This window comes from Epinephelus fuscoguttatus, linkage group LG9 (assembly GCF_011397635.1).
Source record: "Epinephelus fuscoguttatus linkage group LG9, E.fuscoguttatus.final_Chr_v1".
NCBI classification, from domain to species: domain Eukaryota; kingdom Metazoa; phylum Chordata; class Actinopteri; order Perciformes; family Serranidae; genus Epinephelus; species Epinephelus fuscoguttatus.
This window is the reverse complement of record NC_064760.1, coordinates 28,129,615-28,199,267: the sequence shown is the minus strand read 5'-3', so window position 1 is coordinate 28,199,267 and position 69,653 is coordinate 28,129,615. Positions and strand designations below refer to the sequence as shown.

General features: G+C 43.2%; 5 protein-coding genes across 11 annotated transcripts in view; 2 read left to right on the top strand and 3 right to left on the bottom strand.

Annotated features, from left to right (window-relative positions):
* LOC125894895 (olfactory receptor 4K13-like) overlaps positions 1 to 2,050 on the bottom strand; it is a 3,871-nt gene extending 1,821 nt beyond the window's left edge. The window contains exons 1-3 of the mRNA XM_049586569.1: positions 1,890 to 2,050; positions 1,531 to 1,790; positions 1,318 to 1,419 (exon numbers count right to left, since the gene is read on the bottom strand). Coding sequence (XP_049442526.1) covers positions 1,318 to 1,419; positions 1,531 to 1,779 — 351 coding nt within the window. The 5' untranslated portion in view covers positions 1,780 to 1,790; positions 1,890 to 2,050. The remainder of the gene's footprint in view (positions 1 to 1,317; positions 1,420 to 1,530; positions 1,791 to 1,889) is intronic.
* Positions 2,051 to 2,582: 532 nt separating this feature from the next.
* gcna (germ cell nuclear acidic peptidase) lies at positions 2,583 to 7,306 on the bottom strand. 3 transcript variants are annotated; one of them, XM_049585741.1, is made up of 13 exons: positions 7,296 to 7,306; positions 6,356 to 6,453; positions 5,642 to 5,834; positions 5,477 to 5,549; positions 5,268 to 5,314; positions 5,058 to 5,121; positions 4,891 to 4,961; positions 4,381 to 4,797; positions 4,121 to 4,286; positions 3,869 to 4,013; positions 3,600 to 3,735; positions 3,296 to 3,500; positions 2,583 to 3,185 (listed from the first exon to the last, which is right to left on the bottom strand). In XM_049585741.1, exons 2-13 carry the CDS (start codon positions 6,443 to 6,445, stop codon positions 2,954 to 2,956), a joined length of 1,839 nt encoding a protein of 612 aa, XP_049441698.1. In that variant the 5' UTR covers positions 6,446 to 6,453; positions 7,296 to 7,306; the 3' UTR covers positions 2,583 to 2,953. The 3 variants fall into 3 exon arrangements, with proteins under 3 accessions (XP_049441698.1, XP_049441696.1, XP_049441697.1); XM_049585739.1 differs by lacking the exon at positions 7,296 to 7,306 and adding an exon at positions 6,859 to 6,961 and having other exon boundaries at positions 6,356 to 6,458; XM_049585740.1 differs by lacking the exon at positions 7,296 to 7,306 and adding an exon at positions 6,859 to 6,904.
* Positions 7,307 to 7,360: 54 nt separating this feature from the next.
* ogt.1 (O-linked N-acetylglucosamine (GlcNAc) transferase, tandem duplicate 1) lies at positions 7,361 to 22,383 on the bottom strand. 5 transcript variants are annotated; one of them, XM_049585208.1, is made up of 22 exons: positions 22,008 to 22,383; positions 19,753 to 19,933; positions 18,712 to 18,955; positions 18,288 to 18,356; positions 14,773 to 14,889; positions 14,592 to 14,671; positions 14,062 to 14,257; positions 13,801 to 13,941; positions 13,589 to 13,689; positions 13,232 to 13,385; positions 12,904 to 13,005; positions 12,593 to 12,790; positions 12,107 to 12,265; positions 11,828 to 11,917; positions 11,589 to 11,714; positions 11,308 to 11,478; positions 11,076 to 11,192; positions 10,563 to 10,733; positions 10,062 to 10,214; positions 9,720 to 9,972; positions 9,421 to 9,544; positions 7,361 to 9,341 (listed from the first exon to the last, which is right to left on the bottom strand). In XM_049585208.1, exons 1-22 carry the CDS (start codon positions 22,042 to 22,044, stop codon positions 9,161 to 9,163), a joined length of 3,165 nt encoding a protein of 1,054 aa, XP_049441165.1. In that variant the 5' UTR covers positions 22,045 to 22,383; the 3' UTR covers positions 7,361 to 9,160. The 5 variants fall into 5 exon arrangements, with proteins under 5 accessions (XP_049441165.1, XP_049441166.1, XP_049441167.1 ...); XM_049585209.1 differs by having other exon boundaries at positions 12,611 to 12,790; positions 22,008 to 22,382; XM_049585210.1 differs by having other exon boundaries at positions 19,753 to 19,903; positions 22,008 to 22,382.
* Positions 22,384 to 45,731: 23,348 nt separating this feature from the next.
* Positions 45,732 to 56,865, top strand: fhdc2 (FH2 domain containing 2). The gene is made up of 12 exons (XM_049586366.1): positions 45,732 to 45,928; positions 47,101 to 47,678; positions 47,781 to 47,842; positions 50,880 to 50,982; positions 51,234 to 51,319; positions 51,558 to 51,658; positions 51,947 to 52,017; positions 52,232 to 52,339; positions 52,689 to 52,759; positions 53,149 to 53,266; positions 53,893 to 54,057; positions 54,173 to 56,865. The coding sequence occupies exons 2-12, from the start codon at positions 47,211 to 47,213 to the stop codon at positions 56,114 to 56,116; spliced, it is 3,297 nt and encodes a 1,098-aa protein (XP_049442323.1). The 5' UTR covers positions 45,732 to 45,928; positions 47,101 to 47,210; the 3' UTR covers positions 56,117 to 56,865.
* A 1,915-nt stretch (positions 56,866 to 58,780) lies between these two features.
* Positions 58,781 to 62,550, top strand: rhogd (ras homolog gene family, member Gd). The gene is made up of 2 exons (XM_049585972.1): positions 58,781 to 58,861; positions 59,511 to 62,550. Exon 2 carries the CDS (start codon positions 59,540 to 59,542, stop codon positions 60,113 to 60,115), a length of 576 nt encoding a protein of 191 aa, XP_049441929.1. The 5' UTR covers positions 58,781 to 58,861; positions 59,511 to 59,539; the 3' UTR covers positions 60,116 to 62,550.
* The last annotated feature ends 7,103 nt before the right edge of the window (positions 62,551 to 69,653 follow it).

Genomic DNA, 69,653 nt, shown 5'->3' with positions numbered 1-69,653 from the left:
TGTCGACAGCAGCACTTTTAAGAGGTCTCCAGGTAAACTGAGTCTTGTTTCTACTACAAATTGCTGTGTTGCCCTTTGGTCTCATCCCCTCTCTCCCCTGAATGATTCACATGGATTATCCTGCTTAGTAATGATCCAACTCCACATTGGATACATCTTCCATTAATAATATGGTGGTAATATGTGTGTCATATTGGACATCACAGACAGAGATGAAAACAGTAGAAAGCAGCATGGAGCACAGTTAAAGTATCTCAGTGGTTACATCCCTCCTGGATTTCGTGATGTTGCGATTGCAACAATTAACACAAATTAATCACAATAACATTACTGCAAATTTAACTATTTAAAACAGGTCAAATCTCATTTTATTGTGGAGCCGCATGCAGTGTATTGATTCACTCAGCCCCTCTCTCTCTGTTCATCATGAGACTACAGCTGTGGGACTGGAGATCGGCGCCTGGGAAAGAGTCATACACACATTAACACGCATTAACTGTTAGCATCACAAAGCTCACGTTACCCAAAACTTATTAACAGGTTTAACAACAGCCGTCTGGTCATTTCGGTGTGAGATTAAAGGGTTCGGAGTCGGATATTAACCACTGCTGCAGGGCTTCATGCAGTGCTGTGTTAGCTCATGCTACACAAACAGAGACAGTCTTTCAAATGGCATCAACTGAAAAAAAGCCTATGATCGTCACAACATTCATCACACTTTTTTGGAAAAGCTTTCAGGTTGCAACAATCCCAAAAATAGCCTGCAAAATCTGGAGGGAGTGTCCTACTTATTCAGTCTCTCTCTCAAACTCGGTGCTGACTAATTTGGAATGATATTGGACCACTGTTTAGACACAGACGGACAGTATTTTGTGGCTGCCAAATTAGCGTGTCCAGCCGTCATATTTCTATCTCTGCTGGAGCTGATCAGACTTGGAGATGATAAATGATTTATTTTTAAACAGAATGAGAGTTCTATGAATTTTGTCCCACATCACTTACAGTACACTGAAATCACACTGGGAGGGGATCTCTTCTTAGCCAAAATGGACAGGAGGGAACAATTACAGCAACCTGTACCTCTTTCAATGTACTTATGGGCACGTGAATGCTGTTTCGAGACAGACTTGTAAAAATGTGACATATCCTTTAAACCTGATAAATGCTAAACCAAGTCCGACTGAACAGGAAGTTGCCTTTTCTAAGTGGTCTTCAGTCAGAATGAGTTGTAACTTCGACTGTGCCTGATGGTGCAGACTGATGTATAACTCATAGCACAAATATGGATCACATAAATATAATCAATGCTTTACAGACCAATGAGCAGGCCTGGTTAGCAGCACAGAAGATCAGACAGTGGGTCACAGGTATACCCCCTCTGGATTTTAGGACAACTGCTTTGGCTGTCCAGATGAGCTGCTGAAATGATAATGATGGTGATCATTTAGCTCAGGGGGGCATACTATCATCATCTCAGCTGTTTAGAAACAGTATATTGGAACAGCTCATAGCCAAACAGTGTAAACCTACCTGGAGGTTGTCACACAAGAGGAGGTGTGTGAGGAGCAGGAAGCGAGTGTGTCTGAGGAGGGACGGGGAGCGCATGAGGACCAGGAGCAAAGGAACATTGAGTACAGTGTTCAAGGTGCAGCTCACACACATGGTGACCATCTTCACCAGCTGGTAGATGGTGGTGTTAATCTGTGTCTGGGCCTCCAGTGAGGTCACATTGCAGTAAACACCCATGACATAAAGCTCCCTCTGATCTGCCTTCCACATAGTTTCGTTACCTTATTAAAAACAAGTACAAGTCATTGGCACCTGGGGAGCTTAAAAAGCAAATAAAAAGTCACCTCATCAAATGGGAAAACAAGATGCAATACACTCACCCTCACATCTGGTTCAAAGATGCTCTTCTCTCCTGAGCATTTTCAGCATTACATGGCGCAGCAGGCACATGGTCAGTTTCACTCTGATGGCTGGTTGCGACTGAATGTGCGACCAGCATTACAGGCTGCCCATTTACTTAGCTTCACCATGTCAACGCTTCAGACCTCCGGCCTAAAACCTCATCCCTGCCGACAGTGATGTGTCAACAGCTAGTGTTTGTTATCAGGATTACATTTGCTTATTTATACAAAAGTCAGGGAGAATATTAATACATCTGTACAGAATTGTATTCTACCTGTCAATATTTGCCTGAGAGCAGAGGCACAGTCATGGAAAACCTAATGCCAACCTGACTCACCCACACACATTATCATATTTCTGTAGCATATACAGAGAGATGCGTCACACCTGGACTAAAACAAAATCACCATACCTTGTTTTAAAGTCATTTTTAACCCAAACAATCTCCTGGTGTGGAAAGAGCGTAGCAGAAAATGTTAAGGGATAAATGTATAAGAGTTAAGAAGTATAACTTAGGCATATCAGTTAATAAAAGTATGTATTAAATGTAAAACTAACTTCCAAGACATGTTTTCTTCATAAACAAAGTGTCACATGTCATAAAGATGTCAAGTGACCATTTAGAGTACAGTCAAACATTTAAACTTTATTTATAGAGTTCATAACAGGAAGATAAATCAAGTCAAATATTTAAAAAAATACAGATCTAATCAATGCCAATCCCTTAAGAAATGTTTCCTCAGTATCTTAATAGATAACAGGGAAACAGGTGGTGTGAAAATTATTGTTTGACAATGCCTCATCTACACACACAGACAGACTCAGGAGTGTGAACTCCATGTTTAGGCTCAGTTTTTTCAGTTCCAGCAGTTCCAGTCTATAATCACAGGCTGATTATAACAGAAATGATATGACAAACATAAAAATAGATTCACATAGCTGCTCACTAAGACTAGTTGACTGAGGTATATTAGCATTTGAACAGGTTTCCTGAAGTTGTCCAGCTCAGTCTCTGGCTGTAAGTACAGCGAGCATCAAAGTTTCAGCTTTGACTTAGTTTCGTCTTGGAGGCAAAGTCTGCACTAAGTTTACGCATCACTTCTGCATGGCTTTGTCCTGAAAGCTCCTGCCGTACAGTCCCGTAATTTTCTTTAACAAAGTTGGCAAACGGTGTGGGAGCACGCGGCTTTCCAGGTGTCAGTAAGACGAGCTGTCCTGTGCAGAGGGCGCACACGAACCTCTGTGTGTCCAGTGACTTGGAGTGGCGTCCAATCCTATGAAGAATCATGGTAAAGTATTAGGAATGTTACCCAGCAAAAATAAACACACATCTCTTAAAAAACGATATCAGGTTAATCTGAATCAATCTGAAAATCAGACGTACGTATTCTGGCAGCGGGTGCACTGGTACTGGAATTTGTACTTGATGTCATAGCTGTGGCAGCGAGTCACCATGGGCAGCTCAGGATGTGCCACTGTGGACTTGCGAGCATACAGCTTCCAGAAGTTTCCGTGCCCATCCCTCACGCCATTAATCAGCCAGGTTGCGGCGTGACACATCTCATGAATCAGTGTGTCCCTGAGACGATCTAGGAGGGTGGAACAATGAGAAACCATTGAAGGGATTCAATCAAATTTCAAGCAGACAGAGTTACGACTTTAACCTGTCTGTCTCACTAAAGCATTACCTGCAGAATCACAGACTTTCTCCGACAGCTCAATGCGGGCGTAGCGGCTCCCTCCACCTCGCTCCTGCCCCGTAACACAGTAACCGGCTGTTTTCCGCATCTTCTTATTCCAAGTCACTGACATATCGACAGGGAGCTAGAAGTCATGTGAGACAAGGGAAAAAAAATGTTAACAAAGCAATTAAATAATGTAAAATATTTATACATTGAAAATCAAATGACGTTTCGAAAATATTTAATTGAAAGAGAGGAAAAGGATCGTTCATCACCTTACTGTCAAACACACTGGTATTGTACAGCTGGTAAAGTCTACTGGTGAGTTCTTCCTTGTTCTGCTTAAAATTGCGACCATAGTTGGAGCCAGGGTTTGATAAGGACTGCAGGAAGCACCCTGGGGTCTTACACAATGATACCCTAGAAGGGAAAGACGAGGGTAAGCTAAAGACAAATGTCTGCATGTGAAAGACAAACTGAGTGAGCAACATTCATGTCTGTACATAAAAACTGGTCAATATGTGTACCTGCTGATGGGGCCGTGTCTGGGCTCTGTCTGGCTGACTGTGGATTTCAAAATGGTGGATCGTCCTTGTGTTTTCACATGAAGAGGTGTGTCCCTGAATGATTTAGAGGCTGGTGTTGTGAGTCCCTTCACAGGAGGAGCTGGTGCAGGAGGCTCCTTATTGCATTCTGTACTTAAAAACAGAATCAACATCAGCTTCGCAATTAGAATAAAAACCAAAGCTAGACTGTTAGAAGGCAACAATCCAAGTAAAACTGTTACCGTGGGTGCTCCTAGGTGAGAATGAAGTGCCAGTGAACTTGTTTTTCTTTTTCAGTCTCTCCAGCAGGGATGTGAACTCTTCCTCAGAGCTGGCTGACTCATCCAGCTTAGAAGGCGCTGAAAGAGTTCGTCTTGGAGAGGCCAGTGATTTTTGAGTTTTGTGGGGAAGCAGAGAAAAAGGAGAGGGGGCGGGAGGCAGCGGCAGCAATGGTGAGCTTTCTTCTTCATCACACCGCAGAGCAGTCTTTGTGTTGGCTTTTTGAGGGGACTTAGGTTTCAAGTGACGAGTCCTCCAAGTGCTCTTAACCACAATATTATCATCATCATCGCTGTCACTTATAAAGACTGGGGAGTCACACTGAGACAGAGGTCTCCTCAGTGGATGCTTGGCTGCTGGAGTATTGCCCTTCTTGGGCACTACAACACAAAACACCATTGTACACATATACATCTATGTTGCTTTCCATGGAAATATAATAGAGCATCAGTACTGATGAGGTTCAAAGTTACCTTTAAAAGATGATTTTGAATCGATAAAGTCATCATCTGATGAGCAGTCATCCACTATGAAGTTTTTGAGGCTTTAGAATAAACAAAAAAGTAAAACATATTGTAACAACAAAAACTTCCAGGTAACAAAAATGAATTTGAAGGAATAAAATACACCATAAACGTACCTATCTTCACTCCCACTCTCTGATTTTTTATGCTTGACATTCGGGGTTTTCACTCGTTGCAGGACTTGAATAAAATGAAAATGTATGTGAGAAAATTGAAGCCGACAATATCAAAATGATTCCATCACCTCACTGATGTTAGAAGTTGGCTCATTTTTGTCAGTAGTTACAGATAGACAAGTGCATCCAGCAGAAAAAAAGGCTACTTACATGTCTCAAAACCATCATCATCGTCTGAACTCACAAGAACATTTGATCTGAAAAAACAAAACAAAACAAAACAAACAAAAATGATTTAAAACTTATGTGAACTATCATTACCAAAACTTTGACGACAAAAATAAGAGGTAAAATTGAAACCAGAAACAACACTGAGATGTTGCTCCATTAAACATTCTCAGTGCACTCCATTTCCATACCTGTCTTTCTTTGCAGCACTGCATGGTTTCAGCGTGGTAGGTTTAGCTTTCGGTGTAGCTCTGCCCACAAGAACTAAAGAACAAAATGGTAAAAATGAACTCAGTATCTGTGAACGGAGTCATACGATTCAACAATGTCAAATTCACTCAATGTAGCTCACTCACATTGGTCAAAGTCATCATCGCTGGACTCAATCAAAGATTTGTTTCTGTAGTCGTTGCCTTTGGAGCACTTGTTCTCCTTCTCTGGATCATCTTCACTGTCGGAGAGGGCAAGCTGGACAAGAGGGGCTGACTGATCCACAGAATGATGACTGCTTGTGGCACCATGACGAGTTTTGCCAATCGAGCTTATCAGCTACAAACGATGAAGACAGACAGATTAGCATCATGACTACAACATGTCAGGCATTTAAATAGGGCTATAACTAACAATTTTTTTGAAAATAATTATCAATCAACTAATTAGTCTCTTGATTGATTTTAATTGATATTTTGTAGATGAAATGTCAGTAAATACTTGTTTACATTTAATGTCTATTCATTCAAAGTAGTCCAAATTCCAAATATATTCAGTTTATTAAAATATATGACAAGAAAAGCGTAAAATAATCACATTTAAGAAGCCTTGGTCTTTTTGCGTAAAAATACAAAAGACAAATGACCAATCCATTTTTAAATTTAAACTGCAGGTGTATTAGCTGTCTTCTAATTGATATATCAACTAATTGATGCCACTGACATTCAAATATATGACTGTAAAGTGATATTTCTCTCAGTAACCCAGCCACATTTTAATAGTGTAACATTGGTTTCTAAGTTAACTGTATATCGTCGTCAGGTGCTATTGTTTGCTGGTTTATGAGGTGTGCAACAAACCTTTTTCTCTGCTGTGTCCAGTCCTCCCTCATCATCCCATCCCATCTTTTTAGCGATTCTTTCAAATAAGTTGCGGGTTTCTTTGTTCATTGTGTCCTCTGCTCTGTGAAATGGTGCACAAGCCAGCATGACAGTCATTTAACATTTAAAGCCCAAGGCTAACGGTAAGCCTACGATTTAAAGTATAATAAACTGCCAATACAACCATAAGACCAGCTGATGGTTAAGATAACGCTATTAGTATTTTAATTTAGCTACTTTAATTTTTCAGTTAATGAAAACAAGAGTCTACAGCTACACACACGCACATACTGTAGCTGGAAACATTAGCGTTACCGTTAGCAACATGCTAGCTAGCAGTTTGGTCTCAAGCTAGCTTAACTTTGTGGTTAGCTTAGTGCTAATTGGTCTATTGTTTATCGTTAATGTGCGGTACATGAACTCATAGCATATTAATTACATTGCGAAAAGTATATATATATTTTTTTACTTGAGATAATTACCAAATGTGCTTCCGTTGTTGTAAATAATAGACAGTGGCAGCAGACGCTTAGCAAATTCAAATCTTGTGCTCCATTAGACCGGAAGTTGTCTTGTAGACGTTCCACCAATCGGAGCGGGCTTCAAGTGACACGTAACGTTCTGTCCACGCCCACCACCAATCACCACATGCAGTGACTCAGAACTGCATTGTTGATCCGTTTAGTTACTTGCACCTTTGTACTGGGTATTTCTATTTAATTCTACATTATAATTATAATTATACTAACATATATATGCATACATCCTCCATTAGTGGACGTTTGTATCACACCTAGATTGAGTACGAGAAAGTCAAAGAGCAGCTGAATACCTTGTCATCATGGAGAATGACTGGATTATATTCCCTATGATTTATTATACAGTGCTGCCATGTAATCAGTGATCCTATACTACCTACCTGAAGTAAAAGGCTGGTGTCTTTTCATTCTATCTACCAAAAAGGTCAATCATGTGAGCCCCAAAGGCAGTGCAGTTTTGCCATCTTTTTATTTTTTATTATACTCATAGCCTGTGGCATCAATGACAGCATACAGTTAACGGACAATACAAAAACAAAAACTGCTTAGAAAATACTTACCTATGCCGTTCCTGGTTTGAGTGATTAAAAAACAAGAACAATTTGTCAACAGCTCTGACACCTAATGAATCCCAAGTTCCTTTGTCCAGCTTTGTCCAATCAACTTCACAAGCAAAGTGTGACATCGAACAGGAAAACAGCCACAACATATTCCTTGGTTGACAACAAAAATTGGTAAAAGTTGGCATTTAGCGAGGGGAAGAAGTCTCCACTTTAAACCTTATTCTTTAAAACTTGCACATCTACTCATTGCAGTAATTTTGTGACAGCTTAAGACAAAGTAAAGAGCAGCTGCAATCTAGGTTTTACAATTGTATGTTAAAGCTGATGGAACCGGAGTCAGGTACAATGCTCGGCATGATGACTTGAGACCTGCCTCCTATTTTTAATCTCTACTCTAGATCCAGCTTTTATAAAATTGTGACTTTTGCTTTGATAAGACATTTGGACGTTTTGAAAACTGTTGCTAAATTTGGTGTACCGAGCTTTGGTCTATTCAGATGCTTTCAGTTGTGTGACTTTGCAAAAATTCACTTCACATCTTTTCCTTAACTGCTTGGAAAACTTCAAGAAAATAATGTCTCCCCCAGGATAAAATAATATTTGATCAGTTTTAACATGTTCTCTTTTCTGACTAAATGATACATGGGAAAAGGAGCTGGGGCTCAAGCTTGGCATAAAAAAAAAATCAACTCGCTTGTACATGTGCTCAAGTGGTATAGACTGTACTAAGGGCAGACTGAAGAAATAGTTTCTTTGCAAGGACGATTCTTGTTTAAAGATTTTTCTCTTTTCTCCACTTAGAAAAAAAATAATGTAACAGATTTCAGAGCTTGAAACTCCTTTCACTCCTACATTAACTCTTAACTTCAATAGACATTTAATCCAATCAATACCGCTCTATCATTGTTTCTTTTTCCTTTTCTCATCTGTCACTCGAGGAAGTGTATTTTGTACCCCCTTAGATGTGTGACACAATGGACAGGTGATGAATGGAAGGTGATGGGTGCGTTTTGTGCTGTCTGTTTCTGTTTGTTTATGGGTGGAAAGCAATTTAACATGTCAGAAAACTGTCAGACTTCTTATTTGCAGTTAGTATCTGTACTGTCTGTAGCATGCTTTGAAGTTCATTTAATAAACACATAAAAAAAAAGTTACAATTGTCAGGGTTCAACAATGTCCTCTTAAAACACACGACACTCTTAATCCATTTATAAATAGATCGACAAGTAATGACGGCTGGGCATTCTCTCCACAAGCTGCAGTTCGTCCTGTATGCACACTGACAGGAGAAAAATAAAATCCACTGATCAAGGTACTGAAGGGAAGCAGGGCATTCACAATCCTCTCATGCTCACCAAATATACTGTGTTTTAGCACAAGAGTCTCAGATAGGGTGCCTGAAAGTCTCAGGCTGCATCTGGCTCAGGAAATGCAGATGTGTGACGCAACAACGGATGTGATGGGGGTGAAAAAATGTGTACATCTGTTGGCTCCTTCACAAATAAGAGTCCAATTAATAGTAAATGACAGCGATGGAGACAATCACTGAGGAAGAGGGCTGGAGTGGACACTGGCCATTCCAAGCAAGGGTGCTGATATGGTTAAAAAACAAACAAACAAACAAAAAAGACAGTGAGGAAATGGTTGGGGTACAAGGGGAAAAGAAATCAGCAATTTCCAGTTCAGGCATTCTCACTGGTCTCTACTGAGTGGATTTTGACCAGGTGTTCAGGCTTGTTGCCATTGCTATGGTGATCCCACATCTGCAGGTAAAGCCTCTCCAGGTCCATTGTGTACTGCTTGGTGTTGAAAAGGGGGCTGCAGATCCGCTGCTTCCAGACGCGCGCTCTGACCATCTTCAGGCTGAAGCAGACAAAGAAAATGGTCAGACTTCAGAGTTTATTAACAGTTTTTTTAAGATGTCAGATTAAATTGTACTTACTATTCCATGTCAGAGCCCAGTTTGACTGCTATGTCCTCATAGTCCTGACGACTGTGGGCTATTAGCTCAGGGCAGCCCAGACAGCTGAGTTGTGAGGCAGCCACACGGGAAGCGAGGGTTTCACCTTTACAAAGAGATCTTACAATTAAAAAGCAGCCTTCATTTGAATTGTTTCAACATATACATCTTATTTTGTTATAAGAAATGAGACATTTTTAAATGTGTGTATTGACTAACACATTTGTATTCCATTAGCAACCAATGCTTCTGAGTCTGCTTTGTCACCCTAATTTACTAACCTGGCATGGTGACCATGGGTGTTCCAGCCCAGAGAACATCCATGCCTGTGGTGTGACCGTTGCACAGAGGAGTGTCCAGGCACACATCGGCCAGCTGGCCCCTTCTCACATGCTCCTCCTTGGGGGCCACCGGAGAAAAGATGATGCGGGAGCCAGGCAGACCCATGTTCTGAGCGTACTGCTGGATGTTGGGCTCACCGACAGCTGGGAAGCGAAGAAGCCACAACACACTGTTGGGCACACGCTTTAGGATCTGCAGAGAGAGAGAGACGGGAGTTTTACAGCTGATTATCTACATGAGGGAACACACAAAGCTGTTTTAACCACGGCTGTCCAACTTACATTGGCCCACATCTGAAGAGTAGGGGGATCAATCTTGTAGAGCTGGTTGAAGTTGCAGTAGACGATTGAGTCCTCTGGGAGACCATACTGGGAGCGGGTTGTCACGACGATTGTGCGTGGCACCTCTTCACCAGTGGCAGCTTTGTTGTTGATCTAAAATGAAGGATAAAACAGTATTTCTTAGAGGTAGAGTGGTCTCAAGTCTACAGTGCCCACTGGTGATAAGAATTCTGTTCGAAGAGCCTAGATAGTATCATTCATTTTACAGCCGATCCATAGTGCCACCACTTCCCTCACCAACAAATCTGTGCTTCCACCTCACATAGACATCGTACCTGTAAGGACACAGTCTCAGAGACTACAACTGCATCTGCTGAAAAGATCTGGGAAGGTAGTAGGCTACATTAAACTGCTGCTCTTGCTTTGTTTCTGCATTTCTACCCATGCTATACCCCTTAAGATTTACATTTACATGGACAGGTGTGTCCAAGTTACACCTACCTGTGTGGTGGCCAGGCCATTGCTGACAGTGAAGCCATTGATTGTGACCTGGATTTGGCCTTGGTTGATCATGTTGATGATTGCTTCAGCTGCTGTGTTCATGGGGATTACGGGCATGGACAGAGCTCCATTTGTGTCCCCAGCAGATTCCTGGTTGTTGTCACACTTCATCTGGTCACAGAAGACAGTTTCAACTTAAATACCAAATCATTCAACAATAATTTTGACTGCATAGTTCGTATTCACAAGTTTTAATGCTTTTGACACCGAAAATCTTTTATCTAAATGAGCAGACATTGGCCAAGATTTTCTTATTAGCAAATGCTAAGGAAAGAAATGTCAGATTTTTTTTTTTTTTAAGATGATTCTTGGTCAACAATAAAACATGAACAGTCAACCACTGCCACCTAGAGGTCCAAAAACTAACTATAGTGCACCACTTAAACTAAATGAAGTGATTTTCCAATAACACACTTAAACGATTTGCTTCTTGGGGAAATTCTCTAAACTCACCATTATCACTTTAACATCTGGCAGACTGTCCAAGAAGGCCTTCAGATCAATACCATTAAGAACGATGCGGTTGTCAAAGATGTGTCCATTAGATTTGAAATCAATCACAGCCTTTTTCTGTGGGTCAAAAATAGAAAACGTGTCACAAACACCCTGATTAGATTTTGTTTTCTTTTGGTTTTGTTTCTTCAAATAAGACACAGAAACAGCAGAAATGGGAGGATGGACAAACCTTGAGGTGAGGGAACATGTTGGCGTGGTCACCGATGAAGAAAGTATGGGGCATGTAGGCCAGTTTCTCAGAATACTGCTCAGCTACTTCCAAAGGTGACGTCTCCTTGTCAGAGATGATGTAGTCCATGAAAGGAGCCCCACTGGTTCCAGGGTAACCCAGCCACATAGTCTGTTGACATCAGATTAATATGACTGTGGAGATGCAGTAATTGTTTTGCACAGTTGATGGCCATCCATAAACTATAACTGTGTCAATCATAAATCGCACGCAGCGCTCACCTGAATGGGGGCAGGACGAAGGGCAAACAGCTCATTTCGGGCTCCCTTGGTGTATCCGTTCATGTTGACCAGAATGTGGATTCCATCCTGGTGAATACGATCGGCTGCCTTGCCATTGCAAGGAATCTGCAGGAAAGAGGAAGCAGTATCAGTGAAAATTTTCTTGTTAAAATGCCCAGCCAGTAAAAAATCCACATCCTTAAGATTAATAAACACTATGTAAATATGGAAACAGTTACCTGCGAGAGGTCTGTGAAATGATGAGCCTCTGCAACCACTTTCACACGGAAGTTGGTACTATCATCAGGGCTGAGTGCATAGCAGAACACCTTGAGGAAACAAAAAACAAGTATAGACTCGTACATTAACATCACAGTATATACATAAAACTTATCAACCATTTTAGTCAACCCTTGTATCACTGACTGGCAAGACCATACATTGTCATGAGAGTTATACACACTTGGCCTGTCAAGTTTGTCATTCCTTGAATTAAAATGACAATACAGATCCCATACCTCAAATTTCTCAGGATTGTGCATTCCAGGAATGGACTGCATCAGGTGAGAAGTTGGGTGGTTGCCAAAGTCAGAGCTGACATAGCCAATGCGCAGACGTCCACTGCTGGATTTCAGATCCTTTGGATGCTCAAAGGCAGGTTTGTGCAGTGCGTTAATCTGTAAAAAAAAAAATGCAACAGTGTGAGAATACAACATCAGCAGGATAACTAATTGTAGTTTGACTGAGTTACATACACTTAAGCAATAGTAGACTAACACCAACCCGTGAACAACAACGTATTTATCTAAAATTACGTCCAACCTTAAACCACTTCCTCATTTCTGCAAGCAACCCATTCACCACCACCTTCCACCTCTTCATCTTCAAAGTTAAATACATCCAGTATCTTGCCCATCCCTTACCTTCCCCATATCCCTGCAGAAAGCCACTGCCATCACCAGCCACCTTCCATCCCCCCCAAAAATGAATTGAAGTTTACTTGCTTTGATCAGTGCGTGTACCTTGTCCAGGCAAAGGTTTCCGTGGCGCTCGGCAATGGCCTTGCGGAAGCCGTGAGAGAGTGGATACAGCATGCTGTGGTGTGGGTGCACTGAGGGCAAGCGGTTCTTGTCCAGCTGGTCAGCCACGATGCTCACAAGCTTCTTCATCCGCTCATCATAATCTGTCCAGTCACACACAATCTGGGAGAGTAGCAGGAATAAGAGAAGTTAGAAAATTAACTGCCAAGTACAAGGGAGAAAAAAAAGACTATTATATGTATTGGAAATATTTGACAAAAATGGCATATACAAACCTGCAGGCAATGTGCCAGGTTGCAGTACGCATCAGGGAAGTCTGGCTTGAGTTTCAAGGCTGTGCGGTAAGATGCAATGGCCTCTGGGATGTTTCCAGAATCCTAATGGTCAAGGGAAACATAAGAATACAAATCAAAATGCATGAAGGCACATAAACAGGAAGTTAAGTGCCACCCTACATATAGAATTTTACCGAGCATGGAGACATCTCTCAGTACATTGTCACTGACTAATTCCTTTGGTGATGTGACACAACTCTGAACACATCCAGTCATCATTACTTCAAACATGAAGGGAATGACTATTAAAATTAAGAATCATTCCTACCTTGTGGATGGAGGCCAAATTGCTGTGAGCATCAGCAAAGGCAGGGTTGATCTGGATGGCACGGGTGTAGCATTGCAGCGCTCCCTGTACATCCTGCATTTCCTTCAGTGTATTGCCCATGTTGGAGTAGGCATCAGCAAATGTGGGGCTGATTCTAAAACCAAACAGGAACACTGTTTTAACACTTGAGTAACGACACCACTCAACTGTAATATGTCTTGTAAAATATTCTACCTAGCCTCAGCTGACTTATGACAGTATACTTTATAGGAGTATCAGGTGTTTTTGCTTTAACCATTGTAGAATAATATTAAATTTATCCAAGTCAGCAGGTAACTGTAACATAGATTTACAAACCTGATGGCCTCTTTGTAGTGCATGAGGGCCTCCTGGAGTTTGCCCTGCTGCTGCAGGACGCTGGCAAGGTTAGAATGAGCTGCTGCAAACTCTGGGAACACCTGAAGAAAAACAAAAAGGGTTAGCAAGAAGAACAGTATAGAAATGCCATGCTCACATTTACAGCGATCTTTTTGAACAGACCAGATAATATCAGGTGACTCTTAACTCACCTCTAGTGCTTTTCTGTAGAGCTGAACTGCCTCCTCAATGTTGCCCTGCTCACGCTTGATATTGGCCAAGTTGTTGAGAGAGTCTGCATGGGTTGGACACAAACGCAAGGCTGTGTTGTAGCACTCCTCTGCTTCAGACACCTGGGGAAAGACATTGGCATTTTAAAAGTTAAATTCAGTAGATGCTCACTGACTAAAAGAGACCTAACAACTATTTAAGATTGTCTTTACAGGGGACACACACAAAAAGTACTGCCTTACATTGCCTTTCTCCTTCAGGGCGTTTGCCAGATTACAGTAGGCATCAGGAAAGTGGGGCTGCAGTTCAATAGCCCGACGGTAGGTGTCAATAGCCAGGTCAATGAGGCCTTGCTCATAGTAGACACAGGCCAGGTTTCCATGGACAACTGCATGGTTGGGGCTGAGACTCAGGGCTCTCAGGTATCCAGCCACCGCTCTGGAAACATGACACAAGGTGTGGATACAAGGTAACATGAATCTTTTACTGAAAATTTGAAATTGTAGTTATCTTCTTTTTAACTAACTTGTCACAGGCTATTAAAAAACATAGTCTAACATTACTGACACATTTTAGGTGCAATAACTCTGCCCTGCCTAAACAATGGTATGCAAAAAAAAAAACAAAAAAAAAAACAGCTACAGGATCAACACAGACAAGAATGTAATGGAAAACAGGGTGTGGCAGCGTGGTGCTTTTAAAAGACAAAAGATTGAGTATGAGTTCACAAAGCGAGTATTATATGGTCTACTGTGTCATGATTTGGACTCACCTGTCAAAGATGCGGGCTTCCTTCAGAACATTTCCTAAATTGATGTATGCATCAAGGAAATTTGGGTCCAGAGTCACAGCCTAAAATGGAAACCAAGCTTTAAAACATGGAACAACACAAGAATATACCAAGACAGAGAGCAGTCAGATTGACAAATGTTAGAAAGAATTATGCAACTGACCTTTTCAAAATGGTGTATGGCCAACCATATCTCTCCTTGGGCATTAAACACACAGCCCAGGTTGCTCCAAGCCACTGCAAAGTTGGGCTGAGTCTCAATGGCTTTCAGGTAACAAGCCTTCAGTGGGTTTACAATGAAAAACCACAGGAAAGGAGTAGAAGAGGTAGAAAAGGGGGAGGTATAGTGTGTAGAGGGGGAGGATAGGGGATTGTAAAATAAAAACAAATAGAAGATTGAGAATAAAAGTAAGAAAAAACAAAAAGGGCAGAGAAAGCAAAATTAGTGACTATTCTCCATCATGGCAAAAAGTGAGTCTACAGCATGGGCTTGCGTGCGCACAATTCTGCCGCGCTAAGCTGCATTGCTTTTTCCTACGCTGCGCGGATCCAACCAACACCCTCACATATGCCCTCATCCTTCAGTTATGACCACATTCTCGCCAAAAGTCGTGGTCCCCACATCAGGTACAGTTTGCTGCACTCTAATAATATCAACACTGATTAGTTAAGTATAATTAGTTTTTAATATTATAAATGTCATAAATGTTGTATGTTTCATGTGGGATAATATCTCACAACCTGGGATGCTGGGCAGTTCGTGAAAGTGATGGTCCCTGTAATGCATGCGCAACAAACGCAGGCGCGAGGTGTGAGTCTATTGCCAACATCACCACCACAATGCACCATATAATGCTGTTTGCGCGACCTTGCTCCTGGCAAAGGTCGTTACTTTGCTGCTGCGCTCGCTGTATGGCCAGGTAGGACAGCTGCAGACCAACAACCCCTGGTAGAACACCTGAAACACCAGACTGGCACACACTCAGCATCCATACAGTATCTCAGAAGGGGGAGGGGTCAACCAGTGGCTACACTGTAATGTTAAGACGGGGCATTTGGAGATTAACAGCCAATCAACAATATGCCTTTTTACACTGAATTCGTAAAAAGGTTTTACTGCGCATGACAAAGTAAATGTTTAGAGGCCAATTATATCTGAGATTTGGGGCATTTGGGAGCGAGGCTGGTTGTGGGTGGGGAGAGGTCCGCAACCAACAGGCCAAAGGGAGTAAGGGGGTGTGGGTCGCATGCTTGCGCTTTCCGCCTTTTTGGTCGCTTGGAGGATATCGCTGCGCAGCCCCTGCGCTACTGCAGACTCACAGCGCACTATCTGCATCATCATCAGAACGCTGCAACTCCAAATAAAGAAGGAAAAACAAAACAAAATAGGAAAAATAAACAACATGTAAGAGTTAGAGGGTTCTTACTTGTTTTTCACGATTATTGCTTCCAAATCCTAGTTTCTTTTTACTTCTACAGAATTGGGTAATTAGTATAGCGTACTGTAAGAAATGCTTACTGTAATTTATTTTGCTTTTTTTTTTTTCTTTTGCTCTTCAAAGGAAGCCACAAGACAGAGGAGCATGAAGTGAGGTGGTTTTTCTTTTGTTGTCAGTTACAAACCCGTTACCATATTTTTGGACTTTGTCAGAGTGGTGGCCGCAGCTGGCTGGAAGAAGAGGAGAGGACTGAGGCTGCCCTAGTGTTCCTTTCCGCCAGGCACCTACGCAGGAATAGTGTCACCCACCTGAAACCTTCTAAATAACAATATCAGTTGTGGAAAAACCAAAAGAGACAAAATCAGAAAACAAGATCGTTAGTAAAAGTCTTCAAACAATACATTCTTTTTTTAAATATGGAAATAAAACAGGTTCTTCCAAATCACAACAAACATAAAACAGACTATTCTTAGTTTTCATTCATGCAATGAATGTTTCATTTCAAAGAAAACAAAAGAAATGCTTTATGGGTAACTGGGAGGGAAGAAAGGCTTTGATATGTTCCACATGTTAACAGTAAAATATAGATTTAGATCAAGTTGGCTGGCTGTCCATCAATTCAGTTTTCATATCAAACTACAGGAGGGCAGTTACTGGCTTGATCTTGCCCAAATGAACTGATCCCATTTCTTTGGGAATAATATTACATATTTGAAGGAAAAGGGAAGAAGTATTAATCATTGCTTTTCTTTCATTCTTTTAGCATTTTCATAGAAGATTTTCAAATCTTTGATTTCTTTATCCTGGCCTGCTTTCTTGAATCCTGGCCAATGGGGTAGGGAGAAAAGTCTGTGGTGTAATTATTGGTATCTAGAAGCCTCCAAAGCTCTGAAATAAAGAAGTCATCGCTGTTGCTGCGCGTGCCTGTCTTTCTAACCCAGCATCTGACGCAGGAGGTGGAGTACAGATTGTGAGCTGTCTGCCTGACGACACTTGAACCATTTTAAGGCACTTGAGAATGTGCTCTGTCAAACCAACAGATTTACATGCTATTCAATCACAGTGGATATCAGCATAGATAGCCAGCTGGGTGCAATTTTCATTATCAACCATAGTCAAAGACAAAATTAATGCATGTGTGCATGAAAAGCACAGTTGGGGTGTGCTTGAGCACTGACTGGGGATCAGAAGGGTCAGGAAGGCAGCTCTTAGCGCGCACACTCCACCAATCCTTAGCAAGCGCGCGGGGGGTGGAGCGACAGAGCAGGGGAGCTTGTGACTCCCTGATGCTCCTCCCCACTCCTTTACCCCCCTCTAGCACGAAATAAGATGGCCTGTAACCACTGAGACAACTCCACATCCTCACATTTGACCCAACCCAGGGAGCCCAGTTACAGTAGTGGACAGAAGCCTTAAAATGACAAAAGGAAGTGTAACCCACACTGGCAGCAACTGTACTGACAGCAAGAAACAAAGAGCAAGACCAAAAGCGTGTCATGGGGCACTCAAATAACCATACTGGAGTGTAGTGGTTAGGTTAGAAACCATCTTATCTTTTGCACTGCAAAGATAAACTAGCTTCTCATCAGTTCATATATTCTTCAAAGACCGAGCCAGCATTTTCCCTCCAAAATCTATATGAAAATGCATGGGCTGAGGTTCAATGATGACAATATAGATCAAATGTTTCAATTCAAAAACTCCAGCCTTTCTTCCTGAAAGGGGAGGAGCTGGCCTCTGATAAAAAGTTGGGGTAAAGCAAAAGACATTGGGACTAAAAGTGATACAGGGTGGGGACAAATGTGATACATGTACTATACTGAAAAACAAAACAGATGAAGCTGTCTAAAAAGTAATCAACAAAAAATCTGTATACTATGATTATATATTTGAAAAAATACAAAAAAAAAGGTTGCCTCTCATGGGTGTTAACTCATTGCCGTCCAATACCTCCAAAGGTTGTTTTCAAGTCAAATAGGGGTGAAAAGCTTACTGTAACTGAAATGAGAAAAAAGGTACCACGTCCTGTCCTTCGCTTGGCCGAGGATGTTGAAAGGAAAGGACCCAATTTGGCTCAAAAATGTCAAAAGGGAGAGAGGAACAATGTCTATGGCCTTAGTGGGGGGACACTAGAAACAAAAAAAATGTGTATTTGGAAAAAGAAAAGAAAAGAAAAAACAAAACTACAACAAAAATACAAACAACACATATATAAAACTGCCAACGCGCTGTAACATACCTTGGCCTCCTCCAAACGTCCAAGGGCTTTAAGCAAGTTGCCCAAGTCACTGCGCACACAATACAGATCCTAGGTGGGGCAAAAATAAATAAATAAATAAATTTAGTTTTACTGCTACAATAAACCACAGATCACGATCACAGATCATGTTTGCTTTACGACCAGATATGAGTTTGCTGTGAATTTAAAGAGTAACTTAACACCCCCGTCTTTGCTATCCTCCAGCGGTTTAATGTTTCACCTTACTGCAGTGAAAAACAGGTGTAGTCCCGGACCTTGGGACATCCCTGTTGACTGTGGTTACAGGTGCAACGGGGCCTATTTCTGACCACACAAAACCATGCCTACCAGTGATGAAAACACTGCTTTACAGCCTAGTGTTGAGTTACTCTTTAAGGATTTCAACAGATGGCATGTCACTTACAGGGTTGTACTGTAATGCAGACACATAAGCCTGCACTGCTCCCTCCATGTCCCCCGCAGCCACCAGAGCTGCTGCCAGGTTGATGTATCCGTCAATAAAATCTGGCTTCAGTCTCAGGGCATGGCGATAATGTTCTATGGCCTCCTGCAGTTGCCCACGCTCCTTGTACACGTTTCCCAGGTTGGAGTAGGCCTCGGCCAACAGTGGGTTCTGTTTGATGGCCAAGGTGCTGAAATGAGCAGACCTGTAGGGCCAGAATGGGCACAGAATGGTCACAAACCTGAAGAGAGTGGCTGGTAGCGTTGGCTCAGTGCCTTGTGCAGAAGCAGCAGCAGCAGCGATGTGCAAGTGGTGAAAAAGAGAAAGATGTTTCAAGGCAAATATCCTTAAAACGTTGAAAACATTAATACATGACACACTATAACACATATTTCATAAAAATTGTTTCAGTGTCCATGATGCAAAGTAATTAACATGCTGGCAGTATACTCCAAATAAAGATGTGTTTGCACAGACAAATGTTTCATCTACAATGAAGAATATGCTCCATATTTCGCTTCAACTGTCACAGTGTACATGCTTCACTACCTACTGCTAATTATTTTTACAACAATGAAAGATCACTCACCGAACTTAGATTTGTATGTCCATTTTTTTTTGCCATATTCGTTTTAGGGCTTTATTTGACAGTAACACAACAACAAACTTCACTGAAATTACTTCGGAGTATACTGTCAGCACTGGGTACATTGAAGGAATTGAAAAGAACAAACAAGATTGAACATTTAAACCTGTAACTCGCAAGACCCGAAACCTTCACCAGGACACCTGCAAAGCAAGGGTATGGCCACCACCAGTGTTAGAGACATTGAGGGGACAGAGCAAGGCCACATTAAACCAAGCAAGAGGATTTCCAGAAGAACTCTGTTGTTGCATCTGACTCCCCAGAACAACTGTGCGCACTGAAAGCCACAGAGGACCCATTATTCACTTCCACGACACATTCTCAGTGTGCGTAGAGTCAGCCCCCCCACACCTCACCTGTCGAGTCTTCGGCATTGGAAGTGGATGGAGGACAGGAGCAGCAGCACGCCTGTGTTATCAGGCTCCTGTCTCCATAGCTGCATGCAGTGGCGCTCAGCTGCTTCAAAGTCCCCTGACTGATACTCCCGATGCGCCAGCTCGGCCAACCCTTGGAAGGAAAGCATACGTTTTGTCGGTTCTGGAGCACCAACACAACCCAAGGAAGGGGGGAAACAACATGTTAGAGGTGATGGAAGAAATTAAAGCAGACAAATGAAAACAAAAAATAAAGAGATGACACTAATGCTGTCAAGGACAAATAATGGCTAAAATTTTGAACTCAACAGAAAACAAGGCAACGGGGAACATGAAGGGAGCTTTGAGAACAAGTGTTGAAATTTAAACAAATCTATAAGAATTTTACATTATGATTTCAATTCTTGGGGTCACAATTTGATTTTAAAAAATTAATTTCTTGTTCAACAAACACTTGCCTCTTTTTTCTGTATGACAAACTGTAAGACTTAGAAATAAGTGCTGATCACTTCTGGCAACATTTTTAAATTGACTGCGTGTTCTTTAAAGAAATGAAACTACATATGTACTAACATTATGTTTCACTTGTAAATTCTAAAGTGAAAATAATTTCAAAGGAGACCACTAAGCCAAAAGACCTTTTTTTTTTTTCTTAAATAAAAAAGCATGAGATTTCATATAAACCCCAGTAATCAGGGTTTCCATCCACAAAAAAGTAAAAAGTAATACAAAGTTTGGCGACAAATTTCATGCATGAGATGGAAAAACAAACAGGGACAGGGATGTTACACTGGGAGAAATTTTCAAGTTCTGGCAACACTTTGGATTTCACATGTAATAAGATGACTCAAAAGCTTGACAGGTCAGCTGTCAAGTCACATTTCAAGAACATACACCCTTAAAATAACAGATATGTGGGGTTATGAATATTGTTAAGTTTTCCTTTTGAATGAATATCATCATTTAACATCTTTATCTAAGCGTTTCTGGTTTTCACTACCATTCTTGCTGTGTTATGATATTTACCAGATTTTTTCAAGTTATTTCTATATTACCAACAGGCTCTGTGCCAAAACTGAAACAGCCAATTTGAGACGGACCTACAGGGTCACTTGAGGTCAAAGTATTAAGGGTGTGGCATTAACAACATGCAATAAACACATCATGCATGGTGTAAGTGTACACAAGGGTGGAGAAGGTCTAATGGAAACATCCAGCTGGGTTGCAGTGGATTCACATACCTGCAAACTGACACCATGATGTCTGAGCATACACTGACATCGCACTACATCAGGTTCATCCACTCATGACCATTACGTAATATTGCTTGTGAGTAACAAGGATGGATGATTTCAAGTACATAACGTCCCCAATCACAATGCGGCAATCACGCAAAATGCCAGTGAGGACCACACTGAGATGTATTGCCCACTGATCAGCTTCAGGGTGGGTGCAGACAAAAACACATTCATTAACCTTGGGCACCTGCGCCAAGCGGTTTTGTCTTCACGGCCAGTTTTACAAGCAGGACGCTGCAGGGCCCGCGTGATGTCGGTGGTAGTAACGTTAACGAGAAACGTTAACTAATAACGTTAGATTTTATCAGTTATCAGTTCTGAAGATGGTGACGTTTTTAATATAGGAAGCCATTTTCTCTGGCCACTCGGTGAGCAAACAAATTACAATGGCATCTTGATGTAACTCGAGCTAGCATACATGTCAGCTAACTAGCTACAATGCCGACCGTTGCTAAGCTAGGGCCTTTACTAAACGTTAACGTTATACACACACACACCTGTCAAAGCTTCACGTGTAACGTTAAACGTTAGTGCAACGTTTAACGTTATACACTTACGCGTGGTCGTAAAATTGACACTCGTTAACTGTTTAAAAGATTCATTAGCTACAGTTACAACCTGCTACCTGTCAACATTAGCTATGCTAACTTTCGCTAACATACCAATACAGTTAGCGTCAGACCGAAGCTACAATATGAACATCGATAAACTGGGCCCACGTTGTAAATACCATCATATTCAGTTATGTGTTGCGAAAGGTTGAATGTACAGTAAACCTAGCACATTTATTATATTATTTTTAATAAACATTGGCTACTTGCCAGCCTCCAGCTCAATCGCTCGTTAGCTAACGTTAACGAAGCAACACAAGATAAGATTGCCTTGACAGCTTGCTACGCTACTTTCCATTTAACGTCTGCTACATTAAAATAAACCAACCTGTGCTGTCAGCCACGTTTCCCACTGAGGTCGCCATCTCCTCAGTCTTCGTGTCTTGCACGGTGGTCGTCAATGTGTCTTCTGGTGGGTTACAGTTTCAGAGAAAAGTGTGCGACGAGCAGTCGTCTTTGTCGGCTGCGACCATCAAACACGTTGCCAGGCGAGCTAAGCTAACCTAATTTTTGATTTACCGCTCCCTGTATAGCGCTTAATAAATATACTGCAGTGGTCAGTGTAAATGCTGTAAATATTAACCAACCTCGCTACAATAATTAATAATTAAATTTTTACTAGCATTAAATATACGGTAGGTTCGCGCTTCAAGCTGGTTTCCTCCTCACAACAAAGCTGCTGTAGAACATAAAATGGCGAAATGGGTGGAACTCATTTTTTAAGAGGAACTAGATCCCCGCATCGCCATTACGAATAAACGTCCGTATAGATTTATAATAAAGGTCATATTAGTAGAATAATAATTAATCGGATGTGTGCTTGAAGTATGGTTTTCTTACCGTGCGTTATAACTACGGTTTATGACGTAAATAAACGATTACAAGTGATATAGCGCGGAAGAACACATTGGCACAGTGAGAGAGTGCAAGGATTTTCTGGAAAAAGGCATCATCATCATCATCATCAGTCATTCAAAGATTCATGATGGCGTGATTTCCATGTTGATTACATCATGGCATCACATCTAAATATGTCTGACATGCAAAAGTCTGCTGCAGTCTATAAGGTAACAGACCAAAGGAATATTTACAGGATAGTCATATGATTCAATAATGAATTGAATCACAGTGCTCTAATATGCAGGCTAGACATGCATGTAGTGAGCTGTGGATTCACATTGGAAAATGTAGGTTACCTTTACACATCTATGTGCATAAGCTGTGGAATATAGGTTACACCATATTTTGCCTGTTTTGACATGAGTAGGTCCAGACAAATGCAGAGAGGTAGCTTTGTGGTAGTGCTCTGGCATTTAGAAACAGCACAAGCAGTGCAAGACTACCAAAAGTAAAGGAGGCAAACATACTGTAGTGTGCACCGTTTTGTGTGGGTAACATGCACAGCCATGCAGTTCTATACCACATTAATTAAACAGCACATAACTCCATATATGCATTGGCAACCATGCAAGTTAATGTAATTGCTTTATTTCACTGTGCTGTTTGGTGTTAAATATTCTAGTGTCTAGGGGCATGCAGCACTGCCCTAGGTGCAGTTTGAGCCTCATGCAGAACCTTGCCTTTGTGTAACAATTTTGTCAATCTGTTTTTGAATCTGTGGCTCAGCCAAACTGTATTAGGATAGGCATACTACTCAGCTGTAAAAGTATTGTAGCCTGTGTGGGCCTCTGTGCAGATGGTATGCAAGATTCATAATCACCAACAGAGGGCAACCTTTGTAAAGCTATTGTAAAGAAAGATTTCTGGGCTCTGCAAAGTGACTTTGGACATGAGTTTACCTCAGATTTTGTCATTTCTGCAGATCCAACATATGTGATATACCTGCCTGTAGTCAACAAGAAGATTCCCTGGGTTGTGATATGGTGTTTGTTTTCAACTGTTAAATAGTTGGTGAACATTTCACACCACTGATAGAGTTTTATTTCAAACATCAGTAAATAAACCTTAATTATAGGCAACACAGACCCTCATTATTCACATTATCTCTTTAGTTTATTCATGTTTGACACACGTCAGTTTTAGGGATGTGGCCTGTAAAGTGATAGTCATTAACATGCCATTCTGCCCTGAAGATGTTGAAAAGGGGGCTACTGCTTGCTGCACCTCAGTTTTTTTCCCATAGTCCCTCTATGGGAAAGTAGTTGACATCATTGCCCATGTTGGCTTTGCTCTGTGTGCTCAAAGCATGCATAGGGCGCAGGGTTTGTGTACTCTTCCATGCGTTCCTCTCCTTTGCTCTCGCTCTTCACACTGCTTAGCGGTCACTTGTGCACAGAATGATGTCATGGTCACTGTGTGTCTATGGCAATTGCATCTGACATGCTTTATCTTTGTGCAGGCTACAGTCACTAGGAAGGCGGTCAGGGTGAACGCATCTTCTCCTGCCTAAAGGGTCGGTGACAGCTCTCCACAACAGACCCTGCTTTCACACAAGCTATTTTAGGAAGCACGTGAGAGCAAGAGGTTCATTCACTCACAGGTCAATTTAGACCGGGCTGTTGTTAAAATCTCAGCATAGTCTGGAGATATTGGGAGTTTGTTGTGCTGTTTAATTGCCAGGCCAGAATATTCTGCCACTAAATGACTGGCCTAAATTATTTCAGCCCATTTATTTTAGAAGAAGATCCAATGAAAGCTGATGACCCACATTGTTAGCAGTGTTTTGGAATGCTCTCCTAGATACTTGAATGGGGTTGCTTTGGGATACAGAGGGAGTTATTTGTTCATTAGTTAGTTATTTTTTGCTCCATTCAGTGACTCATAACTAAAAACTGTTCATGTCTTACAGTGCGTGAGCTCAGAAAAATTTCACTGTGTGAGGGAATTTTCTTTTGCTCGCACACATCTGGAACAGTCATCATGGACGCCAGCAATACCCATCCATAGTTGCAGGCTTACTGATCAATGAGTCCTCTTGATTTTATGGCTGTGGTATTGGTGTTTTCCAGAGGTCCTAGAATTCAGAATGGATGCTCCAGCATCACAGGGATGCAAAAAAAAAAAAACATTCATGTCCTGGATAAAATTAGATATAACTATCAAGTTAAAAATCAACTGCGCCAAGTGCATCTTTTTAAATAAACATCCTGAAAGACGGAATAGTTACAAGCAATCCTGCAGCTGCTAGACTTGCCCTTAGGATTATAACTTGCATGGGAAAAAAGAGCCAGTAGATGGACTATGTGCTTCCTATATTTGTCAGCTGTCTTTACATAGAAGTCAGTGAAGGGGAAAAACATAAATGGCTACACTTAAAAGATTGCTAATAAATGATAAACAACAAGCAGGTTCCGAGTAAATCAGTGGCAAAAAACTAGACAACCGTCATGTCTGCATGAGCACAACACTTCATTGCTTTGCCAGATGGTCGGCAGCCTCGCAGCATTTATCACTCCAAGCTTTCCCTCTGTCCGACAGACAGAAAAAACAGAACAAAGACATTTCTTCAGTAGCATCTTCGCTGCTGCAGCACAGGTCAGCATACCTACTGTGACTGTCGAGTCACTTTTGAACATGCAATACTTCAAAAACATTGTGATTTAGGATATTGCAGTTTCCATTTTGCCAGAGTTTTTAAATAACTGACGTGTGCTAAGAATAACTGCACTTTGTGGAAAACATACAAGCAGATATTGGACATCTAGCTGCCAGCCAAGTTAATTATCAGGTACCTGCAGTTTGATTCATCCTCCTGGCCTTTATTTAAGACATTTGTCGGGTGATGTTTTATAGCTACACATTTTGCGGTTGGAAGTTGTGTCTGAACAACACAGCTATGTAGAAAAATGCACTGCTGTAAAATGTTTGTTTCTGTTTGAAGTTGTACTCACCTCTCTGGAGTTATGTGTTAAACTTTATTTAGCACAGGTGGGGAAATACAGATAGTGCCTGTTTTAAGTTACTTTGACACTTACCTCTGACAGTGGTATTAATTTGAAACAATTGAGTGCAGATGGGGAAAAATACAAATGGCAGATCATCATCATATGTCATCAATAAAGTCACGCAACAAGGTTTAAAGGGACAGTTCACCTCAGAATCGAAAATGCATATTTATCTTTTTACCTGTAGTGCTGTTTATTAATCTAGATTGTTTTGGTGTGAGTTTTTGAATATTGGAGATATCGGCAGTAGAGATGTCCCTTGAATATAATGGAACTAAGTGGAACTCGGCTTCTGGCGATCAAAGCGCCAAAAAAGTTCATTTGAAAAACTCAACAGCAGTGTCTAAATGTTTTTAATGACAGCAGGAGATGTGAATATTAATGGCATCCTCCTTGACTGAGCTGTAATGTTATGCTGTAACGTCAGCCAAGCTAAGGAGACGATAGTCTTACTTAAGGACTTAAGAAGGAAGCAAGGAAGGAACTACACCCCCCATAATGTCTATGATTTCTGGGTGGAGAGGAGGACAGCTCAAAGTACTTTGGTGTCCACATCACAGAGGGCCTGCATGCTTCCTTCTGCATGGTAATACAGTTCGCAAGTGTAGTTCGGTAGTGAGTGTTATATAGGAGTATCTCACACCAAAACAATGTAGATTGATAAATAGTACTGCAGATAAGAGGAAAAAATATTTGATTTTGGGGTGAACTGCCCCTTTAACCCTGTCTGATCCTGTGTCCATTGATATCAGTGTGCAGGTCCAGGACAGGTCAGGGCTGATGTTCGCAGTGAAGGTGTCAGGGCCTGCCTGGTGCCGCCCTTAAACCTCTGCATTCATCACCTGTCGTTCCTCTGACTCCCTGACCTCTCTCATATCGGCCTGCCCGCTCCTCTTCTCCTGTGTCCCCCCCCTTCCACCCCGTCTCTGCGAGGAGGAGAGCACCAACCCGGAGGACCTGGTGACACCTCTCATGACAGCAGCTGTCAGTCTCTGCTATTAATTACACCATGTGACTGACACCCTCCCAAACCCTTCCCTGGCTTTTATTCACCCTCTGGGAATCTCTACTAGTTACAACAGCAACCACCTCTGGCCCAGACACCACTCTAATCCCCATCATCCACCCACTGCTTCAAGAGAACAGTGCATTGTAAGTCAAACGCATTCTGAGGTAATGTTTTCGGGATATCGCTGTATATGTTGCACATTGTGATGCGTTTTAATGGTGAAAGTGTGACTTTTCCAAGGGTTCAGACTAAATCTCCCATGTAAGAAGTCTCCTCGGATGGAAAACTCCATTGATCCCAGCTTTGCCAGATCTCATTTAGATCCACCTGAGGGGGCATCCTGTGACGTGCAATCACAGAGACGGGATGTCTGGGGTGGGGAAGGATTAGAGGAGGCTCCCCCTGGCAGGCTGGGGTTCTGAACTATCTAAGAGGCTCTGCTGTTTGCATATGTGGGTATGCGTTGTGCAGCTGACTGTCTGATGTTGTTCTACCCTCCATGAACCAGTGTGCAGCTTTAGATCAGACGGAGACGAGCAGAATCAGTCGCACTTTTAAATTAATTGTCTTTCATGTTTTTTTTAGTTCCTTTTACTGTTTAACACGCTTTGTATCTTTTTTCTCCCGCAGCTTTTTTACTTCATACTTGTTTTAATTAATTTTATGAGTGTGATGCTTGCTTTCACTTGCTTGTTAAAACACTTTGAGTCTGCATTTAAAAAAAAAAGTCTTATCTTCAGTTGGTTTAATAGTGTTATTAACTCATTCTTTTAGATATTCATCATTTATTTTATACCCTTTTAGTTTTTTATTGCTCTTTTTAATCCAAAATGACTTTGCACCGACCAGGCGTCTCCCTCTACACAACACTGGGAGCATGCTCGCTGCTCCTCCGTGACTTCTCTCCTCTTTTCCACTGTAAACAAAGTACTTGTTGTGGCCCATCCCATTGTTTGTCTAAGATCAAATGGAGGTGGAAACGTACATGAAAAACACAAATAAGCCGCCAGAGGTTAACCTATAATTACCTGCTGTACATGCATTATAAACACTGTGATTTCAGGTAGATTGCTGTGTGGGCCTTAAGCACTCACACACCCTGATTCCACTAAATAAAACAACCATGTGGCTATAGCGTGGTCCTCTCTTTAGAGTAATGGGGTGGTCATTCACCTGGCAGTTTCTGCCTCTTTTAGTTTCACTCTGCATCATTCAAATGGCTTTCCTCAACAGTGACAGTTACAGCATAATTGACCTGTGGCCAGCCTTGAGCAAATAGGGCTCGTGTTGTGTCCCGTTCTCACGCAGAAGTCATCCACTTTGTGAAACCTTTTATCCAGAAAAATGGATCATCCATCACTAACCCCACTCCCCTGTTCTAGCCCCTTTTCCTCACACTGGTTGCGTAATAGGCCGTACCTTGTGAGTCAGCCATGGCGGGGGGAACATTTTGTTCGGAAAGAGGGTCACCGCCGGAGAGTAGAAATCAGCCTCTCACTAGGATCAGGGCACAATACACCACTGTTCACCCTAAAACCAAAGGTCTCCACTTGCTGCCCTCATATAAGCTGCTTAATAGGTAGCTCGTGTGTTTGAATTGTACTTACTCCACCTGTTCACATTGTAAATTGACAGTTCATACGTCATGACCAACTTACTATGGTCCTCCGCTGTGTGTGAGAACTTTTCCCCCGCTGTCTTACTGATGCTGTTCCAAGTTATGTAACTGCACACTATGCCACAATAAAGGATTAGACCAACTTTGAAGAGATAAGCTTCATAATAATAATAAGCAGTAGCAGGCAAGAGCTGGTTTTCTGAACTCTGAGGTGTTTATGTCTAATCTATAATCTCATTCACCATCACCAGTCACAGTGCCAAGCCACAATTCATAGGTAACGCAGTTTAGTCTGGAATCTTCCTCTCATTTGGATCAGTTTATTTGCCCTTCCTCCCACGAGGTGAGTTCCTCTCACAGTAATTGTACAATTTTTTTTTCATGCAGTTGTTTGAACAGTTTACCTCCAATCTCAGCCTGTCTTTTCCCACCCTGTTCTTTTCCTCTCTATGTATCCTGTTTATATGACACACACAGTTGTAGAAATATTGCGGAAACTGGGACTCATTTCAAGATACAATACACACTTGATCTGAGTGTGTGTACAGAGGAAAAGTTCTGACAACATTTTGTAAATATTGTAACTTTGCTCAGGGTTGCGTCTTTCCATGTGCCAGCTCACATCTTGAAGAGATGGCCAGGATGCTCCAGTGTTTTTTTACTGTTTGTTACTTCATGCATGTGCAAGAGTGTACATGTGCAATCATGCCTGGCCAGTTTGTGTGTTTATTCTGCGTGTGTGTCTGTATCTGTGTGTACTCAGCATAGGTCGGAAACGGGTTGGACCACAGCGGCTGTGGAAGGAACAGGGAAAGAGTCCGGAGGAAAAGGCGTAGCTGCTGCCTGTCGACCACCAAATCCACTGCCCCTTACCGCAGGGTGCAATAAAACACCCTCCAGACAACTTCACGCTCGCACACACACTTATGCACACATATAAACAGGGAGACCATAATAACAAGGCACAAAGCTGACCATTATTGTAGGTGTTCTGACCTCCTCTTGTAAACTGTCATGTTGCAGCAAAAATGATGAGAAGAATTTTAGGCTGAATCCTGAGGGATGGCTGTGGTTTTACTGTAGATATGAAAACTGGGGAAGTGAAGCAGATAATTGGAGTAAAACTTCTAATCAGTGTGGGACTGGGCTGCTATGGTTCAAACACTTTTACCTTGGTCACTTTGAATTTGCACTGATCTCACCCTGTTCTGACTTCAAATACAGCTGTTAGGTAAGTACAGACAGTGATTATATCATTATCTACTCACAGTTACACACCCTAAATCGAATTATACATGATGTAACAGGCCAAAGTAGTGCCCCATAACAACAAAATAAATGAACAGTCGACCTTATGCAATTAGGAGTTTAGGAAAAGTCTGTGTTCTTTTTTGCACTAGTCCTCAAGGTTAAGAGAGACAGTGTTGGGTGGCATTCAGACGCAGCTGTGGTGGTGAAGCTGCAAGGGTCAAAGGCCACCGAAAGAGCAGAGAGTAGTGAAATTTACTGTCTAATATTATTTACAGGCAAGGCGGACTTTTCCCATTGTCAGAGAGATAGTTATTTTCTCAAATGCCACAATATAAATGAGTTATTTCTCTATTTATCTGCAAGCTGTGCAGATTCAGAGGATTACATCCTCTGGTTTTCCTGTGTTATCTCCCGCAAAACAATTGCAGGAATCGTGTGAACCTTTGTCTGAATGAAAAGTGAAAACAATAAGAATGTAAAACTGGGTGCAAGGTCGGGCCCTCTTATGCGTACATAAGATTTATATGAAGCAGTGTAACTGATGATCTACACGTCCACTCCATAGCGAACATACTCCTGTGTGGTGCTGAGAAGTGCTCTTCTTTGTAATGTTACAGGTGTTGTGCTAAAATCTTACATCCCTTATAAGGAGCTCTGTACACTTGAATGATCTTTAACCTTTTCTCCACAACTCTGGGTCCCTCCTTGCACACAGGCCCGAGGAAACAGGACCAACTAGGGGGAAACACGGGGGTTAAAGGTCAGGGGTTGCTGGTGCAGAAACAAGGGTCAGTGCGGGAGTAGATGAGGTGGTGACCTTTGACATCATCACAGCAGAAGAGTTGCAGAGGTCTTTAACCACCACTGTTAAAATTACTCACTCTATGTTTGCATTATGTGCTTATTACATAATAATATAACTAGTTTACAATCAATCAATGAATCTCTGGGGGCCTAGTTTGTCATGTCCACTGCGCTCTGTCCACTGCACTGGATCTATCATCGACAACGATGTCTGCATGTGGTTAATTGTATAGCGTAGTGTACGTAGTGTGTGTCATAGTTTTGCACGCTGCCATTTTTCATTACCTTAGAATAAGCTGTAGCCTAATCTGCACTGGGAGGGGGTCCTTATCCAGAATGAACAAACCAGACAGTGGCGATAGTGCCATTTGCATTTAGGCTGCTGTTATTAGGAGCCCCTATGCGACAAGCAGCATCAGAAAAACATTGAGTTTTCAAATGTGAAACTGCTTTATTCAGTGTTTTTACTGATTTAAACCACCATGTCTGTTTGTTTTGGAGAGGAAAAGACCCTTTGTGGATAATTTGGCCCTCGATAAAAGTCTCGTGAACGTCTGACTCTTCAGTCATCAGAGGGACAATCCAGGGCAGGTAGCGAACATCCTGGCTAATGTAGCTGGCCAGCAACTGACAGCTAGTCAGCATAGCCAGGCAATCTTCACTACCCTGTGTGTGAGGTGGGTTTATCTATCTACCTGTGTGAATCCAAATTGTGAGATTTGGGCAGCAAGTCAGAGGCTAATTTTCACGAGCCTGCCCTCATATTGTTTTTGGACCAGCAGGCTGTTGGGAGAGGCTTTGAAGGCCGCGTTGGGAGAGCTGAGGAGGGGAAGTGCTCGCACATTAAGAAATGGATATTGGCTCGGACCGAAGCACTGACTCAAGTACAAGTGAGAATGTTAGTTCCAGATAAGGGCCATTATTTTTCTGCTGAAAATAAGAGAAAAACACAACCATATGACGGATCTGAAGGATGTTGGCTGTTCCAGCAGCTCCAAATGAGAACATAATATATCAGCAACAGCTTGGAAAGGACAGATAACAAATGTTGACCCAAATGTTTAGTCACTTTGAAGTGTGGCAATTTTCAGGCAAAAACAAAATAGAAAAACACTTAGCTGAAGGACAATGGCAGCCTTGCTGTCATGTTTGTTACAGTCTGGTTGAGTGACTTTCTTTCTCTCTCCAGGGCTCGGTGCCTGGTCACAGAAACAGGAATGAATCATTAATTCCCAGCTAAGGTTGGCAATGATCAGTTTTGCACATTTTCATAGACATCACTGTTAAATCTATAGGCTAATATTTTCATTGTGTACATGTGTTACTTATGTAATACTATTGGGCTGTTGTCTAATTTCTGATTCTTGCTTTACTACTTGTAAAGCAGTGTTATTATTGGGCCAGCTGTTGCTGTTGTTGTCATGTTTCTGTTATTATTATTTTAAATGGAGGGACAAAAAAAATGATGTAGTGACATAACCAGTTATTCAGACTTCCCGGCTTATATGCAGTGGGTGCAGGCCTGTTTTTTGGCATGGCCTTGGTTTGGAGCAAATCCCTTTTGTGTGACACACAATGCTGAAACCAACCAGCTCATAATTAGCATTGCTTGGCAAAGACCTGCCCAGTGCACCTGGGGAAATGGGAGTGGAAGAGGGACAACTGGATGGATGGTTATATAGGAGTCATATAAACGTGTAGGACATTGCAATTAGCCTGAATGTAACCATCTCACTATATGTTTGTGGTCTTTTGCATACTGATGATAAAAAATTCAGCGGCTTGTCCAGTCGCAAATGGTCGTGTTCGGTTATTTATAATTTACTCTGACAGACCAGGACCAGATAACACTGCTCTGCGCAGTAGACTTTATCATTGCTGTCAGCTGTAATAAGTACCCTGAGCTTATCTGCTATTTTTATGGGAGCACTATGTTATTATGGCCTGTGAAGCACTGCGGCTGCACAGTTTGTGGCCCTCCCCTGTTTTTATACCCATATCAAGCACCTGGTGGGGAATAGGCTAAGAATTAACACTGAGACTCAAACATGTCATTACAATTCCTCATATATGCCTCTTCTCTATACATTTCACTTTGATCAGTAAAAAGCAAACATGGCACAACAACTGAGAGAGGGTGGGGGTGGTGGGGTGCCCTCCATGTTTCTCCATATGTGAGATCTGTGAACACAGAGTGAGAACACAAAGGATCCATTTCAACATGTTAAACCAGCTTTGGAGTTTAGGCCTCACCACGCAGCACTTCAAAGGAATGTCCATGTCAGTCAGGGTTCAAAGGGTCTTCATGTGAAAGACCTGCTTTGTGCCCAGATCTGTGCCCCTGGACCCTGCAGCTCTGATGTGCCACATAGTGGCACCCTTCTCTACTTTGGTGCCCACATTGTCATTGAGTCCTATGGATGTAATCAGGCGTGCTCTGTTTATGCCTGATCACAGCACCAGCAAGAACTGGGCATTACGACTGCCGTGTTTCATATGCGACTCCTCTGCGGGTCACTGGATGTGACTGAGATCGGCCTGAGATACACAGAATTCACCGTGGGGTCTCCTGTGCAACAAGAACCAAAACAATGATGACGCCAAGGCGAAGCTGAAGGGGATGTCTTACATGGATGCTGCTGCTGTGCGGGTGTGTGTAGTGACTGCAGCTGCTGTCTACAAACAAGCGTTGGTGTGCGTAAAAAGACAGAAAACAAGCTTTCTCACATTCAGTATCTGAACAAGCAACTTTGATTCACGATAAAAACAAAGACAATAAACAAGCTAACTCATAAAATATTCAGTCTTGGAATTCAGCCAGGACATAAAGTTGAGCCAAAGCTTTTTGTTTTTAAAAACATTGCCTCCTACGTCTTCTCCCTCCCTCTCCCTCCTCCGCACCTCTTGCTCAGGTCACAGTCTAAAGACCATTAAGAATGCACTGTAGTACATCCCCCAGCATGCTGAATGAAGGGGCGTTAAATAAGAGCCCTGCCATTATCATTCACATAAGTGTGTGTTTGTGTACATTGGTGTGTGTGTAAACCAGGGGGGTGATTGTTGTGTCTGTTGTAGCCTGTGTGTACTCCGTGAAGCCCTTGGGTCAGTTGAAAATGAGTTATTTCCATGTCCTATTTGGGTATAATTAAGTGGTTCCCCTCTGCCGAATTTCATCGGTCTCAATACACAAACACTCTTCACACTCTCTGGGAACAACAGGCAGGTGTGATCAGTAACAACAGGATGACAGGGTTCAACACCTCTGCTCCCCACTGACTTCCTCTCACACCCCAGCTCCACATTCAACCACACCCAGATCAACAAGTGATACGATCTCCAGTGTCTGCCAGTGTACAGTATACGTGCACTAAAATGTGTGTATGCTCCGTGTTTGTGCGGACGTGGGCTTGCACTCTGGTTTTAACCCCTGAATACCTTCACTGAGTTAATCCATTTAACTGCCGAAGCGCCAGTCTTCTTGGACAATTGTAGTTATCCCCAAACAGTTGCTGATAACCCCTGAGCCTAACCTGTGACCTCTGACCGTAACCTCGGGGCTTTTCAAACAAGACATTGGCCTCTAGGGATCCAACACACATAACTTTAACTGGTGTCTTTTTTCTTTCTGTTTTGCTTTCTCCTTCTATGGTTCCCTCTCTACTCCTCTATCTTGTTCTCCCGTCTCTCTCTGGTTTCTGTTTAAGGCCGGCCCGAGATAATCTTTTGAGTCTGTTTCCTTTAGAGCCCATCCTGAGTTTTCACAACACAGAGCCAGAGGCTGCAGTGGTGTACACGTGAGGAGTAAACAGCAATACATAGATTCGTTTATCTAAGCTTCTCTGTGTTGAGTGATACCTCTCCTGTGTACACAGCAGTGATTTACAACCAGCACCTAAGAACTTGATTCTCCCCATATTTTTTTACTGAACACTACATCAGTTATTGATGAAAATAGATTCAGCTGTTTGCGTAACTTTTCCACATTGTCAACAATGAAACTAAATATGTTTGAAACACTTCAAGGATAACAGTGCTGGTGTTTATTTTTCTGAGCCAAAAAGTGCCAGGTCCCGTTTATACGACAATGATTTCAACTGAAAACGGGAAATTTTAGTTGTGTTTTGGCCAGTCGTTTACACGACAGCAGCGTTTTGGGTGCCTGAAAATGCAACATTTTGAAAACGGGTTCCAGAGTGCAATTTTTTGGAAACTGCACTGTCTCCGTTGTCATGTAAACTTGCAACATGTAGTTCCTCTGAAAACGGAGACTTTTCGCACATGTGCATCACGGTTCCAGTCACTAGGCATGCGTGAGAAAGTCGACCATCACAACAACAATGGCGGACTCCCGTGCTCTGCTTGTGCTGCTCACCCTGTTGAATTTATCAATGCTTCCCCATCATAATGTAGATTTACTGTAGCAACTCCACCTCGGCTCATCGTCCATCCGCACAAATATTCGTGCGATTGCCATAGAGCCATTAGAGGTGCCATATGGCACTATATTGTTTTTAAAGTTATGAGCCTGGGGGCACTTGGACGATGCCAGGTAATGTTATAACCCTCTTTCCTTGATTGTTGGTGTTCCCCAGTTCTTCCAGGCTACAACATTTGTTTCTTCCTCTTCATTTAATTTTTACCAACAGGGCCAGACAGTAACGCATTCCAACTTAAGGCTAGTTCACATTACATGATTTTCACCCCAATTTTGCATCGTGGAGACTTGTAATCTTTCGCGTGTTCGTACCTGCCGACGTGTATATCTGTCAGCGGGAGTCTCGCCAACTGTGTTACGACCTGTCTGTGCACACCACAAGATTTCTCCACCGAGCCCTCGCCGACAGAGCCCCAGAAAACGCGGTGACGTCACCAAACTATGTTTTTTGACTTGAAGACAACACATCGTAAAGGCATGGATTTTCTTCCCAGTGTTGAATCAGCTTTGCCTCCAGGGCCTGGGTCCAAACACAACGTGTTCCCTGTGATCCTGTGGACGCCGCCATTGTTGTTGTTGCTTGCCAGCTTGTCAGTGTTGCCAGATCTTGGGAGAGAAACAAGCAACCGGGGCTATGGAAACAAGCCCAAAAGAAGCGACGGATATATAAAGAGAAAGGCGACGTTTAGAGAGCAAGCCTAAATAAGCCACTCCACTTTAGAATCAAGCCCAAAAAAATACACAACCCGCGACTACCAATATTTGTAAGCAACTACAAAAAAAACAAGCCCAAAGTCGCAGCTAATAAGCAGACCTGGCAACCCTGCGGCTTGTCCTCCTTGTTCCGTCCTCCTGCATGCTGACGTGGGACGTATCCCGCCTCTCATTGGCTGATGCTCTTTGTCAGTCGTGGCAGACTTCTCCAGTTTCCTAGCATGCCAGATATCCAGTCCCAGTCACAGACGAGGGGGCGACTTGCTCGTAGGCTTGTTCACACGTTGTGGCAGACTATCTGCCGACTCACCTCCGACCCAAGGTGGCTCTCAAGATCCTTTGCAACGTCAAAATCGTGGTGAAAATCGTGTAATATGAACTAGGCTTTAGGGGTACAGCAACTCTCTTCACTCTCAAGTATGAGGCGCTCACTCTCTCTCTTGTATCACTCATACCTGTCCCCACAAAACAAGGGCAGGTAGGAACCAATTAGCTCATAACCAAGGGAACACAGTGACTCCACTTAAAACTGCACATGACAATACAAATGAAACATTAAACAAAGTACTATAAATGATAATGATATAATAATTTACCAGTAACTCAATGATGCTGAATCTATTACTACTTAAATATAAATAATGTATCCATTACTAAATAACACAGTAACTTAAGTAATAAAAATAACCCAAAATATAAAGTATGCAGTAATTGTGGTTACAATGCCATGGACAAGTCAATATGTGTCTAAATGAAACTTGTACTTAAAACATGAATGATTACTATTCATTTCTCAAAAGATATAAAATCCTGTATCAAATGCTCACTGAGAAACACAGTACGATACATTTTCAAACCTGCAATATTTCAGTGCATATGGGGCCAAAAAGAGGTTGAGAGCCACTGCTTTAATATGTTAGCCTCTGGAAATATACTGCTTGTGGGCTGCTTTAATGTAGTGTTTTTATTGAATTATTTTGAAGAACCAGAAGAGAACCTCTAAAGAACAATACAATACTGGTTCTTTAACTCAGTTTAGTTTGCTGGGGAAAGAACCAGCAGGGAACCTCTACAGAACCTTAAAAGTTCTTTATATAGCAACTTAACCCATGCCAAAGAACTGCAGAAGAGCAAACATTTCTCTGTGTGTAGTGTTGCACTTGGTTGTTCATGTGAGGTGACAGAAATTGTTGAGTAACAAATGAAAAATTAGAGCTTGAGAGCTCATTCATCACCTCTGCACATGGTGGCTGGGAATCAGAAAATTACTGGGAGGGTTGGACACAGTCAGCTCCTCTACTTTGTATTATGTATTTCCATCACTAGATAAATCTAATGGGTCAAAGATGACTGCTCTGGTTGTAATTAGAAAAAAGCCCAACGTCTTTCTTTGCAAAATACTGTCAGAATCACAACCAAAAACATGCAGGGAATAACTGGTGTACTTTCCAAATGGTACTCATGAAATCCTTTAGACTAACAATATAAAAGTGTTGTAATTGCACCTGTAGTCATGTCATCAGTCCTCAGGTCCTGCTGTATCTGATTACAAGTTCCTTTTTATGGGGTTTTGCCATTGTGACCATTTATGTTTACAATCCACCGCAGTCCGAATTATGCAAGGAATAAACAAGGGTGTGATTTGAGTTGTGTGTGTTTTGGTGTGTTTTGCTTTGGTTGTCAAGGACAGAGAGAGAGAAAGAGAAAGCCATTATAGTGACACCCTGCTTTGACCTTTGATTTATTGTCACGAAAATCACAGCCACTTTCACATTTACGCAAACAGATCTATGGAAGGTCAAAGCCATGTCATTAGTGTAAGTGGAAAATTAGGCGTAGGTTGAATAATGTGTAATTTTTGATGAGTTACATGTAACAATGTGAGTAATGCAAATAACTTTACACAGCTTTTACACTAGCTGTGTAGTAAATTTCCATGTGCATTGTTTATTTCCAACTGTCACTCACTACTATTTAGGCTCTCTCTCAGTCTCTTGGTGAGTCTTTTAGATCCTGTTCAACAGGTTGAGTGGTTAATGAAGGCTCAAAGACGGTGATAGGAGGTAATAGTGGGTAATAGTACTAATTGGTGGGGATTGCAGTGCTTCTAAAGTGGTATATCTGTGTGAGTAAACAGAGGCCTGGTTCTTTTCAATGAGCTCACCAAGAGTGCTCTCTCTTTCTCACAGCACAGCCTAGCAACAGCCCGTCCTTCCATTTTACTGGGTTTTGACCAAATAACTCAGCTGGCCATCGCAACTCTGCATTGGTCTCTCATCCCTTTGTTCCCCCTCTTTTCTGCCTCTGCCAAACATGCCACATCTCCATGTGTCGGACAGAGAGGAAGGAAGGGAGAGAGGGTTTGCACGTGATTTCCAGAGAGCAGAATAAACCCCATGCTGTCTTCCCATTTATCTGACCCACATTAAGTCATTTCTCTCTTATTCTGCCCCTCAGCATTAACGGCTTTGAGATCATCTGGTCGTTTCAAATGTGACGATAACCACTGTTTCAGCTGACAGTGTTATTGTCATGTTTTAGGTGACTGTCGACCCTTGTGTTAAAAAACACTTCATACTTAGCAATACTTAAAGGAAGACATTTATGGGATATATGCTCATTCCTTTTCAGAGTTGGATGAGAAAATCAATTCAACTCTTATTTGTTTGTGCTGAAGAGTAATTACAGCCAGCTGGTTTGGTTAGTTTATCTTAGCTTGGCGTAAAGACTGGGAAAACTATAAAACAGCTAACCTGGCTCTGTCTGAAGGAAGCAAAATCCGCCCACCAGCTCCTCTAAGGGCTGACACACCAAACCGATTGGTCAGTCGTTGGTCAATGTCAGGCTGTCGGTGAGCATCTGTCACCCTACTTTTAGCGGTGTGTCCCAAATTGTTGGCACTAGCGGACTATTGTCGGCTCTTGAGTGGCTAGTTCAACAATTTGAATTGCAGTTGGAGATGGTGGAGCCTGCCGGTGAGTGAAATCACTCTGGTTTGCATTTTAGCTCAGTGCACAATTAGAGAAACGGCACTGAGGAAAGCATCTACGTCCCAACCCTCACCTATGGTCATAAGCTTTGGGTAATGACGGAAAGAATGAGATCATGGATACAAGCTGCTGAAATGAGTTTCCTCCGCTGGGTGGCTGGGCTCAGCCTTAGAGATAGGGTAAAGAGCTCGGAGTAGAGCCGCGGCTCCTTCGCGTCGAAAGGGGTCAGTTGAGGTGGTTCGGGCATCTGATCAGGATGCCTGGGTACCTCCTCTCGAAGATGTTACAGGCACGTCCAACTGGTAGGAGGCCTCAGGGCAGACCGGGAGGGATTACATATCTCATCTGGCCTGCGAACACCTTGGGGTCCCTAGGAGCTGGAAAGGGTTGCTGGGAAGAGGGATGTCTGGGGTGCTTTGCCCGGCCCTGGATAAGCAGATGAAAATGGATGGATGGATGGAAATGGCTAAGTCAAGAGGGCGTGAAATCAAAACAAAGTTGCCATATTAGGTTAGATTATTTCTTTGTTTGTGTTATTGTTTGCTAGCCCGTTGTGTTTTTAATGTGCTAACTGGCTAACTAGCATCTTGAATCTGTCCTGTCAGTCTTCTGGTTTCCCTTTTTGAATGACAAATGGAGACTCCTGCTTTGCTGCTATGGGGCATTATTTCCTCTCAAGCGCAGAGCATATGTGCTAGTCGGCCATTGGTTGTAGTCTTTGCAGTGTGTTGTCCAGGACACAGGCGACGTGAGGTGGTGCAGCAGTCGGCTTTTGTCGCCACTAGTTCTTTGATGTTGGTTTGGTGTGTCTGGGCCTTTAAGCTCACTAATTAACACGTTAGATCAGCTTTGTTTCATATGTACAAAAACAATGTTTAAATCTGTTGTTTTACGGGGGGATTATGTGCCAGTCATTTTCTTGGCCTGCCTCCAGTCCTTACGTCAAACTAAGATAATCTGCTGACGGCTGTTCATATTAAACACTCCTTCTCATATCTGTCTATTCAGTAAATGGAGAGATATGAGAGTAGTATTAGTCTAAGCCTGTTTACCAAAATGTTGGTATTCTTTAAACTGTCACACAGCTTACATGCAACTCATTAATTCCGGCCTCTACTATGACGTGTGCCCCAAATGTCCAGTCGCTCACACAGCTCCAGCCTCCAACGCTCCCCCCACAACAACACAAGAAACTGGGCCTTGGGCTCAGGGGTTCTGGGGGCCCAAGGGTGCCTTGTTTTACCAACAGCTCCAGTGCTACTGCAAAAGGCAGGCTGCATTGTTATGCAACAGTTTAGTGGGAATGAATGGGTTCCAGCACAGGCCCAGTGAATGCCAGTGGAAAGGATGGGAAGAGAGTAGCAGCTAGGTTAATCCCAGAGGGAGTCCCCTTGGGACCTGGCCCTCATAATTCCTCCGTGTTTTCCTTTCAGCCTTAAAGGTGTTGGTTGAATGTCTGTCGGAGCCACTGAGGGAGCAGAAAGGAGGAGGTTGGGTTCTGTAGGTCCAGCAGCAGAGCAGGCTGGTTAATCCCTGCAGCCCCAACACAAGGGCCAGCCAAAACTCCGGGGGTCCCCCCTCATTTTTCCTACTTTGCTAACCTCTCAAGTGCTAATCTTCTCTTAACTTCCTCCTCTCCTCTCCTCTCCTCTCCTCTCCTCTCCTCTCCTCTGCCAGCATAGCCGCCCTCAGGCACTGAGCCAACACTCCCACTGTCTCTCTGTGGGTGACATCACTAGTTGGCAAAGACAAGCAGGGGGAGAATAATTAGGTTTAGATGGTTGAAGAAACTGTGTGTGTACGTGCATGTTGAGCGTGTGTGTGGTGATGTAGAAGGGAATTTGCAAGGCTTTACTCAATATGAAGCACGTAGATGTTAAAATCAATACCCAAATACAACCCAGGGGAAATTATGCAGCTTATATGAATGTTGTAATTGCAAGCAATACAGGTGAAATAAATAATGCAGTTCATATTTAATGAGAAAAATCTGATTTGAAGCGACACCATGCAATAAATCTGGCTGTCTCATACAGCTAAATCTATAGGCCTGTGACAAAATTAAAAAATGCATTAGAGCCAGCAGAGAGACATAAAATGAAGACTGTGTGGAGCTGACTGTGATGGTGGGGGAGGAAGAGCAGGAGGCCCTGCTTTAATAACTCACTATAGACTCCATACATGACCACCCCAGCAAAGCCCATCCGTTCACTGCCCTTCGAGCTATATACACAGCCTACTTAGGAAGAAGCCTTTGTTTGTACGACGCGCTTTGTCAACCTCTATTTAGTGGCTTCTTTACAACAGACCCGGCCCTTTGAATATTAACTGTGTGATCACTCTTGCCACACAAGCAGCCGCTCAGGACCCCCTATCAGCACAGCCCAGCTCCCCTGCACTCTGCTCCAGGGCTTTGTGCCCAACCACAGCTTGGTATACAGACTCTTGTGGTCTCTCATCAGCCAGCTGGGGAGAAATTTAGTTTCCATTACTTTGCGGACATCATTTATGGAGCGCTTGATCCATTTCACATATGAGGAGACTCTGAAACGGGGATCAAATATGAGAGGAGTCTTTCATTTTTAACAACAAAAAAAGAGACAAAGAGGTGCAAGAAAAGGAGGGGAAGAAAGGGGCTTATTTGTCTATGTCGCTGTATGTCACTGTGTCATTGTGAGCCTCTAGTGGAGTGCGACTGTAGTTCTGGCTGGTGTAATGACCGTAGCAGCTGGGGCAGGAAGGCGACTGAGGGTGGGAGAGTCTGGCCTAGTGTTTTTGCAGGCCAATAATCCCCTTTATTGAGTCTCAGGAAATCCTAATTGGAGTCGGAAGTGGCTCTAGTGGCCAGATGTGCAAAGACAAACATTGTCGACCCAACCCCCAAGGACGACTGACCACAAGCACCTCAGCCTGCATGCCACCCTGCTGAGATCAATTATAACACAGCACACACACGCACACACACACAATACCTGTCGACAACTGACCACATCTCTTCTAGCTTCCCCTCCATCCATCCAGGGTGAATTTAACTTTATCTCAACACAACAGACACACAAGTGCACACATGCATCCACTGCTAAAAATGTTGTGACAGTAGACAGCTTGGTAAACACAGCAAAGCATCAGCTGTGCACTTACAACAGACTACAAAAACAAAGCAAGGTACAGGGGTCAGTTATGCCTCATTCTCAATCGATAATAAAGCAGGAACTGCAGCCAGTACTGTTACAAAGGCACATAGTGCAAACACTTTACCAATCAATGTACAGAAAGACTAAAAATGGAAAGGATGAAAAAACTTGTAAGCATGCCTGCACTGACAGAGAGATGAAAACCAGAGTAGGTGAAAGCATCCACAGATAGCTCTCCATAGTGTGGTTTCATTTCTCCTCAAGTTTGACTCACAGCCCTCTCATCTTTCTGTCTCCGTAATGTTTGTATCAGTGTCTAATGGCCTGTCTGTGAACCCCTAAAGTCACATAGTGCAGCACCAGTGCGGGGAAGCCTCAGTGTCATTTACTATCATGTATAACATATATGTATGTGTGGGAGTTTCTCATAAATGGAGCAGTCGTATGTGAGTGCATATGTGTGTGTTTGTGTGCGAAAGAATTTGGAAAAAATAGGGCAAGTGGCTGAGTATCTGTGTTGTCTGTCTCTTGCTGTCTCTCCTTATCATGCCGGCGGTCTGACCAAAGCCAGAGATCCTTGTCAGGCTGTTCTGGATAACTGCACGTGATCTGAGTGCAGCTGGAAAACCAAGAGAGATCTGAGGAAGCTGGGTTTGATTAGGAATACCTCCCCAGACCTACTGTCCCAGTCTGGGATCAGACCCAGGTGCGTGCATGTTTTTTTGTTTTTTTCCATGCACGCACACACACACTGTGTGTCTAATACCCCCGCAGAGCTGCAGTCGCATTGACCTATTTACTTCAACATGGAAATGGCCAATACCCAAAAGGCCGACCAGACTGACAGAATAACACTACGCCCCTCCCATATGGTTTTATCAATAGTTTCACATGGAATAGTTTTACAGCGACTTTTTCACGCTGTATAAATGGGACATCTGGGCAAAAAATCTATTGTATTGATTTCTTTACATCCGGATTCATTTTCTGCAGTGTGAAAACCGGATTGCAGCAGAGGTCACTGCATGGAATTTGATCACCGTAGCAAAAGCACTGTGTCAAACAAATGTCATTTACATTGTGTTTTTGTCAGTGCATGTGTGTCCAACTATGACTGTGTGTGTTAGTGGAGGAGGGAGCTAATAGCCTTCACCTTTACGTAACCCCTCTTGGACTTCAAAGCGAGATTAAGAAGGGCTAACACTTGATGCATGACTGCAACAACCCCACCAAAGCAAGAAGTGAGCTCCTACAAAGTTGCTGCTGTTGGAGTCTCATGTGTTCAATCTTATGTCGCCACTGAGAGGAAAAGAGACATCAGAGTAATGGCTTGCTTATTTAGAAATTTTGAGACATTTTCTCGAATTCTTGATCAAGAAAACCCTTTTCTCACCATTGTATGTTGATGCAGCGTGATTTCACTTGAATGCATGGATTCCCACTCACACTCACACAGATTTACACACACATCTTACACATGAGCACCCTCATGCACATTCATTCACTAAAGAATGGGCCGACTGAAGCACAGGCTCTGGAGCTCTCTGTTATGCAAAGGGGGGTATGGGCTGGGAGTGGGCCTGTAAACACATCACAGACTGTTTTGTCTCCTTGCAATTTAACTGTCTTGGTGAAACAAGTTAGGGATGCCAAGTTAACTCCTTCCTATTCATTAATCAATGTTGCAGCTTCCGCGTTGCATGAATGCTGGCGTAACATGTGGAATTGTGCAGAGTTGTTCGGGAACTTTATGGACTATAAAGCTGCCGTCTCTCACCAGTGGCATTTCCTTGTATTCTGAGAAGTGCACTGTACTCTGAGAAGTGAGTGACTGAATAGAAAGTGAAGTTTCCTGAGAGAGGTTTATTCTGGCACGGGTACACTATAACATGCCCTGCTGCACCGGCACAACAATAGCCAGATCTTTGGGGTCGTAGCCCCCTAATTACTGCAGAGCCCAGAAGTGATGATGACTGCCTGTCAGCGTGGCCTGTGAAAGGGGCAACCTGAGCCGGACTCGGGAGCACCAGGTGACATGGGCCGGGAGCGCTCCAGCACCTCAGATGAAAGGTCAGTGTTATGGGTTTACATCCTAGCACCTGGGGTATTTCAGCACCCCAGAGGGACTTCTGGTCTCTTGGCTTTCACCTATGGCCCGTTCATGGTTCAGGGAGGAGATGTGGACACCATTTCCCATGTGTGATAGCCATCTGCCCCCTCTCTCAGGTTCTCAGTAACATACTCTTCTTAGTCTGATCAAGGCCTTCTGCACCAATTACAGATCAGAGTCCTGCCCACTATGATGATTACCCTGAAACAGAGGTTGGACAGGTTGTCAGTGCAGCTCCTGTCACAAGCTTTCATGTACAATCTTATCTGGACAAACATTTTTGCACAGGCACAATATAAGGTATCAAGGCCAATAAAGGGCCTGTATGTAACTTTTTGCCAGTAATAATTACGGCCAGTGGGTGAACAGGTCATAACATAACTTAAAAACTGCAACTCCCCCTCACTTTCTTGGTTTCCTCTGGCAGCCTGTGCACTAACTTTTAGATAAGAGACTTGGGATGAATTTTTCTTGGAAAATCCAAAGGACGTGATGTTGTGCACGTTCCCAAGTGCCTTGTCTCCCTTCAGCTCCACTGCAGCGCTAACATTGTGCAACAGCAGCTAACATTAACCAAGAAATGGAGTCTGCTAACGTCAACAAATGACCACAACCCACCACAAAACAGTGTCCACACATGCTGTTTCCGTTATACACATTTTAAAGCAACGGCCTGGCAGAGGCAGACCTTCACTTAGCGCCCTGTGGTGACTTGAATTCAGCCAGAGCAAGACCAACCAGCCGAGCGCCGGGGGTCTGAAATTTATAATCCAGCCTTCTGTCAGCATAATGATGGTCTATCACTGTTTTGGCCGATGCCCAGGTGCTTGCTCACTGCTACAGAATACAAGCACTGGAGCCTGAGCAACAGGATACTGACTGCAGTTGACTCAAAGGAAAACTTCACCGACAAAATGACCATTTGTATATGAATTAGTCATGCTGTGTCTCTGTGAAATCCTGATGGAAACTTTGTTTTTCTTGCATGCTTCTATGGGAAAACGATGAACATGTTGATTTGCTGACTGATTGGGGATCACGCAGTGAAACTATAGAAAAACTTACATAAAACTTCTGACTGGACAAATGAGAGTTGGATTATACTGCAGGAGTTGTGTGAGAGTTTGTAAAATGATGTTTTGATTCTTAAATGTGGTCCCCAATCAATCATTAAAACAATAAAAACCACTTTGCACTGCTATCAGGACAGCATCATTGCTGAAGCATGGCGTCCTCCCTCCAGTCCCCCCCCCCGTGGTTAACACCGTTAGCTCTGACAGCATTGTTGCCGTTGTTCCGCTTTGTTTACAGAGTTAGCACCACTGGCTGCTCGCTGCCAGCTTAGCAGCCTCCATGTTGAGAACCATACAGTGAAATGGTGTAATTTTCTGAATTTGTCAGACTGTCCTAGCTGTTCCGTTTTACCCACTGAGTCGTCATATCTCCGTTACTGATAACTATTAAAACAATCTTATTGGATAAATATTGTCCTAACTCACAAATGATCAATCTTATAAAATCATCGCAATGTGAAACTATATAAAACTTCAGATTGGACAGATAAAGTTGGATTATGCTGCTGGTTTGTAAAATGATGTTTTATATATAGTTTTGCTGTTAAACATGGTCCCCAATCAATCGATAAATCCATATGTTTGCCGTTTTCTGTGGAGGCATGCACGAGAAACAAAGTTTTCTTCATGAATTCAAGGTAACATGGAGCGGCTAACTAAGTTATTTCGAGGGTGAAGTGTACCTTTAATGGCCTAAGGAAGCTGTGTCACTGATTACAAGGATTTTCTACAAGTTAAACACAGAACCTGTAACGCAATTCCTCTGAAAGATTAAATCAATACAAGAATTTACTGATTGTGCTGAGGATCTTAAAACTTCTATGCAGGCTTTTTTTTTTTACACAAGGTAAACACACCAGGCATCACAACATCTCATCTAAAAGCGGAGTAAAGTAGAGCTAAGATTGAGTGTCCTCCCACCTGAAATCCCAAAATCCGCCCATGGGAAAACTGGGAGGATACCAGGCATATCAGGGAGCGGGCGCGCGCATCCGCGCGTTCCTGATGAACTGTGTGGAAGTTTCCCTGCAAGTAGGGAAAGACAAGAGGACTGCAGCGAGTGGAGCGGCTCAAGTCACCGGGATAAAGAAGATACAGGAAACCAAAAACTGGAGTTGAAGCGTCTGTTTTTTAAAGTCAATTAAACCTCGAGCTGGTGTCGGTGTGTGTGGGGTTACGTCATTGAAGTGCAGCCGTTAACGGCAGGTAAGAGAAATAACTTGAATGGGTTGTCCTGAATCAGATATGAGAGTTCATTGAACAATGTTATGTCAACTTTTAAATGAAGCTTTTAGCATTGAAGACTTTTAATATGTGGTAAACCTAAAATTCACAGGAATGAACTGCAAGTTTATCAGAACCAGTGTCTTTTGGAGTAAACCAAATGTCAACATGAAAAATGGCGTTAAATTCCTTAAATTAAAAGTTATCGTAGAAAAGTTGATGTTTTTTTGTATTTTTATTTGTTTGACAACTTTCCCCGTAACTTCTAATCTTTTCTGGAAACTCTTGAGCAGTAAGATTTATTAAATAATTTCTCGCTTGTCAAGATACAGATCTCATTTACTGATGGAGGGTGAGATCACCGTCGGAGGTTTTTTGCAGCGCGCTCGTGCGGCGCTCGGTGGAACAGCCTGGCCATCACGTGCATCCCTCAACTTTCCCAAAAGTTGTGATTCATGTCAGGAGCGCGAAAGACTAGAGGATGTGTGTTTGGCCAGATGCTAAGCCATGTCATGATTAAAGAGTTTTCCTTGCACCAGACACCTGAAACCTCTGAGTCACTCCTAATTGCATCACTAATCCTGTATAAAACCTGCTGGTGCATGTGTGCAGCCAGCTTTCAGATGTTAACCTCCCATAACGAGGGAAGGTTACTCAAAGTCATGATTTCTTCAAGTTGCAATCCTTTATTTCTCATCCTTGTAGTTATCTGTGCATCTCACCTTGCCTGTGGTGTCTCCGTGTATTCTAATTAGAAGGGAGGTGTGTGTGTGTGTGTGTGTGTGTGTGTGTGAGCAGGCGGTGAGGTGAAACTGAACAGGATGGGACAAGCTGCTCAAACAGCCCGCAGAGGGTACAGGGGGTGGAGAGCTCATCTTGTTCAGCTAGTACTTTCCCCAATATGCCTTGAACTTCCACTAAAGGTTGAACCAGGGGTTACATTTTTTTAGGTCCAACTACTTGTTGTGTCAGTCACATTGGAGTCATGCTAATGAAAGGAGAAGTAAGGCCAGGTGTTGGACACACTTAGGTGAGGTCATTGGCCTCGGTTAAAGTCGATGACATGCTGTAACAACACTCCGGGATACTGAGTCCTTGTCTCTCTTTGTGTTCAATAACATCTGAGATAAGACTTTTGTTGTCTCATTTTCTAGGCTGGAACTATCGATGGACCTTTGAACTAGAGTTCACTGGAAACTGGAAAAGACGTCACTGAGACTCCTGACCCACCGTCTCCCCTCCCTCTGAAACCCAGACAGCCTCTATGCTCATCAACCTGACCGTGGCCATCAAGGAATCTCGTGCCTTTCATGGAACACAGCCTGCCCTTCCCGCTGTCGCCCCTGACACTGTGGAAGTGACAGCCATGGAGTCGCGTCCGGTGCTGGTCGCCCCTCCGCCGCCTCCCCTAGCACCTCCACCACCGCCTCCTCCCCCTCCTCCTCCACCTCCACCTCCACCTGCGCCTTCCTCGCCCTTTAGCCGGGCGGACAGTGCCCGCCGGAGCCGGCTGAGGAAGCTGAACTGGGAGCGCATCCCCAAAGAGAGGGTGGAGGGGAAGAAGAGCGTGTGGACCGGGGCGTCCCCGGGAGAGGACGAGTTCCCCATTGACCTCCACTCTCTTGATGAGCTGTTTGGTCAGAAGGACAGTAAGCCTCAGGACAGAACCAGCACCCTGAGACGCCGGTCTGCTTTGCTGCGATGCAGATCTCCCCAGGACAGCCCGGAGGAGGTGAGATCATGAGGATGACAGTTGTAGTTTCAGCCCTTTGTAAAAACAGTGACATTTCTTGCTCTTTTCCTCCCCTTAATTGTGTCCTTTGCCTCTTTACAGATCTCCCTGTTGGACTCCAAACGTAGTATGAACATTGGGATATTTCTACGCCAGTTTAAGTTGTAAGCCTCTTTTTTACTTACTAGAGCCAAAAGAATAAGAAATGCCAACATTTGTAGGTTCTGGCTTTTGAAATGCCAGAATCTGCTGCTTTTTCTGTTTTTTTATCATTACAAAATATAAATATTTGGGCTTGAGCTGTTGGTCAAACATTTAGTAGTAGGGCTGGACGATACTGAGAAAATCAAATATAGTATTTTTGACCAAATACCTCTATCGATGATATTGTAAGGTTGACTCTTGGTGCTTTCACTCAATATTTACACAGTGAGATGATTGGGCGAGTTAAAACAGAACAGCTAGAAAAGTATGGAAAGTCCGGAAAATTACATCACTTTACCGTAATGCAGCCTTTAAAGGGGCTTTATGTAAAATTTTGATTGTATGAGTTGTCTGGACATGGAGGCGGTTGAGCTGGCAGCTAGCAGCTAATGGTTCTAACTCCGTAAACAAAGCTAAACAACAGCAACAGTGCTGTCAGAGCTAATGGTAATGGTCTAAACCAGGGGGGAACTGGAATGATGCTGCCCCAATACCAGCGCTAACTGCCATGTGATCAGAGTGTAAAGTGGTGGCGCTGAGCTAGCTACTGGGTAGTCTGAGTGGGCGGAAGTTTGCTGCAGAGATCAGCCTCTCATTGGGCGGAACGAGCCACCCGCTGAAGTCCTGCCCTACCACCTCCAGTTGTGTAGCAGTTTTCAACCGTTTTCAACACGTCCTTTACTAACTTTTGCGGTGTTTGATCTTGCGGGGATGTAGCCATTTTTCTGCCATGGTTCGCGTCCTGTAGGTGATATTTTTGTGGGCGTGTTACACCAAAACCTGTTTCACCCCAGCCAGACCTTTCTTTTCTTGAGAAAGGTCTGGTGAGTGAGACTAGCTACTGGGCTACACTCATGCACCAACATGCACACAAGGCCTCAAGTCTACCACAGCAAACCACAGAGAAGCTCGGATTACAACACACACAAAAGGAGGGTGACTTAATTCTCTGCTCAGGATGCCATCACTTCACTGTATCTTGTCCCACATCATGAATGATGTATTGCCCAGCCCTATTTACTGGGCTAAACAATTTATTGATTAATCAAGATAATAATTGGCAGACTAATCAATCGCAGCCCAAATCCTAACAACACAATGCACTTGAACAGTTTCAGCTGTCTGCCTTTTTGTCTCCATTTGCTGTGAGGTCACTACATGTCAAAACTCAAAGTAGTTTGAAGAGCAGGAAACAGAAGTGTGTACAACTGTGCCCTGGGGAGCAGTACTTCACTTGAGCTGAACTGTGAGTGTGTGGCCGTATATCAAAGTTGGAAGGGTGTCTGAGTGTGTGTCAGGAGTGTGAAGTCTCATCAGGGGAGAGGATGTCTGGTGTCAGGGAGCAGACACGACTATATGGCAGGGGACAGGTGCAGGGAAGGCTGCAGGACTGGGGATCTTGTAGGAGGGTGGTGGGCAAGTGGCCGGGTATAGCCTGAGGAGTCAGAGTTGACACCTGCTGACGCCCTTAAAGAGTGTCTAATGTTAAAGCTACCCCCTACAGAGAGAGACCCCGCTGGTGGCTTGTCATATTCATCCATCCCCTGAGGCCTGTTTAGCATGCTTGCCTGGCTCAAACAAAGCTTCACTTCTTGGGATGAATGGGGCTGTTTTAATAATCGTTAAAGCTAGGTTCCCAAATGGTGGGTCGTGGTCCAAAAGTAGGTCATGGGTTCATTCTGAATGGACCACAAGTGACTCGCACTTGTGTCAAGCTTGTAAAAAACACACTTTGTTTGGAAGTATAGCAAATTTCTGGCACAGAGATTTTATTTTGAAGTGCCATTTCCTGCTGTAAAATGTGTGACTAATGGACAGCTACTGGGCAGAGACAGCAAACTAGCTGGACAACATGGCCATGACGCGTAATGTGTCACTGTGTGGACCTTGAACTAATGACTAAGGAGAGATGTGGACCCTTTTGTTGGGCTTGTTGGAAACCTCTGGCACACTTACACACAGTTTAATGTCTGAAACACTCTGATCAGTATTTTAATGTTGAAAAAAATCGCAGAATTTGCACATAGAAGCAATGATACAAAGACATGGAAAAGAAGTGCTGAGTTGCTTTATTGTCATGCCTCCACGTGTGTGTAAAATGTTCAGAGACTAAAGAGCGGTTCTTTTGTAAACCAGATTTGTCAAGACTTGTAGGGAAAGCCATTATGCCTCTTGTGCATACAAACATTTGTCTTGTTGGGAGCTTATTTGCCTGCTCTCTTAACACAGACAGAGCTACTGTTGAACCATGGGTGTAGTTTAAACCAAATATGGGTTTGTATTGTCACTGTCTTAGTAGTCACTTCCATATCCCTTTATTCTGTAATAGTTCGGTTCAAAGGCTATTTCACTCAGCACTGTGTTTTTAATTGAACTAGTTGGGACAGATAACAAAAAATCACAATAAGAGTTTTAAACCATGTTTCCGTTTTGAAAGGGAGCTCTTCTGAAAATATTTTATCTTCAGTGTCTCCTTAGGTAAACCCTGAAGTGTTGCTGTCAAAGACTTTAATATGGATGTGAATGTTGAGTTATGAATGAAGAGAGTATGTTGGAGAAGAAAAGCCGCACACAGTAGCGTGCACATAATGGAGTACGAGCATGTGTGATGGGCTGTAACATAAAGGGGGAGGAGTGGGGATAATGGAAAACTGCTGGACAGATGTGTCACTCAGAGGAAGTAAGCCAGAGGTCAAACAGTCAGATTGGTTTCTCTTCTTTCACCTTGACATCCCAAGGCCTCTCAGACAGTTTCTCTGCATGTCTGCCTTTTATTTGCCCAGTGGATATGCCACTCTGTGTCGCCGGCGTGGCGTCAACCAACCCTCTCTCCTCGACACTTTGACTGATAAGAACAGGATAAGCCTAAACATTGTTTGATAGAAGCAAAACAAAGAGCTGCTCTTGGGTTTTCTTGGGAGGGGGTGTCAAGCTGAAAACCCCATCGCATGTTAATGATGTCATACCAAAAACATGTGTGCTGTCATTTTTCCGCAGGCCCGCGAAGGAGATAGTTGAGGATATCAGGCACGGTGCTGGGGACCGTTACGGAGCGGAGAAGCTCGCAGAGCTCTGCAAATTGCTGCCTGACAGAGAGGAGGTAAAGTGCCTTCTTTTTTTGTTGGCATACAACAGTGACAACCCCCTTCCATTCCCCTCCCTCTTCTCTTACTCATCATCTGGCTCTGATTAGGATGATCAAAAGTTTGCCATTACACCATGTCGTATGATGTGGTCTGTTTCCGGAGAAGGATCGCACTGAAAGATACTGGAATTGACTGTTAACGGCATGTAGGGGTTTTTCAATCGAATCTGCGTCCCAGATTTCACGTAGCATCTGTTCTCTCTCAGGAGTCCCGCCTGAGGAGGTTCAGTGGGGAGCGGAGCTGGCTTGGAGAGCCTGATCTTTTCCTGCTGCTGTTGGTGGAAGTCCCCAGGTACACTCTTAGTCCCAGATTGGATAATATGACCATGAACATCCCCAGTACTTTCCAACTGTTTTTTTAACACCATAACTTCTTTCACTTTTGTTTTAACGCCACACTTGTCCTGCTGACATGTTTCACCGTGTTATGACATGTGCTTGTTTAACTGGTGATTGATCAGAAGTGCTTTTTGTGTCCACCATCACTCACTCCTGTCCAATCATCCACCCTTTTTTCGTCTTTCATTTAGCTTTCGGCTTCGTCTGGATGCCATGATCCTGCAACAAGAGTTTGACCCTGCGGTGACCTCTCTGTGTGTGGCAGCCAGATGTCTGAGGGAGGCGGCCAGAGGTAAACTTAACAGCAGGGAGTTACGTACACCAGTACAATAAAGGTCCCTTTTAAATGCTCCTATTTAAGTCTACCCAGGATGCAAATGTGTTTAGCATTCAGTTAACTGATTAAGGAGGAACTTTTTGTTTTGTATAAAAGTTAAGTTCACCGGTCAGTTTTGAGTGTCAGTTCTCCAAAACAAAGTTGCTGACTCACTGTAAGGCCTTGATGTCAGCTGCATACACATTCATCCTCATTATTCTCCTGCCTTGAGGCACTATATTGAATCTCCATCTCCTCTCCTAGAACTGCTGAGCTGTCCTGAATTACACTCCATCCTTCGTTTGGTGCTGAAAGCGGGGAACTACATGAACGCTGTAAGTGCTTCTTTATTTTATTTGTTTTACTCTCTTTTCTTCAGCCCGACAAAGAGGAATCACTCCTTTTATCTGCGTACAATACACCAGCGGCAAGGGGTCTGGGTGTGTGTTCAGGGGCATCACTCTGGCTGTGCACCTGGGTTTTGTATCACTGTTTGTTTAAAGTTGTCACATGTTGTGTGTTATTCTGACCTTGTATGTGGTCTTTCAGGGTGGATATGCTGGGAATGCCGCAGGTTTTCGCATTTCATCGCTGCTCAAACTGGCTGACACCAAAGCCAACAAGCCGGGCATGAATCTGCTACATTTTGTTGCTATGGTAAGATCTGAAAAAATTAAAAAAGAACATCCTGCAATATCCAATTAGTAAGGGAAAACAGTTGTTTATGTGTCAGGCATCTCCCTTTTTAAAATGTGAACACTATTCTTTATGAAGAGGATGTACATTGTGTGGAAAAGGAGTATTAATATTGTTGATTCAAAACATTTTGGGGAAGATACTTACAGAGCAAGAAACAATTGTTTCTGACCACAAAAGTGTTTAGAGAGAACAGTAGCCTCTCTAGCCAGACTGCTCCGCCGAGCATATGATTTTGTCAACATTCGCAAATGACGTGTTGCTTCTTTTGAAACAATAGCTGGATAATCATTTGTGTTTGTCTCCGCAGGAAGCTGTGAAAAAGGACCAGAGTTTACTGTCGTTTCCCAGCCAAATAGGCCATGTTGGCCCCGCCTCCAGGTCAGTCTCTTCCCGAAACTCACATCCTACAGCGACTGTGTCTGAGGGAGTGTACAAGCCCTGCTTAATAACATCAGTGCACCCCGACAGACTACTAAAACAAACAAACTGTAATATAAATCTATTGCATTCTTGTATTACAACAAGGCGCCCAGCTGTTAGCAATAGCTAGCTGCATCAGTGAAAGTGGGTCATGACAACACTGATACTCCGAGCTCTGCAGGAAAGTTTATCTGCCAAGTGCTAAGAAATGACAACCCTTATTCTGCTTCTAAAAGTAAAGAATACCCTGCAATGTTTTTTTTTTTGTTTTGTTTTGGTGCATAGACATGCTTCACAGCTATTTCTGCACACTTCCATATATAATTGTGTTCTCTCCTTCTCTGCAGGTTAAGTGAGGAGTCCGTGCTGGAGGACTTATCCAAGTTAAAAAGCAGAGTGGTGGCCCTCAAGGCAAACATCCAGACTGAGACAGAGATTCAGCAGCATACACAACCTTTCCTAGAGGTATGAACTGTAGTCCGTAATATATAGAGAGTGCTGCAGGAATGAGTCCTAAAACACGGAAATGAGTTAGCATTTTTGTAATTTCGGTTCCCTCGTCTTAAAATCTCAAGGTCTGTGCTTAACACAAGCTTAAGACACTTTCATGTTTTGTTCTTTGATGTACTAAAATATGTCTGTAAATACCACACTTGTGAACTTTAAAGCTTCTATGTGTCCTATAAAAGGCAGTTGCTAACAAGTGGCTTCATGAGATTACAGAATGTCATCATGCCAAACATCGTTTTGCAGCCTCGTTTTAGAAGTCAAGTGATCATGGTGTAGATCATCTATAGTTTGCTTTTTACTTCTGGCAATTGCGTTTACGCTTCAAAAATCATGAAAGTGGCATTCATTTGTGAAGATTATATTGCTGAACCAAATGTGAAAGTATAAACCTTGGTTTGCCACAAAGCCTATTAGCTATCTGCAATTATCCAAAATCCCATTAGCGGTTTGTTGAGGGAACAGGAGCGACGCTAACTTCCGGATCGGCCTACAAAAAAACCATCATCCCTGCAGCACTCTATTAAAACATTATCTAATGGCTTGTTTTGAAAGATGACTGTGTAAACTATGCCTGTGTGTAGGTGGCTGAGGAGCGTCTGAAGGAGGCAGAGGATGAGGTGGAAGGCATGAGGATGTCTAGTCAGGCTCTGGTGGAGTTCTTCTGTGAAGATGACAGCACATTCAAACTTGAGGAGGCTTGTCGGGTCTTCCATTCGTTTTGCTACCGCTTCCAAAAAGCTGTCCAGGTTAGACTTGAAAAGTGATTGATATATCTTCAATACAAACATGCATATTGTCAGAAATAGTTTGAGTTAACTTTGAGAGTCACAGGCAAGTCATTTATTCTCACCTTTCTTACAGGAGAATGCAGAGCGGGAGTTGAAGGAGCAGAAACGTCTAGAGCGTCAACGTGAGATAGGGGAAAAGCGTCGCTCTCTGGCCATTTGTACGGGGCTGGACCTGGGCCTCAGCCTCGCCAGAGAGCCTCACAGTCAGGACAACCAAGATGAGCTGGAGAAACTCCTGGAGAAGAACTTGAGCTACACTTGGAGTCGACGTAGCCTGAGAAGCTCAGAGTCCCGCAGACACTCCCATCACCATAACTCACCTGGGCTCAAGAGCTTCCCTGAGCTGGGCAGCAGCCCAACGTCCTCCAGTTATCACTCCAACAGCTCCTCTGATCATGAGACTACGGCTGTGCTTTGCAGCTCCCCAGAGACTGACGGCACATGTTCCCCCATCGACCAAGACCCCGTTTTGGGCAGAGGGAGCAGGTCTCATCACACCCAGGCAACTAACCGGAGCATGGAGGCAGTTCAGGACCCGCACATTGCTACATTTGGTCACTCTCAGCATGGACCTGGCTTCACGGTCAAGCAGCACAGACGTGAGAGTATTTCTTATGTGCTGCAAGACCAATCAAAGACAACAGGACTTGAAAAAGAAGCTGAGATTTCGCATGAACATGTGGTTTCGATGACCACTGAATCTTCACCCAGTTCCTGCACAAACGCCGTTTTTGTACCAACCACTGACAAATCTGCCCTTTGTGTTAAAAACCAGACCCCAGGTCACAGACATAGGTTTGGCCAGCCGGTGACAGACAATACTTGCCCTGTTCAGAGTAAATCTAATGGCTCTTGTGTGGATGAGTCTGTACCTCACCCTCTTCATACAAGTGGAATACTTTCCCACAGTGACACCAGGACTGGATCATTAAGGTACCAGAGATCTGAGAGCCAATCACAATCATCTGTAAAAACTCCAGACAGGGTCCAGGCACAGCCACAGACGAGAGAGACGCCCACTGTCACAACAAGTGCTGTGGTGCCTTTGCCTGATGCAGGTTTAACAAAGCACTCAAACACAGAAGTGGCGTCCACACCTGCGGAGGAGAACTGGATGCCCTCCAGTCTACCAGAGTTCAGCCAGTCGCAGCCAGAGGAATACTCAGACTTGCCAAGTCCTGAGAGGGAGACAGCAAGGCCTTTCTCCCGCGTGGGTGAAACATTAGAGTGCCACACTCTGGTAAAAGGCCTCCGATCCTATGATGCCTTGTCACCCCCAACCTCCCCACTCCCACGACCCGCACCAAGCCTTTGCTCCAAGTGGAGGAAAGAGAGGGAGGGTGACCTTCTGGCGGGGACACCTCCAGGGTCTCCAACATCAAAGGAGGAGACTCGAACCGTGAAGATCCCTGTGCGTAGTGGAATAGGGGCCAAAAGGGGACTCGTGTCACGTGTGGGAACTTCCAATACTACGGGCATTCCCAGGGTGCGCTCCAAAACTGAGCCTTCAAATGGAGCCCCGAGCCCTGCTAACCCACTCACTCCCAGCCGGCTGTCTAGTCCCCGCAGCATATCCATGCGCTCATCTCCTGCCACACGGCCTGCTGCCATTCAGGCAGAGGTGAAACGCAGTAATAGCACCCGGGAGAGGACTGTTAGTGTGCCACAGACTCCGGGGAAGCCCACCTTGACCCGCAGGACCTCTGACAGATCCATACCAGAGAAAGTCTCAGGCAGCACCCAGCAGGCCTTCGTCAGAGGAAGCCCTCTCCGTGTGTCAAAACGACTTGCCCCGAACTCTGAGACTCAGGCGTCATCTCAGCCTCGCACCACCCACAGCCCGTCCTCTGCCACGGCCAAGACCATACGCACAGCTGTCATATCTGCTGCCCGAAATAAAACTGCCAAGACGACAAGCACAAGCTCCTCTCCTGTTAGCTCTAAAATACCTACAGCTTCACGGATACCTGGTCCCAAAATGCCTCGAGCTACTGCTGCTCCGCCACTGTGGAAGTGATGGGAGGGAATAAGTGCTTGTACTGCACACTTTTTTTCCCCACACTTGTCATGTCTGAATGGATTCCAGTCTAATAGAAATAGTGTGGGTGAAGAGTGCGAGTCATCAGTCAGACTTCTGGTCTTAATCAGCTCTAGGATGTCTAAATTCAACTTTTATGAAATTTGTAGGTAGTTCTGAGTGCTTAGGTTCTGTATATGTGAGAGGGAGCTGCACAGGGAGCTTAGGGGACAATGTATCTCATGTGCTTCACCCAATAGCAGAATAAATCCTACCTCTTTTTACACCCATTTGTGTCCTTTGCAGGCAGTAGGACACAACAAGACCACCTTTCCTAGAGTTCACATATAGAAGTAAAACAGTAAAACACAACCAAGTGACTTTACTCTGTGCCTAGTCCGTATAAGTATGCTTTGGAAAACTGTTTCAATCTCTAGCGTGGAAAAAAAAAAGAAGTTTTGTCCAAATGTTTTGAATGCTGTGACCCCACCGCTAAGCGATTATTGTGTTCTCACACTTGGCTGTCCCACAGTCCAAACTGAACTCGGTACAATATGAACTGTTTATCCTCTTGTTGAGAGGCCTCATTGTTCTGATGCACTTTACAAACTGAAAAAGAGGCCGCGAGGAGGTGATTACTGTAATTTTTGTCATTTTTATTTTGTATCAAAAAGATTCTATAACTTTATTGAATAGCATTGGTTGTTATTCGCTGTATTATGTGGATTTATAAAAAAGAAGATGAATAAAGGTGGTGTTCTGAATAGAAGTGTGTTTTTCTGAGATTGGGTCTCATCAGTCAAATTAAAAAGTACCTGTGTGTCCTGTTCATACACTTGCTTTCGCTTTCAAGGTCTCCACTCTTCCCCATCAACTGCTGCTCTTGCATCTTGATGTCCTCTGTCTTCTTGTCACCCTCATTTTTCTCCGTCCCTCTCGTCTGAACTCCCTCTTGCTGCATCTCTTGACACAGTCTCCCCCATCTCTGTCAGTGGCTGTCGTCATGGAAATGCTACAGACGTCCCGGGGAATCTCTTGGCAGAATAGCGGGGTGCTAGGGGTTGGGGTGGAGGGTGACTGTGGGTGTAGGGTCCCAGTGGGAATTCTCTTTTTATAGGCCGCAGTGACGCCAGAACCTCTTGGGAAAGGCAATAAACCGGTGCCTCTTTGTGTTCTCGAGTGTCCGGTTGTCGGTCAGCGCTGGCCTCTTAACCTGCCTCAGTGTATAGAGGTGACATCATCAACGGGTCTCCAGGGGTGCAGGACAGAGGAGTCTGAAGTGGTGCTGCTTTTAGCTGCCTTCGTGTATTCTGCATTGATCTGAAAGCACTGGCTTAGTGAGAATAATGACTTGTCCCGAGGTGAATAAGTGATATATGGGTTTTAGGACCACAGCTAACCAAAGAGAGGATGCGGTCCAGGAGACAGGGTTGTTTCAGGGCCTTTTGCATGTGGGGTATGTATACATACACAGTGACACACTGGCATTTAATTGCAAGAATGTGGCAAGTTCAAGATAAAGGGTGAAGACAGAGCAGTTCAGCCTCTTGGCATCCATACATTTGGAGTCATTTTGAAATGTTTACAGGCTGGTAAAATTCAACAGCGGTCTCCCTCACTTGCAGTGAGATTGACTGGAGTTTAAGTGTTTGATGGGAAGTCAGTGCGGGTTAGAGACATCTGTTTCAACAGCTCTCACTTTTGAGCAACATGTCTATACTTTTTGCAAGGTGTAATACAAGTATTATAGGTAAGTGCTAATTATTATGGTCAAGGAGTCTCATTCATTCAATATAAAGTTGTCTGAAAACATCTTTGCATTTATATAAATAAATGGTGTTTGATGCGGAAAATATCATGCTAGACTCCATTCACAAATCTAACTGTTAAATATGACCTTGTGTGCATGACTGGGGACTTTTTATGCACTGATAGGAGCAGTGGTGGAAAGTACCAAAATAAATCAGACAAATACTCCACTTAACTACAGTTTGAGGTGCATGAGTATTCCAGTTTCCAGCTACTCTGTACTTGTACATCAGGATTATTTTAATATGATTTCACTTTTCACCCCACATTTATTTGACAGCTGTGTATTTGCAGATTAAGGGTTTAAATACAAAATGTAAAATGTAAATATGAATCTGTGTTACAGATACCGAATGGTGTATGCTGTACATGTTGATGCATGTTAAAGAACACACTGAAAGAGGCCAACCTGCATTACTTTTACTTTTGTTTCAAATTACATTTTGGCTCTAATGTTTTTACTTCAGTACAAGGACCTTTACTTGTAATTGAGTTTTTCTGTGCTCAAGTATTGCCTTTTTTTACTTGAATGAAAGCTCCATACTTCCACACACCTAGGTAGCAATCACTATTTAAGATAGCAGAAGTGATACAACCTGTCCAGTTATTCTCATACTATTTTCTGGCACCAGTTACAGACATTGTTAAAGCTGAAATTCGTATTACAGTGGTATTAACTTTGACTATTTCCATGCTTGTTGTATGTTTCGTACCGTATGTTTTCAACACAGGCCACAAGGGAGTTGGAAAAAAATCACAGTAAAGCAAAACAGCTTAACAACGCCATCTAGTGTCAAGGGAACGACCATCACAAAATAAAACTGCAACTACCAGTTTGCACTGCTTCCGTACGTCGATTTTTACGTAATGGACAGCTCCCCGGATGCGGCTGTGATTGACTATACCAGGCAAAAAGAGATCGAAAGCCAAGTGGCGGTAAGTCACAAAATCCTTTAATTTTTGCTGTTATCGCTATTTGCTACCTTTGAGACACATATTAGAACAGAAGAGAATTTTTAGAGTAACTTGTAGGTGGTTATCGAGCCACGATAAGAACTTTTTGAGAAGTGGCTGGCAAATAAACTTTCAACTTGTTTGCTAACTAGCTAGCATGTTAGCTACCAAGTGCGCTAGTTCCTTAGCTTGATGCTAGCCACCGGGGGAACGCCTAGTATCATAAGTGAACAGTGCGAAATAAATAACGCTGAAATTTAGCGGCTCACTTTTGATTCACTCGTTGTCCTTTGTTCGAGGACCATTAGTTAGTTAACGTAGCTCTTTGAACTCTTCAGACTTTGGCTAGTTTTGGACGGCAGAAACTGTAGCTAACCCATGTACGTTAACATTAATTACGTCGTTGAGCTAACGTTGGCGGCGGTTAGCTCTTCGGCTAATTGGGTGGAAAAAAAAGTTGTAGTACTGTGAAAATAACTGTCACAAAGTTACTGATCGCCAACTTAACCATTGTCAGTTCAAGATTTAGAATCACACCCCTTTCACTGGGTCTGAAAATCTTAGATTAGCCTCTCAAGACACGGAGTATTGTAATTATAAGTTACCCAGGTGCTGTTTTTTCTGTTGTCAGGTGCTGCAGCCCCAGTGGTCGTAGGCAGGATGCAGACCATAAAGTGTGTGGTGGTGGGTGACGGGGCAGTCGGTAAAACCTGCCTACTTATCTCTTATACCACCAATGCCTTCCCCGAAGAGTACATTCCCACAGTGTTTGACAACTACAGCGCTCAGATGAGCGTGGATGGCCGCACTGTCAGCCTCAACTTGTGGGACACAGCAGGCCAGGAGGAGTATGACCGCCTGCGCACACTCTCCTATCCCCAGACCAACGTTTTCATCATCTGCTTTTCCATTGGCAGCCCTTCCTCCCATGCCAATGTCAGGCACAAGTGGCACCCCGAGGTGTCTCACCACTGCCCTAACGTGCCCATCCTGCTGGTGGGCACCAAGAGGGACCTGAGGGGCGATGCAGAAACAGTGAAGAAGCTGAAGGAGCAGGGCCTGGCTCCTACCACCCAGCAGCAGGGCAACGCCCTGGCCAAGCAGATTGGGGCTGTTAAATACATGGAGTGTTCTGCTTTGCTGCAGGATGGTGTAAGGGAGGTGTTTGCTGAAGCTGTGAGGGCAGTGTTGTATCCAGTCACGAAAAAGAACCCCAAGAAGTGTGTGCTGTTGTAATAAATGGTTCCCAGATTTGGACTGTGGAGAGAGATGATGGAGATCCACAGATGCAAAGGAAGGCTGAGGAACGAACGTCGTCATCTGGCTGCCTCCACACCACCTTCAGCAGTATAGACTTTGTTTTCAGCTCCTCTGTTACTCCTCTCTTCCTTATTCATCTCCTGGAGGATTTCACTCCGTTGCCATCATCACCAAAGTGACTATGCCAAAATGGGGGCAACAGACTGAATCTCCTTTATTTTTCTTACATTTTAACTTTTGATATTTACACTTTTCTCCAATTTTACATCTGTTCTAGATTTATAGCTTCTCTGCTTTGCCTTATAAAATGCTGATCATGGTTGTCACAAGCCATAATAACATCAAAACCAACCAACCAAGCTACCCTGTTTGACTGGAGAGAAGAGATCTGCCTTTGTTCAGGTGGAGAAATAATGACTACCTCATACTCTCACCTAGGTTGCATCTCATAAGTCTCAAGCAACGTCACCATCCAAATGCTTTGACTTGTCTTTTTAGATGTAATAAACAGCCAAGTAGAGGGTGAACAAGTTTTAATTTCAAGCAGCTTGAGTCCAGACATGGTGTGATGACTCCCGGACAAATGCCAGTACCCCTTAACCAATATGCACAGATTAGAGGTTAAACTCTCGAGCTGCAGCTCCCCTTGTGCTCAGTCTGGCATGTTAGAGCTGTCTGGCAGGCTGCCCTTCCAGCCTCTTGCACTGCTCTCTCACTGCCACGCATGGAAGAGCCAGTAGGCCTTTGAAGATAAGCCGGACCCATTGAAAGCAGTCGACCGTTTGCCCTCTTCAGTAATAGAGGAGCAGGTGTCATAAGGCCCTTGCCAAATTAACCCACACTGGTACAGGATTTCTTGAGCTGGCATATCAGGAAGATGAGATGTAGTACAGCTCTCCTCTGTCTACATCTTAACTCTTGAGGCTCATACCGAGTGCCATTAAAACATGCCTAAGAATTACTTTTTGACAGGGTGGGCGTCAAAGAGACTGTATTTTGTCTAATTATGTTGAATTTACTCTGTAAATGATCTTTTTTTTTTTTTTTCTCAAATGTTTTTAACCTACGAGTGCGGTTATGGCCAAAGTTGAATATATTTTTTGTAATAGCTTATGTTTATTTGATCAGTAAGATGTTTGTGTGTAATAGTTAATACTCATATTTGATAAACCAGAACTCTGTAATGCTCCCTTTGTCATTTACATTATTGCCTTACATTTAAGGTCAACAGACTATGACCACTGCCTAATTGATTCTGTTTAGCATATAATACCAGAATATGTTTTAACTGGCTTGTGCTAGGCTATATGCACCTCTTTTCCTATATTGTCTTGGTTAGTAGAATATTGTTTCATCTTGGAAGAAGCACCATGTCGTTAGCTGCCTTGTTAATTTTTCTACCATGTACCAGCAGTTTATCTACAATATGCAAGGAGCCGTTTATTTGGTCAGGTGCCTTATCTAAACCAAAGACCATAGCAGCGCTCCTTTTGTCAAACCCAAAGGTTCTCGTTTAAGTGATGCAAGTGCCACAAGACCTTTCGAATGCAGGTCAGACCATCTCTGGGTTTCACTTTTGTAATTTTTCAGAAGCTTTCTGCCTTAGTTCCTGCCAGTAAACACACTCCTTTCGCAGCCCCCTTTTTGTAAGACACAGGTGCTAAACTGACATCTTCTTTGTGCATTTGTGAATTGGAGCGCTTGTGGCCCCGCAGCTCTTAACAGATTGTGGTTTACATCCCTGCATTGCATGGTGCAGTGAAGACACGGCACTAGCACAACTTGCACATATGGTTAGCAAGAGCTGCGTTGGTGGAACGTGCCTTGTCACATCTGAAGATTTTTTTTTATACATTTTTATAAAATATTTTTTTAGTAATGACTGGTTGCTCATTTGTGCTTTCAGCTGCCAGTAATAACAGCAACCCTTTGACTATAGTTATTTTCATTTACTCACTCAAGCGGGGTGTATTATAAAGTCAACCTAGATTGTGGCCTGTGTAAAGTCTAGAAAAACCGAAGCGCAACACGAGCGGGAGAATTTGACTAACAGCAGCAATGCGGTTTGAGATCTGCCAAAGGATGTGTGAGAATTTCCCAGATCGGTGTGTGGAGGGTTGAATGTAAGTGCATAATATGTCAAACTGTCAACTGTGGTGAGCTTGTTTTTTTGCCATGTCCTGATTTCACTCAGATAATGCTGTTGAAGTGGAACATACACCTGTGGGCTCTCTTGTCTGTGTCCCGGAGCTGTATGCTACCGTGTGCGTGGTACTACGCTTTTACACTGGGAACTTGATTTGTAGAAATCTGTTTGTAATTGTTTTATATATAACAAAAGCATATTTGTATAAATGAACTAACAGTGAGATGATTTTAAATTATGCCAAATAAAATGGTGGTTAAAACCATATGCTTTTTTTTTTTTTGTGATAGATTTTTTTTCCCTTGCTGTTTGTGACTTGATAAAAGACTCTGGTGTTAGACAAAATCAGCACATTACTGCACAGCTGCACGGTAACAATGGAAGAAAAAAAGGTATGCTACTGAGAACTGAGTCACACATATACACACACACACCCCAACTCGTATTTTCAGCTCAGGAAACCGCATGACGTTCCTGTAACACATACTGTTACATGGTTCACTTTCATGTTAATGGTATTTCAATTCCCATGTCCGAACACTAGATGGACACAGCCCTCTATCTCAGCTACTTGTTAACCAGAGTGAGTGCCATTCTCCTTTTTTTTCTCTTCTGTACATTTGGAGTTAATGGTCTATACCCATCCTGCTTTCAGGGCCATCATTCAACTTTGCAGACACCCACAAGTTCAATCAGTTGCAGGAGCTTAAAAAGCCAGCGTGCTGCATACTCTGAAAAATTCCCTTGACCTTTATGGGTGGTGGCTCTGACAAATGACAGATGTGTTGAACTCCGCCAAAGGCTCATTACAACATCACTGCAGCAGCGTTTAGAGCCCATTTCCTCTGCGGTTTGTATAAATGTTTTACAACCAAGACAATGCTGGATGTATGTTTACAGCGTGTAAAAGTTTTGTCACTGCCTGTGTTAAGGCTTGATATACTGTTTCAGTGAGCTCTGCCAAAAATGAATTGTAAAAATGTTCAGGAGGCACAACCGAGGAGTGTGATGGTTAAATAAGATGAGGGAGGATGAGAGACTGTTGCTGTCTGCAATGCGCTTAACTAAGGCAGGTGGATTAATGTGACTTGGGCTGGTTAAGGTGATCCGTCTTTAGGTGTGTGTACTGCAAAAGGAGTTTACTGGACATATTCCTGCTTCCTCCCTCCTCTTCACTTACAGTGGTTGAATTAGACCTCAGCCTCATTCTTTGCGCATGGATTATTTGTACTGAGCTTGATTTGATTGTTAATAATTTGGCACAAGCCTGGATTTTCCAGTTCTTCAAAGCGAGATTTAAATTATCTGAGGCTGTTGTCACAGCAACAAGACCATAATCCCAGACCTTACTCACAGTCAGTTGCATCACAACTGAGACTTTTTAGGGTGAAACCCAGACATGAAACCCATTTTCAGACTTACATACACAAGAGAGAACACAACAACTTAGTTTGAGATATTCTGACTCAACAAACTCACTATTAAAAGAAGGAACGAGAACGAAATGGCTTGTATGCATTGCATTATGATGGGAATTAATGAATATACTTTCACATGCAGGCTGCATACTGTTAGACAAAAACAATCAATTCATTATTATTTAATTATGATTATAAATTAAGGTAGAACTCTCAGGGAGGGAGTACTCAGGCTATACCGCTACCACAAGGCTTATTAGCTAAACTAGACTTTATAATCAATAATGCTGCTTAATTATTACATTGGGGGAAACCTCACCATCCAGCATAACAACATTTGCTCATAATAAATATTTGGATAACAGTAATGAAACTGTGGAAACATTAGGGGCACATTGTAAAGCACAATAGCAGCATTAGCATTGGGAACACACACAACATTAGACTCAAATTTCCCCCCAGACACATGTTAAAGGTCCTGTATGCGACATTCAGAGCATTAATATGGCAGCAAATCACTATTTGCTGCGTACAGATTTTGTGGAGTAACGGCGTCCTGAGCTGAGAGTGAAGTCACATTACCTCTGTGTGTGTTGTAACCTGAGCTTCTCTGTGGTTTGCAGAGGTGGATGAGGCACCTGAAAGGTACGCTTGAGTAAAAGTACAGAAATCTTGCCAGAAAATGACTTTGGTAGAAGTTTAAGTCACCTATTAGAATATTTCTTTTAAGTCTTTAAGTATCTGATATTTCCTGTGCTTAAAAGTTAATAGGAATTCAATAATATTCAATGTACTCAAGTACTGAAAATAAAAGTAAAAGCTGTTAATAAAAAAGCAAGAGGTCAGAATTATGTTTGTTTCTTCGTAACATGTACACCACCTTAAAAATAGAGCTTACATTACACTGGAAGAAAAACAAGGTTGTTTTTTTTTACAACTCAAAGTACAGGAAAAAAAATACGTATGTACTGCAACTAAGTATCATTACTTTGTTTAATTAGGCCACTGATGGTTTGTTGTGGTTAGCCCGTCCAGCTGTGGGTGCATGTTTGTGCATGTGTGCATCCCACTGACTGGCTTATCGCTGCTGCTTTGGCTGAGCTCATGCGGCGGTTAATGCTGATATCAGTATGGTGTCACTGCAGAAGCATAGCACCCACTCTCCAGTCCCCCCCTTGTTAACACTGTCAGTGTAGTGTCTATCTTTAGTCTGAATTATTTTCATTTTCACCTATAAATAGCGCTTTACGCATTGAGCCGGCTCGGTAACAACACCATTATATATTTTCTCAAATGGCACATTTCACAATAAAGGCTTCACTTCCTGTTCATTTGTCACGTATGTACGGTAGCCACACGGGACCAATATAAAGATTTGCAGAGGTCAGTTATACAGGAACAACGTAACCTCACATATTTAACAACTTCTTCATCATTACACTGGAACATATTTCTCTCTGTATTGTAGCAAGTCATACCATCTAACAGTATAACAAACATATCACTGATAAATGGCACTTAAGTTAGCTCTGTCAGCATTGTTGCTGTTTAGCACTGTTTATGGAGTTAGCACCATTAGCTCTTAGCCACTAGCTCATGTTGAGAACCGTGTCCAGACAACTTATACACTCTGAATTTTGCATAGAGCCCCTTTAAAATGAGTAAAAAAAACCTCTGCCATGAGTAATACTTTGTTAAACATGGTAAAAAAATGGGCGTCGCTTAGTGGATAGTGCCGGCACCCCATGCATAGAGGCAATGCCTCGCTGCAGTGGTCGCAAGCTCAACTCTGGCTTGCAACCGTTTGCTGCATGTCATCCCCCCACTCTCTCTCTCTCCCTATTTCACACTGTCCTATCCATTAAAGGCAAAAAGTCCCCCCAAAAAATCTTAAAAAAAAAAAACTCTGAAGAGGGGCTGGAAGTACATCCACTTTTTCTCCCCTCACCACTTACGTTAGGTTGACCTGTGACAAAGCAATGCTCATCAAGATAGCTAGCCTTAGAGGAATGATCGCAGAGGTTAAGCCATACGTGTCTGAGCCTCAGTCATACACAGACTCAGATGATGAGTCTGTTGTGCACCAAAATCGGTGACTAGCAGATGTATGAGATGTATCACACTAGTATGTGCAGTTAGAATCTTTTATTTGTTTATGTTGTTTACTAGCTTGCTAGATTGTAACTGGCTAATATCTTCTACGATGTTAGTCTGTGTTCTCATTGGTCTGGTTTCCTTTCCAAACCTCGCACTCTACCATGTTTGCTGTCAAAACTTTGACTAAATGTAAACTCTGTTCTGGGGTGACCTCTCGCTCACCTGGCAGATTGTGTGCCCCATATAGGCTGAGGCCTTTGCAGTGGCAGTGGTTTGATTCTGATTCATTCTCCCCCTCTCTCCCACCTTTACTGTCTATCTTAAGCTCTACTATCAGTAAAAAGGAGAATGCCCCCAAAATAATCTTAAAATAAAGCAAACTCTGCTCTGACAAGTCAGCTCTGCCCTGAAGGTATCAGGTTTATTTGCTGGCATTAGCATATTAGACAATGATTTGCTTTTGTAATAGTGACACACCTAATTTAGCTTCCCCCAGGTACGTTTAAATCTTACACTTAGGGAAAGTGCACAGGCGTCTTCCTCTTCAGTAGAGGAATGTAAATACACCTGTCTGGTGACAAACTTTGCACAGATACAAGTCACTATAGTCAAGGTCAGATATTTTCGGGGACACCAACATAAGAAAAACACATTTTTTGGGCAGAGGGGATCTCTAAGTCTCTGAGTTTTTTTGCCCTGGTGCAATGTTTGAGGCTTCCCTACACACCACCCTCATATAAATGCTGGGCATGGTTTTAAGTTTCTACCCTTATTTGCCTTTATATTGTTAAGACTGCATTGTTCGAGATGAAGTCGTCTAAGATTAACAAGTCAAACAGAACCCAGGACTCTACCTTTGAATTTGTGTTTGTGACGGACATCAAACTGAATGGGCGTTTAGTTTACGATGTGCTGTATGTGATGTGAATGTAGATGTCTTCCATGCTGCATAGTCACGCAGTGGACCTTGTGTTTGAACGTATCATTGATCGTGTAGAGCTGAGGGTAAGACAACCAGCAGATATCCTTTCTGTGAGTCATCAGCGTGGAGTGAGTGGGAGTGCTGAAGTCCGCCGGGACCTTGATCTCAGCTCTGTCTATCGCTCCTCAATCTCCCTTGTTCCTTTCCTCCCTCTCACTGCCCGTTTGATGATGTGCTGGGTAAAGCCAAAAGGCCGGGCAGCTCTCGGCACTGTTCAGTCAAGGAACCGGGGAGATTCCTCCTCTTCTTCTTGTCTAAAGATGAAAAAGCAAAAGGCCTTGATCTAAAAGACGGCCCGCAGCTAGACCGAGACTGAGAAAGCTGCAGCTCTGCATTCAAATCAAACTGTTCAAGCAGCAGGAGAGAGAAAATGAGATTGCAAAAGAACACAGAGGGGAGTGAAGGCCGTTAGCTGTGTTCGCAACAAAATAGGACTCGGAGCAGAGGAGAAAGAGTGGAGCTGAGACAGTAATAAAAAGACTGCAAATGGGCTAATAATGATTGAGTGGAATGGACTCTGAAGGAAGGAGGGAGGGCGAGGAAAGAAAAGACTGATACATAATGAAAGAATGAGAAAGGTGACCTGACCCTTACATCCAGAGGTCACATGTACTGAGTGGTTGTTTGATGACATTTTCGGAAATACCAATCCCCAGGAAACAGCGCCGGGGTCAAAAGCCAATTTGAAATAGTGACCAAATCATGTAATCACAGCTTCTGGGTCCGTCATGTGGTGCGATGGGGCCCAAAATCACTTTTCCACATAGACTGACATCGTGATAGAGATGTCTGTAAATCAAATTTTCCGAGGTATGTCAACTTCTCAGTATGAACTAGCCCTTATCTAAATCATTATGTCCTATAAGTTGTAAAATTCTTGAGGCTAATAGTTGAATCCAGGGTTATTTTTCTATACAGTCATTCATATGAGTGAGACGCAGGGTTAAAAAAAATGCTTCATGCACTTGTTCCCTGGGCCCTTAGATGCAGAGGATCCAGGTAATATTATATAAGCAAACCAAACTAATTAGTGGCTTCATGCACCATGGAGCAACTTCCATAAGAAAGAACACGGGGCTCCTCCAAAGCTTTATCCAGTTCTCTTTCTACATTCATGCTGCTGGCTGTAGCTGGTTAGCTTAGCTTTGCATAAAGACTGGAAACACATGGAAACAGCCTGACTCTGGCCAAAGGTAACAAAATACCAGCACCTCTGAAGCTGTTCAACCCAGGCCCCCTGGATGTGTATTGACTTTGAAGCCAATTTCCTTGTTGGCCAAACAGTTAAATTATAAACTCCATGTTTGTCACATGGCGCTATTGACCCACATTAATCCTATAGAAAGAGACGTCATGAAATAAGTGGATACATTTTTATGAGCGTCACAACCCCTGCAAAATGACTTGTTTCACTGTTGGGATTTGATTCATTTGGCCACTTGAAAAGTCTTGAGGAGCAGCGTGATCAAATCATTTTATCACCCTTCAAGTTAGCGGAGCGCTAAACCAGAAGTTAGCCGCTCTATTGCTCTATTGGCCCAGTGATGCAGAAGATCCAGTTAATTTTAAACCCGAGAAGTCGAACCCTTTATGGCTTCATGTGCCATTGAGCAACTTTCATAAGAATGAACGCTCAACCTTTGTCCCCTTTAAGCGTGGTGGCCTTGTGGGTAACCTTTGGGGGTGTGAAGTGTGCTTCATTGTGTACATGCAGAGAAGCAGCTCTCTTGGGGTGTCATGGTGAAGACGCCAGGCAGCAAAGAGTGATGACAGTCAGCAGAATTAAGTGTCTCAATGAGCTCAGGGCTACTGCTAAACCTCATGAGAAGGCCATGTTTGTTGTTTTGTGGTGAAGACTGCAAAAAAGCCATTGTGGGTGAACGGCACCTGAACGCCTCGCCATCCTTCCTTCTGCGGAGTGGTTTGGACTGCTACAAGCTAGTTACCAGCTAATAACGAGCCAAGCTAAAATTAATGTTAATACGCCAGTGTGTTCCCGGCTACAGTTCAGAGCCGACAAGCTGTCACTGAGAGAAAAGTCTCCAACGCCACATCCAGTTCTCTTTATACATTCGTGGTTCGGCTGAGAAAAAGCATATAACCCCCTACAACAGTACAAGCGGTCGATTTTACTCCTCAGTTCTTGTGCAAATTAAACAAGATTTAACATGTTAATTAGTGAGCTTTAGATGTGCTTTTAGGCATATTTGTTACAGAGCTGTTTCCCCCTCATGCTAAGCTAAGCTAACCAGCTGCTGCCTACAGCTTTATATTGAGCACATGGAGAAGTATTGATGTTCTCATCTAACTCTCAGCAAGAGGAGCAGATTAGCGTATTTCCTAAAATGTCAAGCTATTTCTTTAATTGAGCAGTTTATGTTTGTGTTTTCATCAATATTGCCCACAGCTCCCAGGACGGAGCGGAACATCAGGGCCTGTAGGCACTGAACTATTATGAGAGTGTAAAGAAAGGAAATGAACAGAGGAGCAGAACAGAGAGAAGAAAGGAACAGACACCCAGGTCTACTTGAGTATTAATTATGTTGGTTTGGTTTGGTTGTTTGAAACTGCTGCCTGTGAGGGAGAAGCGTTGGGAACAGAAAGTCCTCAAATGCCTTCTTCACATTCTTGCTGCTAGAACCCGTCTTCAGAGAAATCGTCCGCAGAATGAAACTGGACTGATTAGATGTCCTGTGTTATGTGGCCGTTGTTGATGCGCAATCCTTCTAAATCCACAAGAGGCTGTTCACACGCTGTCATTCACTGATGCCTGTATCACCACAGCAGGGCGAGGCCAGATGGCACGGGGTGCCAGAGCAAGTCAACTCTGACACTTCTCAGAAGCACGCTCACACCACCACGGGTTGGAGT

What these genes read in the sequence shown, in the direction of transcription:
- rhogd (XM_049585972.1), top strand. Translation starts at nt 59,540, where the DNA reads ATGCAGACCATAAAGTGTGTGGTGGTGGGTGACGGGGCAGTCGGTAAA.
- ogt.1 (XM_049585208.1), bottom strand. Translation starts at nt 22,044, where the DNA reads ATGGCGACCTCAGTGGGAAACGTGGCTGACAGCACAG. An exon ending in GAAGCCCGCATCTTTGACAG is followed by an intron (nt 14,258 to 14,591) that starts GTGAGTCCAAAT and finishes TCATGTTTCCAG; the next exon opens with AGCGGTGGCTGGATACCTGA. An exon ending in ACAATCCTGAGAAATTTGAG is followed by an intron (nt 11,918 to 12,106) that starts GTATGGGATCTG and finishes TGTTTCCTCAAG; the next exon opens with GTGTTCTGCTATGCACTCAG.
- gcna (XM_049585741.1), bottom strand. Translation starts at nt 6,445, where the DNA reads ATGAACAAAGAAACCCGCAACTTATTTGAAAGAATCGCTAAAAAGATG. An exon ending in TGGACACAGCAGAGAAAAAG is followed by an intron (nt 5,835 to 6,355) that starts GTTTGTTGCACA and finishes CATCGTTTGTAG; the next exon opens with CTGATAAGCTCGATTGGCAA. An exon ending in TGATGATGGTTTTGAGACAT is followed by an intron (nt 5,122 to 5,267) that starts GTAAGTAGCCTT and finishes ATTTTATTCAAG; the next exon opens with TCCTGCAACGAGTGAAAACC.
- fhdc2 (XM_049586366.1), top strand. Translation starts at nt 47,211, where the DNA reads ATGCTCATCAACCTGACCGTGGCCATCAAGGAATCTCGTGCCTTTCAT. An exon ending in CCCAGGACAGCCCGGAGGAG is followed by an intron (nt 47,679 to 47,780) that starts GTGAGATCATGA and finishes GCCTCTTTACAG; the next exon opens with ATCTCCCTGTTGGACTCCAA. An exon ending in ATACACAACCTTTCCTAGAG is followed by an intron (nt 53,267 to 53,892) that starts GTATGAACTGTA and finishes GCCTGTGTGTAG; the next exon opens with GTGGCTGAGGAGCGTCTGAA.